Source organism: Opisthocomus hoazin, chromosome 20 (genome assembly GCF_030867145.1).
Source record: "Opisthocomus hoazin isolate bOpiHoa1 chromosome 20, bOpiHoa1.hap1, whole genome shotgun sequence".
NCBI classification, from domain to species: domain Eukaryota; kingdom Metazoa; phylum Chordata; class Aves; order Opisthocomiformes; family Opisthocomidae; genus Opisthocomus; species Opisthocomus hoazin.
The window spans coordinates 14333556-14402588 of record NC_134433.1 but is presented as its reverse complement, the minus strand read 5'-3'; the positions used below and the strand labels follow the sequence as shown (position 1 = coordinate 14402588).

General features: G+C 55.3%; 2 protein-coding genes across 2 annotated transcripts in view; both read left to right on the top strand.

Moving 5' to 3' along the window:
- TBX2 (T-box transcription factor 2) overlaps positions 1 to 3485 on the top strand; it is a 9661-nt gene extending 6176 nt beyond the window's left edge. Inside the window, exons 6-7 of the mRNA XM_075440178.1 lie at positions 451 to 1064; positions 1947 to 3485. Coding sequence (XP_075296293.1) covers positions 451 to 1064; positions 1947 to 2393 — 1061 coding nt within the window. The 3' untranslated portion in view covers positions 2394 to 3485. The remainder of the gene's footprint in view (positions 1 to 450; positions 1065 to 1946) is intronic.
- Positions 3486 to 28791: 25306 nt separating this feature from the next.
- Positions 28792 to 68398, top strand: TBX4 (T-box transcription factor 4). Its single transcript, XM_075440296.1, has 9 exons — positions 28792 to 28803; positions 33593 to 33751; positions 34493 to 34587; positions 46437 to 46556; positions 48349 to 48496; positions 61424 to 61576; positions 65333 to 65421; positions 66143 to 66384; positions 67776 to 68398. The coding sequence occupies exons 1-9, from the start codon at positions 28792 to 28794 to the stop codon at positions 68396 to 68398; spliced, it is 1641 nt and encodes a 546-aa protein (XP_075296411.1).
- Positions 68399 to 69033: the final 635 nt, after the last annotated feature.

Genomic DNA, 69033 nt, shown 5'->3' with positions numbered 1-69033 from the left:
TTCTTGCCTTAAAATTGCCTCTTTAATCTGCCTCAACCTGCACGTTTGGAATAAACCCACGGCGCGCTGTTGATCAGCTCCGTGTAATTAAATATCCGCAGGACCTTTTCCTCCAGCGCTGTCCACCCGCTCGCTCCTCGTCCCCCGCTCCGCCGCCCGCCTGGAGTCCGCGGCTGACGAGAGCGATGCCGTAGCAGATTCTGGTCCTCCATCAAACATGTTTTTCCTGTTTGGCGGAGCAACAGGACTGCTGTTGTTAATCCCCTCTCCCCAGAGCGACCGCGGCACGAGGGCCCATTTCTGCCCCCGGAATGAGTTTCTCCCATTAGTAGCGATCGGGACTTTGCTGCCGCGACCTCACCCCGACGCCAGGCCTCTGGCGAGTGACCCGTTCCTCGCCTCCCCCGGGTGCTTTCTGCTCTGACCCCCTGCCCCTCCATCCCCTTGCAGAGGAGAAGCCGGGGGCCGACAGCGACGCGGAGGTGGAGAAGGCGCCTGAGGAGCGGCCGGCGGCAGCGGCCAGCCCCGGCGGGGAGGACGCGACGCCCCGCGGCAGCCCCCGCTGCCCAGAGGAGCGGAGCAAGGAGAGGCGCAGCCCAGAGAAGGTCAAGGACGGCACGTCCCCCCGGGAGGGTCCCGGCGAGGGCATGTTCGGCGCTCGGGGTCTGGAGAAGGACAAAGTGGAAGGACGGAGGAAAGAGCCGGACCCGGGCAAGAAGGACGCGGAGGGCGGTGGGCTGGGCAAGGAGGCCTTCGCCCCGCTGATGGTGCACACGGACAGCCCCCCGCACCTGAGCGCCGGGCACCTGCAGAGCCTGGCCCTCTCCGGCCTCCATGGGCAGCAGTTCTTCAGCCCCCTGGGCGCTGGGCAGCCCCTCTTCATCCACCCGGGACAGTTCGCCATGGCCCCCGGCGCCTTCTCCGCCATGGGCATGGGACATTTGCTGGCCTCGGTGACTGGTGGGGGAAGCCTGGAGAACGGAGCCCTCTCCTCCGCCCCGGGCGCTGCAGGGACGGCCACCCCCTTCCCTTTCCACCTCTCCCAGCACATGCTGGCCTCTCAGGTAAGACCCCGCGCCCACTCCGCGTCCCTGTGCCCATCCCTGCTGTCCGTCCAAGCCCTGGGCGCTTCTCTCCGTGTCCTTCCCCAAAGCTCCCCGAATGAGCAGAGGGCTTTGGGGGCACAGGTCAGGCCCGGCCAACATCCCCCCCAGTGTGGGGACATGTGGAGTGGCCCCAGTGCAGGCCATGAGCTGTCTGTTGGTGCCACCAGCCTCCCCCATGACCCTTGCAGCCCGTGGGGACAAGGGGATGATCCTCGCCCGTCCCCTGATGTGCTGCCTGGTGTGGCACCGGCAGGACGTGGGGGACGTTTTGAAGGTTGGGCTCGGGGCTGATCTGGGGAGGAATCTCGACTTTTTTGCAGCTGGTATGGTTCCCCCGTAGGCAAGGACAGAGGCAGGAGCTGTGGCCCTGCCTGACCCGACTGTCCCCATCCGGCAGCCCCCCATCTCCGGCCGAAACGCCTTCTGCAACTCTTGCACTTGTGCTGCCTTTGCCAGCTCCTATGACGAAACGCATCAAGATGTCTTTGAACTCCCCTAATTTATCGATCCTACTTAACAAAGTGTTTTAATGTCATTAAAGGTCTGTGATGCTACACAGACGGGGACGCACAGTGTGCGGGGAGGTGCCGGGGCAGGGATGGGGCAGGTCCCGGAGAGGGGTCTGTTCTCGGCAGCACCAGCCCGGGTGGGCGCGGGGCGGATGGGGCTCCCCGGCTGCACCCCATCCCCCAGGGATACCCCCACGCTGTGTTTTTAGGGTGACCCCAGGGCGCTCAGCTTTGCCTGGGTCTTCTCGGGGGAACACGGTCTCGGTGGCAGGCAGGAGGGGGGCCGTGGAGTGTTGGCACGGCTCTCACCCCTCTCTCTTTCTCCCCGCAGGGAATCCCGATGCCCACCTTCGGCGGACTCTTCCCCTACCCCTACACCTACATGGCAGCAGCCGCAGCGGCCGCCTCGGCCATGCCGGCCACCAGCGCGACAGCCGCCGGGCCACTCTCCCGCAACCCTTTCCTGGGCAGCAGCCGTCCCCGCCTGCGCTTCAGCCCCTACCAGCTCCCGGTCACCATCCCTCCCAGCACCAACCTGCTGACCACCGGCCTGCCCGCCACCCTCAACCCGGGCTCCGAGGGCTCCAAGGCCGGCAGCAGCCGGGAGCCCAGCCCCCTCCCCGAGGTGCCCCTGCACAAGGGGGGCAGCCAGCGCCCCGCCGCCTCCCCCAAGGGCTCCCTGAAGGAGTCCCTCAACGAACTGCAGAACATCCAGAGACTGGTGAGCGGGCTGGAGAGCCAGCGGGAGCTGTCGCCGGGCAGGGAGTCCCCCAAGTGACCGACGGGGCGGGCAGCGAGCCCTCCCGGCGGGGCACAGAAGCACTGGCATTTTGTACAGCACAGCAGAAATATTTATTGCGGAGCGAGGGGTGGGGGCGGACGAGGAGCTGGGGTGGGGGGGCTGGAGCGGAGGGATGGAGCCCCGCTGCCCCCAGAGAGAGAGGTGGGAGCGCAGGGGCTCGCCCACCCCCCCACCCCCCACCCAGTTGCGGGGCTGGGAGCGGCTTCCCTCGCTCCAGCGCGGCCGCGGAGCCCCCCGACCCCCGCTCTGGGCACTGGGTGGCTTGGGGGGGGGCAACGAGCCGGCGCGGAGGCTCCCGATGGACGGGGCGGCCCCGGCTCCGGCCCGGGGAGGTGAGCGGGGCCGAAACCTCATCCGTGCAAGGGGAGGGGGGGGAGAAAAAAATAATTAACAAATTAAAAAAAAAACAACAAAGAAATAGGAAAGGAAAGATGGGAAACGAGCCGCCTCGGCAGCCGCCGCGCAGAGCTGGTACGGCGGGGGGAGCCCCGCGGGTACCCGGGCAGATATTTATGAAATAAATGGTAATTTGTGTAAATAAGCTATAAGGATCCCAGAATATGCAAATTGGTATTAATTTATTCAGAGTTGTACATTGGTGTGTACATAATATTTAGAGTTTAACTCATCGCATTTAAGGTTTTTTTTTCGTTTTTTTGTTTTGGTTTTTTTTTCATTTTACATGAACATATATATTGTAAATGAAAACTATTTAGCTCTTTGTGATTGAAGGAGATATCGGTTTCTTTGACTGTGTTTTAAAAATATTGTTTATCCCGCCTGTTCTCTAGGACAATCATGTGCCACCGGTAAAACATTTTTGGAGTCATTGAAACTAAGAGTTCAATTCTCTAACGGACTTTTGCAAGGGAAAATAAAAAACAACAAACGAATCCAAAACGTAACTACAATATTGCTGCAGTGCGGGGTATAGAGAATGCAGGAATAAACCTCAGGTTTTTATTTTTCACTCCAGAACAAAAAAAAAAAAGTATAATAAATTTAAATATCACAGGACTATGCTCTATATTTGTTTTAAAATAAAAACGATACATGATTTGCAACGTGCTGGTTACTCGGGTATCTGTCTGTTCAGTTTTGATGAATTCTCACATCTTTCAATAAAAAAAAACCCTACTCGGAGAAGTCCCGCCGGCTCCCGCCTGTTTCATTCCCGCGGCCGCACCCCCCCGTCGGGGCCGCCGCTCCTCCGCGGCCGCGCAGCGCTGCGCGGGGCCTCCCGGGGACGGGGAAGCTCCGCCGGCTCTCCCCGTCGGGGCATTGCTGCCTCCGGGGCCTTTGCTTGCCCCACAAGCCGGGCGGGGACGGGGGGAGGGAGGGGGTCGGCGCAGGTGCGCGGGCGCGCCGCGGATCCGGTGCCCCGGGAGGACGAAGGATGCGGCGCCGGGACCCTCCGCGGGTGCGGGTCTCTCCGCACCGTCCTCGAGGTGCGGCGGGACCGCCCCTTCGGGAGGGCAGGGCCCGGGCACGCCGGTACCGTCCCGCCACGCTGCGGGGACGCTCACCGGTACCGGCGGGGATCGGGCTGCGCGGTCACACCGGCACCATCGGGGAAGGGATGACCTGGGCAGAGCGGCACCGTCGGGGATGGGGAATGGGTGACCGGGGCACGCCGGTACCGTCGGGGATGGGGAAGGGGTGACCCGGGGCCGGGGCTGTGGGTCCCCACGCCTCCCCCCCGCGCCCGGAGCCGCTCGGGGCGTTGCGGGACGCGGCCGGGGAGGACGCAAACAGCCCTTTTCCTCACCAATTACCCTTCTCCCGTTCCGGGGAAGATTTATGACCCCAGTTGCGAGGGGGGGGGGGCGGTGTCCCCCGGGGGCGCGGGGGAGCAACGCCGGGCGCAGGGCGCCCTCTGCTGGTGCTGCCGCGCAGCCGCTGCCGCCCGGCCCCGACGGGGCGGATCGGGCGCGGCTCCTCCCCGGGCTCCCCCGCCCTTCCGGGGAGGGGCTGCAAGCAGGGTAAGGGGCTGCGGACACTCCGACACCCCCGTCTGCGGGGAGGTGCTGGGGGTGGGTTCCCCGCCAGCGGGAGAGGAGCTGCTGCGTTGCACCGGGAGGAGCGGGGCTGTTTCTACCGTCGGGGGGGACCAGCAGGGTGGGAACCGCTTAAAAAGGAGGAGGGAGGTGTAGTTACTAAAATTGGGCCCGCAGGATGATTTCCAAATAAACCTCATGCACGACGCGTAACAATTTCATGGGTGCTGTTTGCAGCGAGAGGGAGCACGGCGCGTGCCGGTGCGGGGGCTCCCCCGGCCCTTCCCGCCGCCCTTCCGACCACGCTGGGTTGAGGTGGAGATGGCTGGGGCAAGCGCGGTGGGGAGATGGTGATGGTGATGCTGAGCATCACACCGGGCTCCTGCCGTCCTGGCAGGCTGGGGACAGCAGCGCCGTCCGGCCTGGTCCAGGGGACAGGGAAGGTTTAAACGCCACGTCCTCCTCCGTCCATCCCGACCCGCCTGCCGAGCACGAAGCTGGGGAGGGAAAAATGCTCCGTGCAGAGTGTGGGTCCATGACGGTGATCTTGAGGGACGGTGCCCAGAAGCACACGGCCTGTCCCCCCCCCCAGCCAGGGAGTGTGGGCAGCAGGGAGTTTCGGCAGGAGCCGAGCTGCTCCAGGCCTGCCGTGGCCAAACCCAGGCTCGGAGAGACCCTGCTCAAACAGCTCAACGAGCAGCTACCAATCAGTCGTGTGCTGTGCTGGGATTATTTTCCTCTGCTATGGAAAGGCGCTGGGGGCTCCCTCCACCAGCCCTCCCACTATGCACCCCAAAACGCACCCGGCAAAGCCTGGCCTGGCTGTGCCACGAGCCATGGTCTCCATCAAGCCATGAAAATAAAGCGCTGGGTGACCTCCGCCTGGCAGAAGGTGCCGGTGTTCAATCTGCGGGCGATGTCAGCGCCATCTCACCCACGCCGTGGGTTCCCGAGCACCGAAGGTTTCACCGATGTCGGTGGTAGCTTTGGAGTTTCTCCAGCTAAAGGCACGGGGTGCTCGGCTGGGTGTTGAAAACAAGTTGAGGGTGTCGTGGGCCTTGGTGGACAAACCCCTGCTGGGACGGCTCCGGTGTTGGGTGTTTGGAACCAGGGTCATGGGCTCGCCCCAAGAGCATCCCGCAGCCCCCCACTCCAGGAGAGGGAAACGCTGGCCCCGTGCAGGCTTCACAGGACGAGGTGACCCTCACCTGGGGTGCAGGGCTGTGCGGCGGGGCCTGTGTAGGCACGGTACCCCGCTGCCACGCGTCGGGTCACGGGTGCGCGGCTGAAGGGGCGAGGGAGCTGGTGGCACCTTGCTGGGTGCCCTCGGGCCCTGGCTGCTGGGCTGGGTGGAGAAATACGGCTGCGTGTCACCGCCATGCAGGGTTCAGGGGAGCTCGGGGGGGGGGGGTGTGTCTCGGGGTAGGGGTGGAGGTCCCGGGGTCCATCGGTGCCACTCAAGAACTCAAATCCCCCGTCTGAACGTCCCAACGAGGGGTTTGCCAGCCCCGGCTGGGCGAGCACGGCCGTCGGGGATGGGGACCCCAGGGCGAGGGGCAGCTGGGGGGAGCGGGGGGGGGCAGCGGGGGGGGCAGCTCTTTGTACCGGGCCTGCCGCCGCGCTGCCTCCGCGCCCGGGACAAAGCGGAGTGGGCCGAGCCCCCCAGTTAGGGACCCGCGGGCGCTGCCCCCGCTGGGGGGGGGACACCCGGGAGGGGCTGGGCGCGGTCACGGCCTCGGAGCCCCAATTACCCGCGGGGCCGCGGCTGTGTCTGCCGGCCCCGACGGCGGATCAATAGCCAAAGGGCAGCGCCGGGGGTCTGCGCGGAGCCCTGCCCCCCCCCCGCGCTGCGCACCTGCGCACCGCGCCGCACCTGCGCGCTCGGACTTTATTTAGGGAGGGGAAGGTCGGTGGGTTCGGGGGGGGGGGGAAGCTGTTGTGGGTCCCCTTTTTCCTCCCAGCCTCACTAGTGGGTCTGGGGGCTGAGCCCCGACGTGGAGTACAGCTTGTTTCTGCAGCAGCCTGCTCGGGTGAGCCCCCTCGCCTTCCCCCCCGCTTTTCCCCGCCTCCGGGACGCCCCGGAGCCCCTGCCCGGGTCCTTCCTCCCAGCACCGGCGGCTCCAAGGCCGCCTCGGCCCCCTCCGTCGGCGCTGGCCCGTTACCCCCGCGGGGCACAGCTGGGGCTGGGGGTGCGGGGAGGACGGAGCCGCAGTCCGGGCCGTTCCGTGCTGCGGTGTTCCCGGAGCCGCTTTGATCTGGGGGGTGTCGGGGCGGGGATGTGCTTGTTTAAAAACATCGCCAGGGAAAACGCGGTTGTTTATTTCGCCGGGGAGCGGGTTCGTGGCCGCAGGCACCGTTCGCTCCGTCTTCGCTCCAAGGCGGGGGGTGAAAGGGGAAAGAGGAGCCGCTCGGTTTATTCCGGTTGTTTACAGCGGCGGGTGACGGTGAGGGAGAGCCGGGCCCTTTCCCAGGCCTTCCCCACCGCGACGGGACGGGACGGAGGCTCCCGGGGGCCGCCCGGCTGCCGCCTCCGCTGCTCTCCTCGGGGGCCGAACGGCTCCCAGGCCCCCGCCGAAGTGGAGCGGCACCGGGCAGCGCGGCTTTGCTCCGGGGGTCGGAGAAAAAACAAACCCCGGGACGTGCCCCGGCCCCGAAACGGCGCGGCCGTGCCCGCCGCTGCCCCAAGCTTGGCCGCCAGGTGGCGGTGTCGCGCCGTGGGGGTGGCCCCGGGGGGGCGGCCGGTAACGGGGGTCCTCGGGGGTTCTCAGGGGGGGAGGCTGGTAACGGGGTTCCCTGGGGAGGCGGCTGGTAAGCAGGGGTCCTCAGGGCCTCTTCGGGAGGGCGGCTAGTAACGGGGTTCCCCGGGGGGGTGGCTGGTAACGGGGGTACTCGGGGGGTCCCCGGAGGCGCAGCTAGGAACGGGGCTCTTCGAGGGGGTGAGCGGTAACGGGGGTCCTCAGAAGGCTCGTTGGGGGAGGCAGCCAGTAATGGGGTTCCCTGGGGGGGAAGCAGGTGACGGGGGTCCTCAGGGAGTTCCCCAGGGGGGCGGCCGGTAAAGGGGGTCCTTGGGGAGTTCCCCAGGGGGGCTGCTGCAGCCTGTCCCAGTGGCAACGCCGGTGGTCCCCAGGGTTTTGCTTCTTGCACCCCGCAGGGGTCCCTCCAGTAGTGCCCCCCCCCGCACCCCCTTGTTGTGCCCAGCCTCCCCGTCCATCCGTGCTGTCGCAGCTGTCCCTGCCGCCTGCCCCGCCATGGTGCTCCTTGCTGTGGGCCGCTGTGTGGGTATGCGTTCGTTTTTCTACGCCGGTGTCCTGCGTGCGTGCACGTGTGTGTGTGAGCAGCCGTGCTGCAGACCAGCGAGGGCCCGGCACCGCTCCCCGGCTTTGTGGGCTCTGCCAGAGACGTAGGCGTTGTATACGTTACACCTATAGACCCCCTCAGAAAGCAGCAAACACTTGCTCCGAGGCACCTAAGCACGAACAAGCAGCCAGAAGTGGTGGTGGGCTGTCTTCTGCATGGTGGGTTTTATATTGCTTAAAGTGTGAACGGGTGCAATCGTGCAAGAAAGGCTGCAGCCTTCCCTCCTCAAGTCGGCATCGCTGTAACCGGTGACATCGGTGACATCGGCAGAGGTACATCTGTCCTCCGCCTCCCATTGATTTCTGCAAATGGTCCCTGCCTTCAGCCTTGGGCCTGGCACGCTCGGTAATTCTTTGGAAATCAGATCTAATTAAAATGAGACAGCGCTGTCAAGGGACTACCTAATTGTTTTTGCAAAATGACCTTGTGGAGAGCTTGGCTCGGTTCCCAGCAGAAAGGTGTTGTCAGTGCAAAATCCTGTGCAGCTGGGGAGAATCGGTTAAAGACTTTGGGGAAATAATTGCCTGGGCTGGGAAATGGGCTGGTGGAGACACTGCAATGCTGTTGTCCCTGCTCCGCTCCAGCTGGAGAGCTGTCCTCCCCCCCAGGCCATGTCGGGGCTCGGGGACACCCTCAAAATGGCTTTAAAGGAGACAAATCGCATGCACCGGGGTTCAGCCAAGGTAAATACCAACAGGTAGCCCCAGCGTTTCCCTCTACACCCCCCCCCCCCCCCCCCCCCACTTTGTCCCCACATTGGCGAGAAGCGAAGGCGGTTTGGCTGTTGGAGCCTCAAAAGCATCTGAGATCCCTGAGTGACGGCTGCAGCCGTGCAGCCAGCCCCGAGCTCGCCCCGTCCCGCTCCCACCGAAGGTCGCTGCTCCGTGGGGATGCTCCCGGGGGAGCGTGTCACCAGCGCCCACGGACCCCGCATCGCTGCGGAGCCCCTCATCTTTGGGACAGTTTCTGGGACAAGAGCTCGCCCTGTCTCCCAGGCAGCGGGAGAGCCGGCCTCCACGAGAGGGAGCGTTTGCAGGGAATTTTATCCCAGCCAGGCTGTTGGGGTTTTATTTCCCCAGTTGTTTTCCAGCAGAGATGCGTTCCTCCAGGTCGGGGCCAAGCTCGGGCCGACAGACTGGGCAGCCGGAGCCCTTCGCCTGCGTGAAACACCCATTTTCCTGGGGTAGGGGGAGAACTGGGCAGAAATCTCAGCTTTCCTGAGAGAATTGTCGTGCTGTCATACTGCCGTGTGCTGCACTTCGGTGACCTGAGGGGAAATCCTGCTCTTTCCCTGGGTGGGTGGCAGGGTCCCGTCCCTGTGCCCCACCGTGGGAACAGGAGGATGTTTTCCTCCTTTCGGCCCATTCACTGAAGAGGGGAAGAAGTCCCTTTTACTGGAGTGACTGGTGAGTGTTGTGGCTGGTCTTGGTCAAGCGTGGGCCAGGGCATGAGGCTGCCCTGGCTGCAAGAGAGGGGCTGAGCAAGCCCCCCACCATGGGCAGCAATGATGGGGAGCGCTGGAAGGTGCTTTATTGCCCGGCTGGGTCCCCTGGACGGGGATGGTCAGATGGGCTCTGGCCCTGGGCTACCCCATCATGGCTTCTGGTGGCAAAAAAGCAGCTTTTGCAGCTTGCATGCTTGCCCTGTGACCTGGAGTGGTTTGCTGGGACCCCATTTCAGGACTGGTGAGGGTCCCACCACCCCGCATCTCACTGCTCCCCTCTGCGAGGTTTGGCTGCTTTGAGAGTCCACTGACGCCGGTGATGCTTCCAGAATGGGAGAGGGCTGTTGATGGTTTGCCAAGTGACTGCCACAAATCCGAGGCCAAAACTCTCACTTCTGGGGGCATGGGATCAGGTCCTGGTGCCTCGGTGGCCGCGTGTGCGGTGGGTGGTTTGCAAGAAGGATGCACAAACAGCCCGAGCCCTTGGAGGGGATCCGGACCCAGCCTCCCCCTGCCCTCCCCGCGCGTCCCTGGAGCCTGCGAGCGCTCAGACCGCCCTATCTGCAAATTGCAGAGCAGATTATCGGCGAGCGCGTCTGAGATTAGAGACCCGTATTTATGTCTGCTTCCCCCAGAGCTGGGGAGGCCGGAGCTGAATTTGGTGCAGACTCTTTGGCACCACGGGGCTGATTACTGGGGTAACCTTTTCCTTTGCTGGGAGCATCGTGAGGAGGGCTCAGATGATTTTCAATTAAGGAAAGGAAAAAAGAAAAAAAAGAGAAAAGGGAACAAGCAGCAACAACAACAACAGTTTTTTCCATCAGGGTGGTGGGAGGAAAGTCTGGCACATCTCTGAGATGCCACTGGTTTGTGCAAGCTGTGACCCAAGGGGCAGGGAGCCAGTTACTTGGGGGGGGTTGACCCTTTGTGCTGCTTCGGCCACCCTTTGGTGCTGTAAATTCTAGATGGAGAACCCAGTGAGAAGCCCAGAGATGGACCCCGGGGCTGCTGCTGCTTTGCTGTCCTGACTGTGTGTGCATGGGTGCAAAGCTTCGTTCCATCAGGTTGCAGAGCCTGGCACTGTGCAGGGAGCACATCCTCATCAAACCAGGGTGAGATTTTTTTCCTGATAGTGCTCTGAGGGCTCTGGCTGGGAGACACGGCAAAGATTTCTCTTTGCATGCTGTGTTCTCCTAGACAAAGTGTGTGCCTGGCTCCTCTGAGCAAACCTCAGGCTTTGGAGGGTGCGCAGCCGAGCAGCGGCTTTGCCGGGCCAGCCCGGTGCTGTGGCCGCCGGGAGCTGATAGCCCTGGCCAGCCAGCATGGCTTAACAGGCTTACTGCAGCGTTGTTCTTCTAAACAATCACGTGAATTAGTACAAATCTCATTAGATCCGTGCTTCTCCCAGCCTCCTGCGTTGCTAATGCCAGGAGCAGCCGCTCACGGGGGTCTCGTGCGATCTCTGGGCAAAGAAACTCTTTCCAGTGAGCTCTGAGCTGCTGCTGCGGGCGCCCAGCCCTTGCGGCTGCGTCGCCGGGGAGCCGTGGCGTTCTGGGTTTGCTTTGCTCAGAACCATTTCCATTAAGCTTAATGGGCGGGAGAGCAGAAATCTAATAGGTAAAAAGCCATTCGAGGTCCTCGGCTATTTTAAACCTGATTTAAAGCTTTGGTTGCTCTGTTAGCACGGTGATTCAGCTGATGTTGCCCAGGGGTGCTCCTCACATCTCCCCTTGTTAAGCAGCAGGCGCACGGTGCTGTGCTCTGCTCCGCGCCAGCCCCGTGGGGCCACGGTGCTCATCCCCGGCAGCTCTTGCTCTTGCCTGGCCGGTGGCCTGCCACCGCGGGGAAGCGGTGTAAGGAACGGGGCTGTCCTGGCGGGGTTTTATAGCGTGTTCAGTTAAGAGTTTAGCAGCAGAGGCGGTCAGTGCCCAGGAAACCTGGGAACCGCAGGTTTAGCCTGGAGCGGTTTGGGCAAGGGAATGGTTTTCCTCCCGTTGACGCTGAGCCGTGCGCGCCTGCTGAACGCTGCCGGCTCCCGGGCAGTGACGGGCCTCCGTGTCTCCCATTCCTGCTCCCAAATTGCTTCAAGAAACGACGCAGGAGTCTGCCTTGTTCCAGAACCGCAGCTGCTTCTGGGGCGAAGCACCTCGGCTGGTGCTTCGGGACCTGGGTTGGGCTCCTGGGAGTCAGGACGGGAAAAGCCCCGGGAGCTTTAATGACAAAAGATGTTTTTTACATCTCTGCTGAAAGTCTGTTGCTGCTTCACCTCTCGGCAGAGGGGGGATGCGAGAAGCAAAGGACTGGGGCAGGCAGCAGAGCTTGAGAAAGCTGCTCCCCAGGGACCCGGGCTCTGGTGGAGCAGCCCGGGATAAGCGAGCATGAGAAAAGCAGGCTTAGCCCTCCAGTCACCCGTTAGATGTGTTTCCGGCTGCTTTTCATCTCACTCCGAGTTTAAAAGCCATCTTCTTCCAGCACCGACGCTGCCGCCAGCCCCGGCACGGCTTCAAAGCAGGGCTGTCTCGGGCGGCCCGGAGGGAGAGGCACGGGCAGGAGAGGGAGGGCTGTGGCCCAGCAGCACCTGCCAGCCCCACGGGAGCCCTGTCCTTGGGCACTGGGAGGGTCTGACCTCCAGCAAGCCCCCCACATGCCGGGACTCTGCCCCCCCACAATGGGTCTGTGGCTTCCCAGGAAAGCATACTGGTGCAGGGCTGCTTGTGGGGGACATGCCAAGGGTGGTCTTTGTCCAGACATTTTCATCCCACCAGCACGAAGCTCAGCCTTGCAGTGGGGGGGGGGAGGGGTCCCTCTAAGCCAGGGACCGGTGACCTCTTGGAGTTTTGTGTCCCTTTTTACATTCCCACTAGCCGAAATTTCTTCTTCTGCCCCATAGTGCTCTGTGGTGTGGCTGGGGACCAGCACCAGGAGTGGTCGGTGACAGCCACTGCTGCATACCTAGTTTTGGAGGGATGCTGGGGATCCCAACACGCTACAGAGCGTGCTCGTGGGATTAGGCATTTAGACCATCTGGAAACGAGAGGACGGCAAGTAACACAGTGCCCGGCAGAGCTGTGATGGTGTTGGCCATCAGGGTGGCTATTATGCCCATCACATCTCGGGTGATGCTGGTGGATCCCCAGTTACAGAGGGACCATTGCCCGAAGGGCCGGGGCTCTCCCGCAGTCCGAGCGAAGGCTGGGGATGGGGTCTGCTCCATCCCAGGTCGTGCGTGACAGATTTCACCCCAAGAGTGCCGCTTTGGGCAGGAGCTTGAGGATCTGAACCTTGTGTTTGAGGCTGGAGGCAAGACCTGAATTCAGCTGATGGTAATTTCCATGGGTTTACTGGAAAGACTCCTGGAGACAGCAGTCATATGTGCTCTTCCTTTCTGGCTTTTCCTCAAGCGAGAAATACCAGATATGCAGCGTGCTCTGGTACAAGCAGTGTTTGCCCTCTGGGAACTATCTCCCAAAAACCATTCTGGGCATCGTGAGGTGTCTTCACTGCCCCAAAACGAGCAGGGTGGGTGGGCAGTTCCGGGAGAGGCATAAGGGAGCGGAGGGGCCAGGTTGCAAACCCAGGCTGCCCAAGGATGGATGCACTTCCCCCCTGGCCCCCCCGCAACACTTAGAGAATGAGCAGCAAACCTCCCCGGGTGGAAATGCGCTGCCCAGACTCCGCTGCTCTTGGCCTTTATTTGTTTGCCGCACGCCCGGATGCAATTCCCTGTTTTTTCCAAGAGCTCTTGCTTCAGCAAATCTGTCGGGAGAAGTGCGCTTACCGCTCAGTGACAAAACGCGTTCTTGAGATGGAAAAAGCTCTTTTCAAGGAAAACACGACATTTCAGTGGAAAAGTAACTTTGCGTGCTGTTTCTAATTTTAAAGCTCTGCCTTGGAATGCTCCCATGGACTTTGAAATCAGAGCTGGCTCTTATGCTTTCCAGGTTTTATCCACCTTTCCCATATAATTTCAAATTGCTCCCCCTGTTAACGAGACAATATTAATTCTGCCGTGGTGGATTTTGCATAGATCACTTCCAAAACGCAGTTTCCCTTATCCCAGCCCTTTTTTCCTGTTTCGTTTTTTTTTTTTCCCCCCCAGCTCTAGGCCATAAATACCTTTAGGCTAGACTCTGGGAACTGCACAAAGCCCTGTACCTGGCTGATGGTGGGTGGATGGATGGATGGATGGATGGATGTGCTTCCCGGTATCGCTCCGTACTATGATTAACTCTTACAGTCACATGCTTCAAACTAAAGCAGCTGCTCATTCATAAAGCGTTTCATCTCCATTAAACGTGCTAGCATTAACTTCCCCTGTTAATCTCACCTGTGTCCTGAGGGTGAAATGCTGGTGGGTTTTTCCCCCTGGATTTTGCGCAGTCCCAGTTTGGCCTCACTATGCTGAACTCTGAAAGCAGAGGAGCAAAACCAGGCGTGAGTCAAGTGCTGCAGCTGGCCGGAGCCAGCAGAGGGGAGGCGAGAGCAGAGATTCTGCCACTTTGCAATAAATTTCAGGCAAGGGGAAAAATGGCTACTGCCTTATTTTTATTATTATTTCCCAAAATAAGAGGTAGCTGGTCAAGCTGATAAGAACAGTGGTGTCCGTAGCACTCGATGCAATAGCAAGCCAGCAGCGCCGGACGAGGCAGCGGGCAGGCAGAGGCTGAAGGGTTTTCCCCATCTGTTGTGGCCCCGATTCAGGCGTCAGCCGTGGGGCTGCCAAGAGCCCCATTTCTGCTGCAACACCCGGTGTCGTGTCAGCCCCGGCCGCATCTCACGGCGGGTGAGCAGGCAAGATGTGGCATTAAACCTTTGCACTGGTGGCCCAACCGCCCCGGCTCGCGCGGGGCCCAGGGCCGCATCCTTCCCACCCGCCATGGGCACTGCTGACCCAGGCAGCCCTCTCCTTGGCAGAGCTGCTCCCGGCGAGGTCCCACGCTCCGGGAGGGCGGGGGAATATTTACGCTGGAAGATGGTATCGTGGTGCTGCTCGAGCTGTTCTTTGAGGTGAAGCACAAACAGGTCCGTTTAAACGAGGTCACTCCGTTAACAGGTCTAAGTGGGTTTCACTGTAAAATGAATTTATTTCAACAAAACCTTTTTTGATAAATTGAAGCAGCACTACTCTGTATATAATTTCTATAAACAATCTTCTCTAATGTTTACCTAACCTGGGCATGGAGAAACTCTCGCACATTAAATATTAGATGAAAAGGGGCTATGGAAGCTTTAAATAATTTTTTTTTTTTTTTTTTCAAAGCAAGAAAGACAGCGTGCCATGGGAAAAGATTTTGCTGCTTTTGAGCTGGGGCTCTCCCGGCTCCTGTTGAAGGGAGAAAGGCAGTCCCTCATGTTGCTGCGTCTTCGTGTTGGGGTTTTTTTATTTCCAGGGCTGTGGCCTTGGGCAGGGCTGTAGCATGAGGCTTGGTGGGGTGCAGTGCTGGGTGCCAGCACCCATCCGTGCACACCCTTGTGTACCTGGAGGTTGGTGGTGTGATGGCCGATCTCCTCCTGTGTCATGTTTGCGGGGTCCTGGGAAGTCCGAGGCTCTCATTGATTTGTGGATTAACGGTAGAGGATTCATTAATTCATTAGTTAAAGCGCTGCAGCCCAGCTCGAGGCACTGGTCTGGGAGAGCTGAGAGCTGTTTGTGGTTTGAAGCGCTGCGGCGTTTCGGGCTGCGCTGGGTCGTTTGCCGAGGGAGTTGGATGCTTTCCCTTGATCACCCCGATTGCAGAGCACCACTGGGAAAGACCAACACGACTTCAGTGAGGACAAACAGTCCGGCTCGTAAAAGATAGCTGTGGTGAGTCAGAGATCTTCTGCCTACAACGAGACGAAAATTTGCCTGACAGGGGACGTGCAGGTCGGAGTGAGTTTGGGTGAATTTGTGCTCTTTGCCTTTGGAAAGAAGGAAGAGGTGAGTGATGTGGAAAGCCCCAGCCTGGACAAAGCGTCTGCTTCCAGCTTTACTCCTCCGGTGCCTCAGCTCCTCCGGTGCTTCAACTCCTCCTTGGGCTGGACTCTTGGACTCGGAGGAAAAATCTTAATCTTCAGCAAAGTCCTCGCTGCATCTGTCTTCTCCTTAAGACATCACCGAACCAAGTCCCAGGTCCCACTGTTGGGTGAAAATACAGAAAGTGTGCTTTGCAATTAAGCATATAGCTTAATTGGATTGGAGGGATGACAGAAGAAACATTTCTACTGAATAATTCAGTATTTAGAGACGTCTTCACAGTGCGTGTCCTGCTCAGCTGTTCAGATCCTTATCTGGAGCGAGCTAAGCCAAGGATTTCATCATGAGTTAAATTATTCAGTATCATCGGCTGAATTTGGCCCCTTTAGGATAGCCAGAGCGTTAAATCCAGCAAGCTGCACCACGGGGCTCCTTGCAGCTCAGTTGGCTGCGGTGGCCACAGTGGCTCCTTTAGAGACCTGATGCCATCAGGGGAGCACCCATGCCAAAACCAGCCGCTCTGCTCCCCTGGCACCCGAGAGCCAGCGACCCCCCAAGCTGGGATGCCCGCAGCTCCGTAGCGTTGTCTGTTGCCTGTCGGTAGAAGTTTCCAAAAAGTTTTTTTGGAGCTTTTTAGGTGGTTTCCCAGAGTCTGCTCTAGCAGGTGACAACCTGAAACACTCGATGAGATGGGTGCTGCTGCCGGGAGTATTAACGGTCGTGGCAAAGCAATGCACTGCGAGGCACAGCTGCCTGCAGGAGGGAGAAGCGATGTGAGATGACACAGGAGGGAGAAGCGACGTAAAGCAGGTCCCAGCTGCAGGACTTGAGCTGTGAGTCGGGTGAGACCCCGTCTGCCAGGGACGGGGTGGGACCCCGCAGCCCCCAGCCAGCACTGGGACTTGAGCGGACTCCGAGGGGCTTTTGTCCCTGTCTTCAGTGCAAGTGCACAGAAACCCTTTCTCCCGTGGGACGGGAGAGCCTGCAGCGAGCTCATGTGTTTCTTCACGGCTTCGTGGAGGCTGGGATTGCAGGATCTGTCTAAAATGTGTGTTAAAAATCAGCTTATCTTCCAAATAAACTGTCGGAAATTCCAGTATCTCCAAGACGTGCTTGGAAGCGATTTATTCTTTTTGCTTTCGGTGTTTCCGTGACACTTTTCAGCATTATTTTTAATGACGCTGTGTTACCAGAGATCACTTTCGGTGGATAACACAATATTTATGGAGAAACCAACAGCTAAATCTGGTTATCGTTGACGTTGCTTATAAAATATACATAGCAATCAAGATACTGACCATGGCAGTAAATTGAAAATATATTGAAAACATAAAGCATTTTTTCAATTTATTAGTAATATAAAAAAATATTCGGGCATTTTTTTCCCCCTTGTTAAAAAGAAAGATATAGAAGCAGTTGTAAGGAAATCTGCAGTAGTGTTGGTCCAAATGCCGGCGTGGTGTGGAGGGCGAGTGGTGTGCTGGGGTTTATGGGCTTTCGCGTAGCAAGCAGCCTGCTCTGGGCACGCTACGGCAGCGCCTGAGGCACGGTCCCATCTGCCGAAGGGCTCGTGGAGGGAGCTCAGCCTGACGCCGATGCTGACTCAGCATTATCACTGACTGCTCTGGCCCTAGGGGGTCCTGGGAGCGGGTTTAGGAGCTACTGGAGGGCTGGTGGCTTTGCAGTGATGGCATTAAAATACGTGACTCTCCTCGGCTGGCTGCAGCTCCCGGTGCTGGGACAGGTCACCCCTTCTGTCCCCACAGCACAGTTTGGGCATGTTGTTGAAGGGTCAGCCCCGGCAACTGCTGGGTAAGTGTAAAAATATTAATAAGGCTGCCGCAGATCGCCCTAAAATGGGAATTTACGGCGGTAGTCAAAGCTAATGTTTTGGATCAATGCAACATCCCTTCTCAGAATGAAAAAATACATTAAACAGACCATCATACGGAGGGTATGTAACCAAATCAATCATATTTATTGCATTTAATCAAAACTTGATTCGGTTAAATTTATTCCATATGATAGCCGCGCGCTTTGCGTGATGCGCACCTAGCTGAGGCTGCTGGCGCGGCTCGGTGAGCTCTGCACTGGAGGGCTCAACCCTGGTGTCATTACACCTTAATAAGATTAGGGGTATTAATTTGCATACGATGCTCTAAGCAACAGGTGGGGCGGGGGTGTGTGTATATATACTCAGGGAAATGATCACAGGGGCTTTACTGCCGATGAATAATATGTATTTAATAACCAGTATAGTTCCTGCTCCCTCTGCACTGCCCTGTTTGCTTGCTGCTGGCGAGAAGCGCTGCTGCGTGCCGGCCTCGCACCGAACAGCCACCCGGCACGCGTGGTCTAGCAGGTAGGTGCAATGGGGCAAAACCTGCCGAAAACCCCAGTGGGACCTTCCCGTGCCAGTGCATGCCCCCTGCCCCATGCCATCCCTGCCCTGGCATGGCCTGAGCTGCTTTCAGGTCCACCACTAATCGAATCCACCCATCCTGGGCAGAGATGTCCATGCCTTTGGGAAGGCTCTTGCCACCCTCCCGGAGGAGCAGGTCCTTGGGAGCAAGGGGTGCTTCACCTCCCCTGCCTGCCCGCACCCGCCGGTTCCCATCCTGGAAGGATTTGATCACACAAACCTTCCTTCTCCTTCTGGAAGTTAAATATTAGAATTCTTCCTAGCTGCATATATAATTTACTACATTAATCTTCCCTTAAAACATGCTCCTTCCACAAAGCCCCTCTGTATTGATCCAACAAAGACAATTATATATTATGGGGGGAGGGGGAAACAGCTGAAATATTTGAGATTGGCCCTTCAGCAGGATTTATGACATGTCTGAACTATAGTGTCTGCCTATTTTTTATTCTAAGCCTCTATGACAGGGGTCATGTCTTCCTCCATATACTGTACAGCGCTGTGCGCTCCGATGGGGCTATATTAAATACTCAGGATGATTAATCACACTGTATAAATAACACCCTTCTGTTGTGTTTGGAGGCGTGCGCGCCTGCCTACGTCAGCGGTACCTCTGTTCCGCATAGCCAGCACGCCGGCTCCAGCGACAGGTACTGCTGCCCCGTGCACACGGCAGTTGGAGGGACCCGGGTACCGTGGTCTGACTCTGCAGTGCTCCTTGGTGTGTGCAGGGGGCTGGTCTGGAGACCCCCAACGTCCTTTCCAACCCAGATTCCTTCTGGCTTTCTGTTTTTTCCCAGCCCAGTCAGTTGCAGCGACCTTTGCCAGCGGGATGCAGTCCCGGGCCATCCCCCGAAGGAGATGCAGAGCAGGAGCCCAGGGACTTTGCTGGTACCCTGCCTCGGGGCGCAGAGCCCCAGGTTGCGAGGGCGCAGGGTGGGTGCCCTTTAGGAGGGGGATCACGTTCTGTCTCCATCCGTACTCCAAAATAAGGAGGCAAAGTAGACGAGTCGAGAGTGTCTGCGGGCCTGACTGTGTAGGGAATGAGAAAATAATGAATGACCAGGATCGACTGTTTGTAAAAGTGCGTGAGATTAATGAGCAAAGGCTTCTCCATAACACAGAAGGCATGAAATCAATCCCGCGCTCTGAGAATAATGAGGGAATCAATAGGATTACGAGGTTAAGGCTGGAGTAAACCTGAATGACAGCTGCAAAATAAATTTTATTTGGAGGACGTGGCTGGGGTTAAATGAAACATAATAAATAATGTAAAGCATTTAAGGGGTGGGGAAATGGTCCAGAGATGTAAGGAAGAACAGAAGGCCCCACAGTCGCTAAATCTGTCCAGTTCATATCCACGGCGTGTTTTCTCAGGCATGTGATGAGGGTGATGCGCGCCGTGCCTGCGGCTGGGCGAGTGGCACTGCGGGGTTGTGCCCTCTCCCCTTGCTGTGTAGGACAGGGACGGGAGCGGGGCGGTGGCAGCGGTGCCGCTGGGAGCTCGGCCTGCAGCCACAGCACCGGAACAGGACAGCGATGCGCACGTGTGAGCGGCGTAACGCAGCCCGGGATGTGTCCAGGCTGCGTCATGTATGAGCCGCACGTTTGTGCATCCCTTTCGCCCTGTGCTTCTCTCCTGGGGTCTGACTGAAAAAAAATCCGATGTTGCTGCCGTCCCTTTCCCACTGGTTATAGAGCTCCTGGAGACCTGCCGCTGGGCATGGAGACCTCCCTCTGCAGAGACCACAGCTGCACCCGGGGCTCACGCGTACCCCCACGGGCGCATCCGCTGTGCTTGCGGGGACGTGGACCCTTTGGGCAGCGTGCACCTGGGGCCGCTCCACCTTTGCACCCATGGTGGGCATGTCCCGCTCTGCTCTGTGCTCCTCCAGGCACGGGGTGACAGGGAGCCATGGGGCTGTGGCTGGAGGGGTTCGGCGTCCTGCTGACCTTGGCTTTGAGGGTAAAGGCTGTGCAGGTGGGTGTAGGGCTGGGCTTTTGGGTGCTCGGCACCTTCTCCTCTGTGGCTTTGGTTAGGATGTTTGTGGAAGAGCTTGGCATCGAGTCTGCTGCTCTCCAAGAGCTCAGTGACTTCTAACGCCTCAGTGAAAACTGAGCTGCTCTGAAGAAGTGGCCCTAGGGGTGGGTGCCAAACCGGGCTGAACCCTGACGCTGTACCAGTTGCACTGATTTTTCTAACGTGATTAACTCCTGGCCCTGCTCCTCCCTCCTAGGCGTTCTCGGGGAAGGAGCTCTGGAGTTCCCAGGATGTGCTCGATGCTTCAGAGGCAGAGCCCAGCCCAGAGAGACGTCGGCCGCTTCTGCTCCCAAGGAAACACATTTCCCGCTCCAAGTGGGGATGAGACAGCAGAGATTTTGCTCTTGAATCTCCGTGTAAGAAGCCTCCTGCTTCCTTCTGGAGCCAGTCCCAAGCGAGCCCGCAGACCACCGCTTGCCCCGGATGCTTTTCCGTCAGGTTACCCTGCGCCGCGAGGGCTTGTCCTCCCGGAGCAGACCATGCGTGTGCGGCTCAACCCTGCTAATAAAGGCTGCATGTGTTTTTCCAGTCATTAAGTGTATGACTAATAGAGCTGTCCTGGCTGCATAATGCACGCTGACAACGAGGAGCCTCAGGGGAGGGGAACAGAAACAGAGGAGTAAGAAAAAAAATGGCTTAAATTTATCCCCCGCCCAGTGAATGTGTTTTTGCTGTGGGTGTTACGTCCCCGCCATGCTGGGGTGGGGAGCCGAGAGTTGCCTCCTGCTGCCCTTCCCCTTGAAGCTGCCTGCAGCTCTGTGTGTCCGTCTGTCCGTCCCAGGCCATTTGCTGCAGCACAGTGGCACTCTGTGCTGTGATCTGCCCCTGTGCCGGGGATGCCGTGGGCTCGTCCCCATGGGTGATGCCATCCTGGCCCCGCCGTGTGTTCACTTCGGCCCCGGTGTCACCAGCACGGGCTGTTAGTGGCAACGCTGGCTGTCGGTAGTTTATCCCACCGCCACGTGCTGAGGAAGGGTTTGCAAACCTCTGCGTGCACAGGCAGGTCCCTGCTGCCCGTGCATCGCTGTGTGCCCCTGCACGTGCAAGCCTGGTCCAGGGCAGCACCTCCCTACCGGGGTCCTGCAGACCCACCTGCCTCCCACATGAGACCTCTCTGCAACAGGATGCAGAAAAATGCCTTTAAGTTTCCTTTTAATAGCTCCTGTAAATCTTATTTTATGCTACAGCCAAAGACACGTTTATTATTGTCATAAAGGAGGAAGAACTGGTGAGTCCCCAGCTGGCCCCAGACCTGGTGACTCGGGAAGAGCAGAGCAGCAGGTCGAGGGCCACGGTTATCCCTCGCCATTTGGCACATTTGGGGGCTCATCAGTGACACCAGGTGAAAACCTCCGGCTGCTCGTGGGGCACAGTCCCCCATGCCCGGAGTGGGCTTGAGGAGCTGAGGGGCTCTGGGTGCAGCACCGGGAGCTGTGGGTCAGGGCTCCGGGACTGGGCTGGGGATGCCCATCTCCAAGCGCCCGGGCACTGGTTTTGCTCCAGCACCTTCTGTGCCATAGGAAGCCATGCAGGTTGATTTTTTTTTTTAATTATTTTATTTAATATTTTTAAACAATTGCACAGGCAATCTCTATCCCAAATCCCAGCCCAGAGGTCAGCTGAGAATTGGCCCTGCACCTGCAACCTGAAACCAGCACTGCCTGGCTGGCGAGCCTCACGCTGCGCCGCTAATTGAAGGGTTGGGGGGGGTTGTTTTTCTTTTCTATTTTATTTTGAGACGCTGTTTTGAAGAGCGTGGCCAAGAATGGGGATTTCATACGATAAACAGAAAAGCTGTTCTGAAGTTATTTATTGGTTCTGTTTTCCAGCACGTGGACTAGTATTGATTTATTTTGCAGTGTCTCTAGAGGCTTCTTCAAGGTTAAAATGTAGACATCGCATGTTAGGCTGGACTAAATGCTGGCAGGAAAACACATTTGGCTCTTTTAATTGGAAAAACATACTCCTTTTATCACCCTGAGGCCAAGACTCTACCACAGCAGCACAGGGAGGGCAGAGGAACGTGTGCAAGCGGGAGATGCTCTGGTTCATGCCTGCTTGGGGGATTCGGTGGGAGCACAGAGACCTCCACAACTGCAGCCAGCTCTGGGGTCCCACTGGGCCCTGAGAGCGGTTCCCTGGGGTCTGTGGGGGCTGGCGGCCATCCTGGGTCGGGAGCTTTGGTCTGAGCCTCCTGCTAAAGAAACCTGGGCTGAGCTTAGGAGTTGTCATGGCCAAGCTTGGTGCCGGCTCCATTTTTGCCGCTGTGAGCTCATCCCAGTCACCTCTGAGGAGGGGGACTGGGCTCCCACAGCCCAGCGGGGATGGCTCGGTGCTGATCCCCAGCAGCCGATGGCAGAGGTTCGTCCCAAGCAGAGATGCTGTGTGTTGAGGGCAGGAGAGACCCACACATGCCCACTCAAATCCCACTACCCTGTTTTCAGTCCATACAGTTGCAATTATTCATCTGGAGAAGATGATGGGAAGAGAGTTCTTCATCCCCAAGAAGAACTTGACAGCCCCTTACATCCTCAAAGTGCTTTCCAGCCCCTGTGCTGGTTGTGCTCCTTTCTTTGGCAGGTGAAGGGACTTGCCCCGGGCCATCGAAGGAGGCAGTGTCAGAGACAGGATGGCTGCTGCTGCCGCTGGTCCCCCTTCTCCGTCACTCCCGAGCCGGTGGTGAGCGCGTGCGGCCGGGGCAGAGGTAAGGAGCTCTGCTGAGAAGGTACGAGCTGAGGTTTAGAAATCATGATGTGTGAATTGAAATGGGAAGCAACGGATCTCGGGAATCACCGCAACTGCTACAAGGTGTTCCTGAAGCTGTCAGCAAGCCATCTGCCCGCTCACCCTAGGTAAACACCGCGCCGCGGCCGCCGCGGCCAGCCCTCCTTGGAAAGCCGCGAAGCAGAGGGGTCCCATGGGGTGAACCCCTCCGGGGCGGCAGCGGGGTCCTGGGTGGGAACGGGAGGAAAAGGGCCCTGGCACGTGGGTGTGCGGAGGGAGCTGTGCCGCTTTGCTCGTGTTGGGGCTCTGGAGCGAAGCCCTGGCTGCGGCGCTCGCTCCTCGTAACTCATCCCAGGGACACCCGTGGTGGGGAGGCAGCGGGCAACCGCGCAAGGGCCGCCGGCCCCGGCACGCAATTTATGGCTCTGGGGGAAAAATAGCAGCCGGTTTGGGAGCAGAGCAGCGCACAGGAGGAGCACGGCCGGGGTCAGGCTGCTGCCCGGTTTCACTTACTCGGAGCTCGTTATTCAAGCGCTGACCCTGCCTGTCGCTCCCCGGCGCACGCTGCAGCCACCCCGGCGGCACGGCGAATGCAGCGGGGAAGGCGAGGAGCAGCAGGGCATGGCTTGGTGCTGCGAGGTGGGAAGCCTGCCATGCTCCAGTCCGGCTGCACATCACAGCTCCCAGCACAGTTTGGGCAGCGGGGATGTCACCCCCTGCCATGGGGACGTCTGGGCCACTGATGTCCTTCGACATCAAGCACCAGCATGCACCGGTGCTCACAAGGAGCTGGTTTGGAGGCCACATGAAGCAGCGAAATGGCCACGGGCTGGCTCCATCTGCAGCCCTGACATGACAAGGCAGGCAGGCAGCCCTGAAACGGCCAATTAAAAAAAGCTTGGTGACCTGGGATGACACGGGCGGCCGGTGAGTCAGTACAGCCCCAGAAATGTGCCCAATGGGTCGGGACCGCAGCGTCTCTGCCAGCCTCAGGGGTGGGAGTGGGAGGAAGGGCCGTGGCTGAGACAGACCCGGCACGGGGGTGGCTGCTTGTGCTTCCCCGCAGGGTTGGGGTGCAGCCCTGGCTGGTGCCCCCAGCCCTGCGCCCTGCTCAGGACTGCTAGTCATGTCATGCCTCAGTTTCCCCTCTGCACAGGGGACAGCGGTGCCCCTGTCCCTGGGTCCCCAGGATGGTGCGCTGCCCTTTGGTAAGTTCTGGGGCAGAGTGAGCTGAAGAAGAGCAGAACTGGGAAAGAACAAGTATTTTTGCAAAACTGGGCAAATGAGTGCAAAGCTCCATCCGTGCCCAGCACAGCCGTGCAGGGAGGAGTACGGAGGGTTGCAATTTCAGGGCTGAGCCCCCTCACCGAGAACATCGGGGTCTGCATTAGCCCAAGGGTCCCCGCGGTGCCAGCCAGCGCTCTCAGTCCTCCTGCTCACTCGCAATTCAAAATAAATACAGGGAGCGAACATGACCTTGAGTGTATAGTCTAAAGCTTTTAAAACTCTCTAATTCTTTTAACTTCCCCTTCATCTATCCTCTGCACCAGCCTCCTCATTTCTCTTTCTCTACAGTAAACTTATACCCTTTCTAAAGTGCCCAGGGAAGATGCCGTAGATGAAATGTTGCTTTAGCTTAATTTCCTATTGCTAACATATGCTTTAATTACTGTCATTTGCTTTGATTTGCTGCCAGCATGCCAGTGCAGCACTTCCTTCGTTTCCCAACCTTTACCATAACCTTGTGGGAATGAGTATCAGGTGTTCCCAGCTAATTTCATCTGTTTCAGGGCGTTTATCTTCAGCTCCATGGCTTTTCTGTGCTGTGTTGGTGGCACCAGCCTAGAGGCGAAAGCACAGGTCCTCCTTTGCTGTTAAGAGCTGAGTATGTGTGGTACGCAGAGAAGGGTGCTTGTATGCAAAGTGCTGACCAACATTTCTTATCTATTTTTTACTTTTTTTACACTTTCTAGAGCTGAAGGTTCAATCCAGAGCGGTAAGGAACATGGCAAAGCAGCAGAGCGGAGGGACGGGACCCCCTGCTCCTGGTTTCTCTGTGTTGGGATCAGAGAGGTGTCCCTGCTGCCAGCCTGAGTGCATGGTCGTGGTGGTGGGGTGGTGGCTGGGGACTGGGGCAGAGACCCTTTTGCCCCCTTCCTGGAGCTGGCTCCCAGCTAAGTGTGGGGGATGGCAGGGGCAGAAGCCACTGGGCTCCCTCCATAGCAGTGGTTGTGCTGAAGCTGGGTGGTGCAAACCTCCTCCAGCAACGGGGCTCCCTGGGCGGGAGCAGCATCTCCTGCTGCCCCCACTGCTCCTGCTTCTCCCCAGATTTCATCCTGTGGGTTTATGACAGGTGCAGATCGACCCAGAGGACTGAGAAGCCCTGTTTCCATCCCTCTTGCTGTTCCCACCGCATGCTGAGACGTGTGTGCCCACACTGTTCAACGCAGCTGTGGACGCACGATGCCCTCCCTCCAGCTGGAGCTGCCCCGGATTCCCTGCACTGCCAGGTCGGTGCCCTGAGCTGCTCTGTGAGAAGGAAATCTGCTGATTTGGGGGATCTTTTTCCTTCTGTTCTCCTCATGGAGCCAGCTTGGTCTGAAAAACAGCACCATTAAGCCCCCCATCACTTTCTGCAACTGGCATGCTTGAAAGCAGCTCCCTGCACAGCGGAGCTCGGAGGAATATTTAGCAATTGTCTATTCTGGCCCCAAATCACTGGCACTTGCATACAGCAGGCCTGAAATGGCCCCTTTCCCAGACAGCTCCTTAAGCAAGGTTTTCCTGTCTCTTTATTTAATGAATCTCAGCCATCCTTTCTCTCCTCGCTGGAGCAAGGGGCAGATGCAGGAGAGGGAGCGTGCTCTGCTCCAGCACTTTTATCTCTCCCCTCTCTCCAGTTTCCCCCTTTCTACCTGCAGCGTTTGGGGTTCCACGGCAAGTCATGTCCCACAAGGAGGAAATTCCCAGCTTCTGGGCCCCATCCCAGTTGGCTCTCATTTCCCTTCCCATTTGCTCCTATTGAGAACCCCCACAGGAATAGGACCGTGATGCCTTTTGCAGCTCCCCCCCTTACTGCGAGGGCAAAGCCACCCCGAAGGCTGCGCCCTGCTTTTGGAGCAACCCGGCTCGCTGGGCGAGGAGGAAAATGCCCAAAATGGAGAGCGGCATTTGTCCCAGGCCGGGCCCTGCCCGGCTGCAGCCCGAGGAATGTGTTTCATTGCTGCGTCCTGGGAGCGGGACGGAGGCGTGGGAGGGATGTGCCTGAGCAGGGAGCGAGCTGCCGCATCCCGGAGGGCGGCTGGCGATGCGGGGTGGCTTGCTGGGGAGCGGAGTTACTGGGAGCAACACCCGGCCTGAGGCTTTGCCTCTTTACAGGAGATGCATGGCAGAAATCCCATCCCTCTGATGGCAGAGGGGTGAGATGGTGAATTTTGATGGGCTTTGCCGACCTGCTTCCTAGGAGCAACATTTTATTCCCCCTTCCCTCCCTCGCTCCCTGCCACCAGCTCCCCAGCAGCTCTGCAGCCTGGTGGGGCCAGGGCTGGCCCCGCAGCTGCTTCCCCCTCATCTGTGGGGCAGAACCCTGAGGCCATCGTGCTGCCCTGCAAAGCAAAACCCCTCCCCGAGGCGGCCCCTTCCCACCGCCTCCTGCTCCCCAGACCCCCGAGCAGCTCCCTTCCTCCCCGCTCTCATCTGCCTCTCACCTCGCCTTCCTCCATCCCGTCTGGCCGCCTCCTCACCGGCAGCTCCACATCCGGACGCGTGTTGGTGCCTCTCCGCTCCGGCCCGTGAGCCCCTACGCTTGGAGGACGGCTGCTTGCGCTGCTCATCGCTCCCCTCCACCCTTCTACGGCACAGCTGCCTTCCCGTGCCCCGAAAACCTCACGCCCCTTAAATCTGCTCTGGGTGATTTAGCCAGGACGCGGGACAGGACCGACCCCCAGGAGCAGGATGCACGGCTATTGCAGGCATCTGGCGAGTGTTTAAATCCCCAGGGTCCCCGTTTGCTCCTGGCTTAGTGTTTCCCCTGAGCCCAAAAGAAGGGGTGTCCCCCCGCCCACAGCTACAGCGCCGAGCCCGGCTGTGACCCGCTGCCGTGCTGCGGGCTCTGGCCCCAGCCCGGGGAGAAGGAGGAGGTTTCCCTCTGGGCAGCACCATGGTGGAAAGGGACTGGCTGAGAAGAGCTGCAGCCTCTGGCAGGGAGCGAGGGCTTGTGTGCGCCGGCCTGGGAGGTGGTGGCTTTACTGGTGGCTGAGATGGTGCTTTTGCCTAAATAGCAACTGGGACACTAAGGTAAACAGCAGGACTGTGGGCTGCAGCCCCCATGCCGAAGCATGGTGGGGCTCACTGGGCACTGCTGGTACTCGCTTGTGTGTTGCTGTGCTGCCTTGCTCAGGCCGTTGTTCAGCGGGGTCTGTCCCAGAGGTGAGGGTCCACGTTGGGGTGTAACATTTAAATGGAGATGTTTGACCCGACTGGCCCCAGCTGCTGTGGCAAAGCAGCGTGTTGTGCCACGTCGGGGGCTCGGACGAGGTCTGCTCCCAGCTCCAGGGCAGAGACAATGCGGGCAGCTGGCTGCCTTCATCCCTCCCGCTGGGACTTTCTCACCCAGACCATCACCTTCCTCTTCACCCCGGAGAACAGCGATTTCCCACAGCAGTAACCTCCTCCTCATCCCCAGCACAAATTAAATAATCGCTTCGGGCAGGGCTCGCCCGAGCCCCTCGTCCCTTGCACGGTGACGTGTGGATGATGCCAAGTACGCCGTGCAGAGCAGCAGCGCGTCGCTCTGAGCGCGCTGCACCGGTTTTGCAATACCTTGAGGCAGTTTCTTGCTCTGATGCAAGGCTGCTGAGACAAGCCTCTCCTCTTTTCTTCCCGCCTGGTGAGAAGTGACTTGCAGTGTTGTCGCTTGGTGGATTTATGTGCTTCTCGGTTTCGCTCATTGCCCATGTGCTCCAGAGCCGCTTACCCAGGAGCTTCCATCCATCCTCCTCCAGCTCGGCCAAGGTCCCCGCAGGGTGCTGAGCTGCCCGGGGGCTGCTCTTCCTTCTCTTCGGCTGCCACCCCGACCCATGCCACTGCCCAAGTCCCTTCTCTCCCAAGTTGTCCTCCAGGCCTCGGCCAAGGTCACCGGGCGGTGCCAGTGACCATGGCACGTCTAACTGGGGGCTTGTGCGACCAGAGGTGCTGACCCACTGACCTGCCGTGAACGGAGCGGTGATGGCAGGGCCTGCGCTGGCCCCGTCCCGGCAGCACCGTTTTGGCTTGGTGCAGGGAGCAGAGCGGAGCTGCCGTGGCGCTGGAGGCCGGGCTGCGTAAAAATCTCAATGCGCTTGAGCGCTAGGCATTGTTCTGCTTTTATTTTTTAAAACCATTATTTCCATTTCGGCAGGGCCCTGTTTGCCTGCTGCCATGCTCCGGCACGCTGCAGCTTTAGGGCTTTTTTTCATTAAAAACCAAAAAAGTAATTGCAAAGCAGATGGAGTGATTTTTTTTTTTTTTTTTTTTTAATATGTTGAAGTTAAATCAGATCTTTGGCTAGCAAAGACCGTTGGGGACTACCTCAGTCTGACGTTCACCAGGGCAGTGATCTCTGGACTGTTTGTTCTTACGCAGCGTGTTGCCGAGCTCACAGTAAAGTCTCTTCCGTACAAAATGCGCAATGGACCGGAAATGTTATTTTTCTGGATGCTACTTTAAAAAATACTAGGACAGCATATTAAAAAATAAAAATCCAGAGCATTTAGACCAAAATTGTGCTAGTTTTTAAAATTTAAAAAATTCCGTAATTGTTTGATTTTATTTGTAAAATACGTTTTTTAAAAATGTCGAGATACATAAATATTCGGTCATAGATTAATTATTACTGGTTACATAGTGAACATTGCCTGTTTTGCGTCCTGTGTAGCTTTTCTTGAAATTACAAGGGGTAAGTACACTTGGTAGCCTGGGTCAAAATTATTAAATATCCCCCGAACGTTTAAAAACAAATCGGAATATCGTCGTTCGTTTGATTTACCCAGTTTCAGTGGAGCCTGACGCAAGACTGAGCAACGCATTAGCTTGCAACGTTTCAAAACATTCGTTAAAAACATTTTCTTAATGGTCTAAAACAAAACCTTAGAGCCTACAAAAGTGCCCAGGTCGGGCAAATCCGTGCGGAGAACTCGAGCGAACGATTTTAGCAGCGGAGAATCACTTGCGTTTAAAAGCGTGCGTATTTTCGGTACCCCCCGAGTGCATCTATTCCAGGCAGATGCTGGGGATGAAGGGGCCGCGTGCCCGCCCGCATCTTCCCCGCGCTTCCTGCCATCGTTGCTTTGCAGCTGAATTTTGTGTTTTCCTTTCAGGCTAGGAGTGTTTGGTACCCGTCTCTTGGCAAAAGAGCCTGAGGAATGGAAGGGTAAAGAAATATGACCCAGCTGCTATGCACAATGAGGTTTGTAAGTCCTTGTATGGTATAAATAAGCATATTACACAGTTATTAGAAATTTGGCACTGTCCCGGTTTAGAAGCCCGAGCCTGATGCTGTGTGATTCCTCCCGAGTACGTGCATAATTCGGTATTAGCACTCCCTGCTTCTGCCGTTGGTAGTGGCCAAATTCGGCGGCTTTTTCTCGGTCCTCGTCCGTTCCAGCCCTCCTCGGCGGTGTAAACCGGTGAGTTTCAGCTCAAGCCATCAAACCTGCGCCAGCCCGCGCGGCCGAGGCTCGGTCCCGACTTCGCGGGGATCCGCCCCGCCGCCCCCCGCCCGGCTCCGAGCCGCGGCCGCCGTCGGGGGGCCCGGCCGCCGGGTTACCGTCGGGTGCGGGCTCGGGGCTCGTCTCTGCCTCGCGGCTGGCGGGTTTTCTTTGCGGGAAGAGGAGGAGGAGGAGGTTTTCCGAGGGGGCAGGGGAGCGGCGCTGCCCGCCGCGGCTGGGGAAGCGGTGGAGCATCCCCGCGGATCCGAGCCCGCTCGGTTTATCGCGGCCCGCAGACTGAGTGCGATTATCGGAGAAAAGCGACAGTGAACTTTTATTAATGGCCGATGTTTAGGGCCAAGGCATGAGCGAGCTCGGTGACAGTGATGAGTGGTTTGGAGCGCCGGTCCCTGAAAGCGGGGCTTATCCTCCCCCCCTGCCTGCTCCTTTGACTCGGTGGTGATGAGCCGTGAATAGGAGCCACCCTGCCGTCGGGGATCCGGCCGTTTATCTGCCGGGTGATGACAGTCGGGGCTGGTTTCGAGCCTCGCCGTGAATTGCCGTAGCCTCCGGTAAAGCGCACGGCTCTGCCGCGGCCGGGGGGTCCCGACAGACGCGGACGCTTCGCCCCTCGGAGCCGGACCCCGTCCCCCCGGCCGGGGAGTGATGAAACCGGCCGCGGCCTCCCCCAGCCCCAGCTGAGCCCCGCCGGCGCCCATCCCGGGGGTCGCCCGGCGCGGCACGGAACGGGCCCGGCACCGCCGCTCCGGCATCCCGGTCCGCACAGACGGGGAGGGCCGCGGGCCGGCGGGAGGAGGGGGAGGCTTTCGTTTTGCTTTAATTAAATCGTTCCCACCTGGGGATCGCTCCCCTCCTCCGCCCTTTTTTCGTTTAAGGGGGGGGAAAAAAAGCGCATTTAACGTCGGGAAGCGCGGGCAGCGTCCGTGTTTCCCGCTGTCCGCGGCCGCGGGAGGAGGGGGCGGAGGGACACTCACCCAAACAAAGCCGAGAGACCGGCACCGGCCGCGGACTAAATACAAAAATTCACCTTGCCGTGGAGCCCGGCCCTCGGCAGCCTTCCCGGGCCCCGCAGCCTGCGGGGAGACCCCGGCCCGCAGGTGGGAACCGGCGGCGGGACCGAGCGGCCCCCGGGTGCGCGCATCCTCCGCGGCTCTGCCCGGGGGGGGTCCTCTCCCGCGGCCGTGGGGTTGGGGTACGGGGCCGGCCCGCGGCCCAGAGCCAGCTGCGACCCGCGGAACCCACCGTGACCGAGCACAAGGCGAAGCGCAACAAGTCAGCTGCGGGGAGCACCGCGCCGGGACCCCCGGCCCAACCCAGGCCTCCCCGCTCCCACCGCGGCCCCGCCGGGGCGAGCCCTCACCCCCTGGCCTTCCCCAGCCCCCGCTTCAGCTGTGCGGGGGCAGGACGGGCCCGGGTCGCCCCTCGGGTGCACGTCGGGGCCCGCCGCCAGCCCGCTCTCACCTGGCCCCGGCCCGCCGGCTCCTGCGGGAATTGCGCGCCGCTCCCTCGCTCGCAACCCCCGGCCCGCCCGGGCCTTTTTTTTTTTCTTTTTTCTTTTTTTTTTCCTTTTTTTTTTTTTTTTTTCCCCTTTTTGGTAGGACTGGGGAAAGGTTCATTAAGAGGTTGACCCCAGTTTACTTTTTATCCCGCTCCTGTTCCCAATTTCGGCACCACGTGACGGTGGGAGTGAGTTCGGGTTTAAATTCACTTTCAAGAAAACCCCGAGAAAAGTCCTGCCCTGCGAAGCCCCGCCGGCTCGTGGCGGGGTCCCCGTGAGCCCGGGGCTGCGGGGGGGCGGGGAGCGGCCCCTCGACGCCCGCCCGGGACCGACTGGCTCGGGTAAGCGGCTCCCGGCCTCCTGTGGGACGTAGAGCTGTCGCGATATAGGGCGGTGCGCAGCAGTGGGGCTGTCGCGACAGGGGTAGCTGCAGGGGAGCCCGACGCGTTTTGGCCTAGGGTGGGTGCGAGAGGCGGCTGAGGGCAGGGCAGGCAGCCCCGACTGCAGCGCGGTGGTGGTGTGCGTGTGTCTTGGTAATCGTGACGACAGAGCTGAAGTGGCCCGTTCAGTCGCGACAGCACTCGAGGACTCCCCGAGGGGGTTCTCCCCCTGGTTTAGGGGTTTGATTTGGGAGCCCCGAGCAGGCGGTGCTCGCGGCCGGGGGGTGCGGGGGTTCCTGCCCTGGAGGGTGCGGGGCCGGCATCGCCTCTGGTGGGGCTGGACGTTGCGGTCCGTCCTCGTCGCCGCTTTTTCTGCGGCCGCCCCGCTCCTGCCCGCCCTGGGGCAAAGCTCTGGGCTTTCTGTCGCGAGGGAGGACGGGGAGCCCTGTCCCCACCTCCGCGCTCTCGGGGAGACCCGCACCCCCAGGCCGGCGGGACGCGGGCAGTTTGGCTGCCGGTGCAGCAGGGCCGGGGAAGCCGCCGGGGGCTGCTGAGCTCTCCCGAGCGTGACCCCCGCCCGGGCCCGGCCCTTCCCCATCGCCTCTCCCGGGCGGCCCCGGCTCCTGCCGCGGGGGGGGTCCCGCCGCCCCGCACCGCCCCGCACTCCCTTCCAGCGCGGCCTGTGCCCTCCTTGCCCCCAGCCCGGCTCCCCGGCCGGCAGTGGGGAGCGCCGGGACCATCGGGGCTGGGAGGGGGCGGTGGGGCTGGGGGGGTGTGTGTCCGTCCGTCCCCCCCCGGGCTCCCCCCCAAGCAGCGAGCGGCTCCGCTGGCCGCCAGGCCCGGCGCAGCGCCGAGACAGGCCGGGGAAGGCCGGGGAAGGCCGCGGGCGGGCCCGGTGAGCGGGGGCCGGTGGTCGGAGCCCCCGGCCGGTGCCCCCCGGTGCGGGCCGTCGGGCGGGCGCGGGGCAGGGGCCGGGGCGAGCGGGCCGGGCCGGGCGGAGCGGGCCAGAGCCGGTCTGCGGGGCCGTGATTGACAGCGGCAACGTCAGCAACAGGAGGGGAAGGGAAAAGGGGGGGGAGAGGGGGGGGAGACAAAGAGGGGAGGGAGTCGAAAGGCCCCAAACTGGATCTTGATGGAACATTTTCCGCCGAGATCAAGGGAAAGTGAATCCGCGCAGCGGGGGATGCCCCGCACGCCGCTGCCATCGGGGGCCGCGGAGCCGCGCCCGGCCTGAGCGCCCCGCGGATGCCCTGCACGCCGCAGCCGGACCCCCCCGCTGCTCCTCCTGCCCCCCGGCCGGCCGTGTGAGTTCCCGGGGTGCGGAGGGAAGGAAGGACGGGAGGGAGCGGGAAGGGGGGTCCGCGGGTGCGGGGGCCCGGGCAGCCTGGGCCGGGGCGGCAGCCGCCAGCCCGTCCCGCTGCTCCCCCCCGGCCTGGGATCCGTCCCCGGGAGCAGCGGGGGCCCCGTCCGCGGGCGGGAGCCGGGCCCTCCTGGGTCGCCGCTGCCGCATCCCACCTGTGCCCCCCCCCCCCCCCCCGGGTCACCTGGCCCCGCCGTGCGGATCGGCCACCGGGATCCTCCGCGACCCTGCCGGGCTGGGGCCGCCTCGTCCCACGTCCCCCCGCCTCCCCGAGCCGGGCGGGGGGACCGGCGGTGGGCTCGGGGCACCGGGCGAGCTGCTGCGGCCGGAGGCTGCCGGGCGCTCCCTGCCCGGGTGGCCGCGGCGCGTACGGTGCAGCCGCGGGGGGGGGGGGGCAGTTTGCGTGTGCCCGCTCGCACCGAGCCGGACCGGCTGTCCGTCTGCACGGCTGGAGCCCTCCTAGCAGCTCTGCTGGGGTCGGGGGTCTCTGCATTGGCGGTGCCGGGCGGGGAGCCGGGGCAGAGGAACGCTCCGTCGAGGCTGAGTGTCCCGGTGTCGTCAGCGTTTCCCCGTGGGGAGCGTCGGTTTTGGTCCCCGGGGCCGGGACCCCGCAGCCTCCTCGGAGCGGCTCCCCGTCTGCCCCGGCGCTGCTTCTCCGTCCGTCCTTCCGTCGAGCGGGGCGGGCGGCCGCGTCCCTCCGCGCTGTAAAAGTCGGGGTTGATGCGCGGCAGCCCCGGCGGAGCTGTCAGCCCTTATCTTTATTGGCTTTTCCCAGTCTCCGTCCAAGTTTAAGAGGGGCCCTTTTATCTCGCAGCCCAGCACTCAGCTTCGCCGCGGGCCCCCCAGCTCCGTCGCGGAGCCCCCGCAACCCCGACGGGAGGGGACAGAGCGTCCGGCCGGGCCAGGCTGCCTTCCCCGACGGGTACCAGCCCCGCACGGTGGCAAAAAGCGGGGCGGGAGGGATGGAGAGGGGGAAGGGTCGGGGCTGGGAGGTTGCGGCCACATTTGAGATGAGCTGCCGGGGCCTCGAGCGGGAGCGCAGCCACGCGTGGGCGGCTCCCCCGTGGGGGCAGGCGGGCCCGGCCCGTCTCTCCCGGGCACAGCGGCTTTCCGCCGGGGCCGGGGGGTGTCACGTCCCAGTCCCGTCGAGTGCCGCCGCCTGAAGAAGCACCGCGGGCAGGGCCGGGAGGGCCAGACCCCGCAGGTGGCAGGGGCTGGACGTGGCCCCCCGGGGCTGGAAGTAGCCCCCGGTGCTGTGAGCTAACGGTGCGCCTCTCTCCCCCCCCAAGGAAATGCTCCAGGAGAAAAGCCTGTCTGAAACCGAGGAAGGGTTTCCAACAGCCCCCGCGCCCGGCCATGCGGACTCCTCCGCCGGTTCCCCCGTCCTCGGCGTAGCCGGGGGGAGCAGCACGCCGCTCAGCAGCCCGCAGCTCCCCGACCCCGAGCAGGTACGCACCCCCCGGCCCCGGGTCCTGCCCGACGGCTTTCCCCCCTCGCCCTCCCCCGCCAGCCCGGCTGGAGCGGGCAGCTCGACCGCGCATCTCCCTCGGCGATGACCCGGGGTGGGGGGGAGTTGCGAGGAAAATCGCTTTTTTCTTTACTTTTCTTCTTTTTTAAAAAATATTGTATTTTATTTATCCCCCGTACAGAGCAGGCCGCCGGTGGGTTTCGTTGTTTTTTCTTTTTTTCCCCGCTAAATAAAACCCCGGATCTGCCCGCGGCTTCGCCACCTCCGCATTTCCCCCGTTACCCCGCGGAAAGGAGCGGGTCCGCGCAAAAAACAGAGGCCCTGGGCGTGCGCGTTGCTCAGCGGGTCCGCGTGTCCCCGCCGATGCTCGCGGATCCGGTTTTTGGGAGCCCGGTGGCGACAGCGGGGCCCGTCTGCCCCATCGGGGCACGGGGAAAAAATATTAAAAATAAAAATTAAAAAATCCCTTTGGCCGCAGCGTCCCTCCTGGATGTGCTAGTCTGCAATTAAAGCCGGGCTCGGTTTGTTTCTCTTCGTTTTGGCAAAGGGCGGTGGAATTTTTGGGCCTCCATCCTCATCGCGCACCCGAACCCCCAACTCCCCGGCCGGTGCGGCATCGCCCGGCGCCTCGGCCACAGCCCCACAGCCCTTCCCGGCCCCGCTCCGAGGTTTTTCCTCTGTCATTTCTTGCCGTTCTCATTATTTTTATTTTTTTTCCCAGACGATAGAAAATATCAAAGTCTATCTCCATGAGAAGGAGCTATGGAAGAAGTTTCATGAAGCTGGCACCGAAATGATAATAACCAAAGCAGGCAGGTCAGTGAAAATTCCCCGCGGTCACGTCTGGCTTCGGCTCCGTGCGAAACGTCCCTGTTTGCCGAGACTGGGCTTTGCAGAGCTGCTGCGATCAGTGGCGTTTCAAAAAATTATGGTTGTGATTGCAGATTTCAGTGAGATCATTTTTTTTCGGTGTAAACTGTGCGTGTGTTTGAGCGTGGCAACGAGATTGTGGATGCAGGAAAGAGTTGCGGAGTCATTTGGTAAATTTAGTCCCAGTTCTCTGTGGTAACTGTGAACGTGATTATTTAGTTGGTTGGGGTTTTTTTAAGGTGATAGTAGGATTGTGGCTCTACTTTTCACCCCCGCCAAAGCAAACCTCACTCCCTTCTTGCACAGTGCAGTAAGACTTGTGCTCACGCTTTGGGCCGAGGTTTTAGCAATACGGAGGCTTAGGTTGTGCTTTTAATCTCGAAACGGGAAGAGAGAGAGGTACTGCTTTTATCCTGTTCGGTGTGGAAAAAAGTTCTGCCTTCCCTTGGAAATCAGCAATGATTTTTTTTCCCAAATCAGAGCCCGGGCGGAGGGTGCCCAGGGGCTTCGCTGCCCCAGAGACCCCATCCCTTCCCACCCGGGCTGCCCAGGTGGGAGAAGGCAGAGTTAATGCCAGAAAATTAACCAGCAGAACCCAACCCCGGGCCGCCCCCGGCCCGGGAGCCCGACGGCTCCCAGCAGAACGAGCCAGCTCCCCCAGCAATCTCTGCCCTTGGCGCCTGCACCAGCGTCGCTGCTGCTGGAGAGGAAAAATCGCTGGGCTCGGCTATTCCAGTCCTTTGGATCCTAACGCAGCTCTGTGGTTCTCCCCTGTCCCGCGACTGCTGATTTTTACACCGTGCGATTGCTGATTTTACACCGTGCTAGAGAGCCGTGGAGGAGGACGCTCAAATAATGGGGAGAAAGTAGGCAAAAAAAAAATAATCCCACTATCAGTATCTGTGCGGTCCTTCCTCCCTGTGGTCCCCGGTCCGTCGTGCAGGGCAGCTGCGGGGCTCGGGGGGGCTGGGGGGGGGTGGCTTTTCTCCCCTGCTTGCTGCTCGCACTGCCAGGCCCCGGCCCCGGAACCGGGGAGCGACGGGCGCTTTCCGTCCCCTTTCCCCCCTCCCGCCCGGCGCGGGGAGGCTTTGCGCTGATACCCGGGATATTCCCGTTGCTCCCCCCGGAGAGGGGGTTGGGTGTCCCGGGGATCCGCAGTCTGTGGGCTCTTTGGCCTGTTTATGGGGTGATTGCGCGGGTGACTCTGTCCTTACCAGACGGCTTTTTTGGGGTGTAAAACCCCCGGGCTCGGTCTGTGGTGTCTGCTGATGCGCGAAGCCGGGTTCGGGGGGCGGCTCTGAGCCCGGGGGGTCAGCACCCCAAATATTTCACCCCCGTTTTGTAGTGTCTGAGCGTGTCTGTGCGGGACGTGTGATGTCCTTACCGAATTCTGGACGCTAAGCATCCCAAACGTGCGTGTTACCTCTTCGGAAGCCCCTAACGTGGATTGTTCCAGCACATCCATACGTGCGGGACTCAGTCCCGCGTCCTTTGTCCGGCGGGGCTTGCGGGAGCGTGGACGGGGCTGCGGGGGTGGGGGGCATCGACCCCAAGGCGTACCGAGCTTTGCTTTGTGAGTTCTCCAGCCAAACTCTCCATTTGAGGACATCAGTGCAGCACCAGCCGGCTAACGGCATTTTGCTTTTAATTTTTTATTTTTTATAAATAGCTTTTGAATTAAAAAAAAAAAAAAAGCAATGGTTGAAATGCCGGTGAAGCAGGGTAGCCGCTTCGTTGCGGTTCTCCGAGCCCAGCTGGAAGCGGTGCGGGGATGCGGGGCAGCGTTTTTACCAGCGCTGGCGGGGGGGTGCGGGGCCGCCCCCCGGCTCCGTCCCGCCCGGGCCGGGCTCCCCAGCAGCCCCGAAAGTGAAAATGCGGGAAAGAATGAACGTGAGGGAGGCGGGAATACCCGAGGACTCGAGCTCCCGTGGCGGGGGAAGGCGAGGGGCAGGCGGAGCCACGCGTGTCCGTGCCGAGTGCGGGGCAGCCCCGCAGCGGGGCTCTGCTGCTGGCCGTGGTGCAAATGGCAGGATGAAAAGGATTGCTTCGTGCGGATTTTAATTTTACCCGAGCTATTTAAAGAAAGGGTAGCAATAATAAACCTTCCCTTCACCTAATTAAAAAAAAAATGATGGTTAATGGAGATTTGTATGCACTTGCATTTAGCATTGGGGGGGTGGGGGGGAGAGAAGAGGGAAAACGGCTAATTGCAGGCACTAATTAGGACTCTAATCCCCCTCCCAGCAGGCACAGAGATGCCCCTGAATGCCGTTAGCTGAAATCACTTAAATGTCGGTCTGTCTGACCTCAAGGGGCACAAACGAAAAGAAACTGAAGCCTGATTTTTAGATTTCAAACAACAACAAAAAAAAGCGGCTTTAATGACAAGTTCACTCAATGGAGAGGAAATGTAAAGCTCGGCGGAAGCGTTAATTCTATGGCAATGGTGTAAAATAGCCTTTTTGTATAAACAAGGCAAATATTGATAACTTAGTGGGGGGGAGAGGGGGAGTCATTTGTTTCGTTCTTTGTAGAGCTCCGCAGAACGAGCCAACTATAAATTATGGAGAATTTAGGGCTGAGAATTACTTTGGGGGATTATTACTCCCTCTTAGGACTGATCTGTAGGAGACATTAGGAGAACACGGCAAGCTCAGCATTGAAATAGAAATCATGTTGTTGCCAAGAAAGCTTGATTTATAAAGTGGAAACATCTTTAAAATGCACTCGCTATCTTTTTAATGTTCGACCGCTTCATTATGGGAGGGGAGGGGGAAAAAAAAGGAGATTATTTTATATTAAAAGGATCATCAAAAGATAAAAAGTTTATGTTAGCAAAGTTCCCTGAACTGTGCACGAAACCGCTCGGCTCCCGCAGGCAGCAAACCCTGCCCGCGCAGCGCCCGGAGGACGCGACGATGGGCTGCGGGATCCGCGCCCGCTGCTCCTGCCTGCGAGTTAAGCCCGAGGAGCTGCTCTCGGGGGGTTTTAAAGGCTGAGTTACACCTAGTGGTAAAATTGCCCCGTCTTTGCCTGGAGCCGTAGGTACCCACGGGCTGCCGAAACCGGAGCGGTGCGGGATGAAACCCGGCCACGCGTGACTCCTGCCAGCGCTGCCCGCAGCCAGAGGCGTTTTGGGGAGCAGCTGGTGTTCGGCCGCTGAAACCCCGATGCTGGGTGGCTGCGGGAACGGCTCGCCCCGCCGGGCAGCCGAGCCCCGCACCCGCAGCCCCGATCCCGTAGCCCCACTCCCCCGGCCCCGCTCGCCTTCCCGGCACGGGTGAGCGAGCCCAGCACCCGCACCGGGCTGCGCGTGCCTGTGTGGATAAAGAAGGCTGCAATTCTTCACAAATCCTCCTATTTACATAAATATCTATATTTACATATATATAAATTTACATATATATATATACACGTAAAAGGCGTTTTCCAGGCGGCGCGGTGCTGTGAGTTTAATGCAATCGGTTCAGGCGGTACTAGAGGGGAGCGGGCGTCGGGAGGGCGCGGGTCCAGATGTGCGTCTCGGTTCCTCCTCTGCCCAGCCCAGTCCATCCCAGCAAGGTGCGCACCTTGCCGGCGGGACCCCGGGCGTGGTGGAGTGGTGTGAGGGGTGGGCAGAGCAGAAAGCAAACGAGAAACTTCCCTAGAAGTCTTGCTTTCCGTTTTCATCCTCTTCTTCTTCTTCTGTGCTATTATTTAACTGAACAATTGGAATTTTTTTTTTTTTAACCTTGTGGCAAACCCCGCTTGGTCTCTGGTAATTCTTTGTGAAATCTCCTCTTCCAGACCTTCCTTCTGCAGGAAGTTAATCTTCGCTCACACAGTCTTCCTGGCTCAGGATTTCTTCCCTTCTGCTCGTTTTTATTTAGCTCTAGCTGTTCCCTAGTTTTTCTCCAAGATGCCAATCTTCGCAGCATTGCAGTTTCTGTCCGTGTACTGCCAGGAACAAACGATTTGATGCAGCTTATGGCTGATCAGTAAAAAATACCCGTTCACAGGATGTCTGCAGACATTTTTGTGAACACTTATTGAAGAGAAAGTGATGTATCATTCCTCTGTGGTAGCGCAACCATCCCAGAGACGCGAACAGGAGGCTTGAGGTACTGAGACTGAGTTTTGGCTGGAGAGCAGGACGCACACAGGTACAAAGACAGCTTCAGTCTTTATGGTAGCAGGTTTTAAACAGCATATGTAGGAAAATAGTGCACAGGAAAAAAAAAATCAATAAAGAAGCTTGCATGTGTGGAAAAGACGCAAACCCCCTTTAGATGTTCAAGTTTCATTTTAAGAGTGGCTTATTTCAGTTAAAAAAAAATCTGTTCCTAATCAACTTTAGTAAACCAAAATAAAACTAGTTTTTAGGACATCAAGGTCTGAAGAAGTATAAATGCTTTGGCTAAGCTGGTGCAGCTTTCCTCTGTGAATAATCCTTTAAAAGTTAAATTTTCCATGGCTCTGTAGGGCATATGGATGCCCAGTTCTCATTACAATTAAAGGGAAATATTTGTCCAGAATCTTTTGACGCAGTTACAAGACTCTCTGCTAAAGGTTTTTTGATCCAAAAGCAAATCTTAATATCCGAGATCAGTGATGGAATGTGAGCCATCAATTTAGAACTTGGAAATAAAGTAGATATTTAAGGAATGTTTGATCTACGTAGTCCCAAATTCGGGGTCCTGGAATTGCCCTGTTCGGGCAAACTCCTGCTTTTAGGGAAAGGAGCGGGAACAAACTCCAATGGCTCTTGGCCGTGCTATGAAAGATGTCGACAGCTTTGGCAAGGAAGATGGAGCTCCTCCACGCCGAGTAGGGCAGGGAAGGGATTTTAGTTTTTAATACGCTTCTCTCTTCAAACAGCAGTCCTTGCTTTTAGTTTGTTAAAGACACGGGATGCTCATGGTTAAGGGTGTTCCCAAAGCTTTTCCCACTCGTCCTTAGGCTGGAGCTGCAGCAGCACTGGCCAGAGTTTCAGGGGAGGGTTCGGTCAAGCCCAAACCAACTGGGGAAGATCGCTACCATGGCTTGGGTCTGCGTCCGCGTCGAATGGTCTCAGGCACAGGCACTGTGGATCATCTGCTCTGCACCGACGAGCCGGCTCACGGCCTGGCACCGACGCCAAGGCTGCCCACAGCTCCTCCGAAAGCCCCCGTGGAGCCGTGCAACTGGAGGGGCTGCACCATGGAGGAGCTGGGCTGGAGGGGGAGCAAGCCTGCCCTGAAGTGCTGCAACGCCGGGTCGTTGGCCACGCTCTTGCACAACTTTTCTCTGAGATTCCTTCGTGCTGTGCTGCTGGTGCTGGAGGCTGCTCGCACCAAGCTCTCCCATCCTCCGGCCCGTTGGGACCTTTTCTGCTCAACTTCAGTTACGGCAAAACGAAAGCACCGGAGAAGCATCCCACGGCAAGAAGCCTGCCCATGTTTCAAGTTACTGTGGGGCAAAGAGAGGAAATGTTTCTAGACCATGAAAGCAGCCATCCAGCTAACCAAGTTCTCAAGTATGTGAGAAACAATGTTTTATTTAAAAATTAGATGTGCTAGCCAGAAGAAAAAAATACAACCTCGCCATTCCAAAATATAGAAATCCCTTAACTGTCTGACCTTCTCATCACTAGGTCATGGTCCTGCCACCAGATAAATCTCTCCTATCTGTCCATAGACTGAGAGTTCAATGTTGCTTGTGTTAGTGACAGTGAATTTGGGGCTGAAAAATGAACTACTGATGAGAACTCCTGTTGAACCTGTATTGTTTGTTATTCTGAGGCAAGGATCTGGCATGGGCTAATCCAGCACTTCAAAGTTAACTGCTCTTACTTTGTATACAGAGCGTCATAGCGGAGTGGCGTGGGTGATAAGAGAAATAAGGGACTGAGGGTTAGGATATACTGGGAAAATGGGACCCTGTTGAAAAACTCTTTGATCTCTTTAAAGTATTTTCTGAAAGCAAGAATCTATCAAAAAGGAAATGCCATTTAAAAGGCTAAAAGAAACAGCTGACATCCCCAAATTTGTTTTAATCTGCCCCGGAGAATATTATTTTTAAAGATGCGTTAAGTCAGTGGAAGAAATACTTGTCAGAAGAAGGGAAAATAGAAAAAAGAAGAAAGGTCATCAGAATGGAAACATGGTTCTCGAAGCCTCTGCACACCATTCCGTTCCCTCCTAACAATGAAAATGAGGAGAAACATCGTTAAGCAACCATGGCCAATGCTCAAGAAGAATTTGGGGCCACATTAGCCATTGTCAGGGATGTAGGCGTGTTGTCTGCCTCGGTGCTTTGAAAACATCACTGGAGGCATCTCTGCATGCCCAGCAGCTTCTGAGGAGGTGGTCTTTCAGCCATGATACGGCTGGTTAGCCAAGATGTTGAGTGATTTCTTGTTTTTCTGATCCTTTCACAACCCCATAAGTATCACCTTTCCAGACAGCATTGGACAGGAGCTTCTGAAAATCCAGTCAACACTTGATCACCCCAAAATCAGGGACTGTAAAATCACTGTCTGTCTTTGGAAATCTTTGTCTTATCAAAACTCCTTTTGAAAACAGGACTTCACCTGCTGAGCTGCTGAAGGACTGGGGGGTGTTTTTACCCCCTGAAAGGACAGAAGGGAGGGTGCGGTAGTAGCTGAAGCACCATCCACTCCACAGGGAGATGCAGTGAGCACTGGCCCGCACATTCCCACAGGCTTCAGAGAGCATCGACAGCCTTTGGTGAGGACTTGACTTGGGTTGCTCCAACAGGGCTCAGGTGTCTTGTTTCCATGCAGTTTTCTCTACGGAAATACCAGTTGAGTTCCCTATGGCTTCCTTGCTTACTGCATGCTGGTCAGAGAAAACCCTTCCCAGCTAATGCATCAGTAGGAACATCAGAAATGACGTTTGCATGTAAGCAAGGAAGGTCAGATCAAATCCTTGTGAGCAGGAGGGCAGTGACACCCCAGGAGTTTGCAGAGGCCACCTTGTCACCCAGCAGTACCAAGGCATGAGCCAGTGTCCCTGGGACACACAGGTCCTGGCGCGCAGCATGGCGCAGTCGGTGCTCAGGTCAGCTCTGATGCTCTTGGCTTTTCTGGCTGCACTGGATTGCTATCCCCTGCCCCAGAAAATAAGACTTCGTTGGACCTGGGAACCTTGCAGTTGCCCAGCTCTCCAGGACCGACCAGGCCTGCTTGCACGGGGATTAAAACGCAAGATGCCCACGAAGCGCCAAGCCTGGAGCGCCCGAAAGGCTGGGTACCGCTGCCCCAAATGAAAGCAAGGCTTTCCTCTTATCGCTCACTTCCAAATCCAACCACCAATTACACATTAATTAAACTTTGTTTGAACATAATAGAAGCTTTGGCTCCAGTAACTGCTCCATGGTTAAGGGGATTGGATAGTAATAGAATAAATAAATAAACAAGAGATGCTTATTCTAACAGTTCATTTTAAAACAATTTGTGAATATCATGTAGAGATAAAATGTGCCTAGCATAAACTTAGCTAAGCAATGACTGCTTCATTATCAGAACAAATAATTCACTCGCACATCATCTTTGAAGCTTGGGAGGGCTACAGAATTGCGCTGCTTGTTTATTTTCCTGGCTTTTACTGGTTTTGCTACATTTCATCTGCGCAGAGCCGCGGGGAAGGGTTTAGCTGGGTCTGTGGCAGTGTGGTGCCAAGCCCTGGTGATGCCAACCCGCGGTCTCCAGAGCCCGGCTCAGCCCCCCTGCCCTCCCCAGGGCATCCCCCTGCGCCTCAGCCCCCAGCGACCGGGTGCCCGACCGTGGTATTTTAACGCCGTATCAGATGTCCCGCTCGAGCAGGGGTGAGGCACCGTTGCCTTTCTCCCATGATCGCTTTCTCCGAGGGCAGCTTTCTCATGTGAATGTAAGAAGTCATTTAATTTTTCCCCACCGAAGGGCCGTGAGAGCTGCCGCCGCCGCACAGCAGCACCGTGCCCCTGCCAGTGCGGGGAGGGAGGTAGAAACGCGCCTGTCGGAGCCACCGAACCCGGCAGAGAGCTTTGAGGAGCGTAGGAGATCGTCAGGATGGTGCTGAGGAGCCTGGACGGTCGCTTCTTCACCCAGTTGAGCTGGAGAGAGGGAGAAGTGGGTTTTGAACCTGTCCAAAATTGGAGTCTACTGACTCGATGCTTTGCAGAAGAACAGGCTGTTGGGGCTGAAGCTTGGCTGCTTGTGCCGCGTCCCCGTGCACGGCTGGCTGTCGCCCAGGCACGCCGTGGGCTGGTGGCTGGTCCCTGGGCAGGCAGAGGAGCTGCAGGACTGGTGGTGGCTCCGGGGTCCTGCTCCCCGGGCGGTCCCGCTGGCTGCCCAGTGTTGGATGGGAGCATCCAGTGTGTGCTGGTGGGCTAGACACACACCTCGTGTGGCTTTCAAAAAAGCGAGCACCAAGGGGAAGAAAGCGGTCCGGTCCTGGAGCCCCCCACCCCAGGGGTGATGGCAGCATTTGCACGTTCAGAACAGTTGCTGCAGCCCAGGGACACCGTGTCCGACCAGGCTTTGGGTGTGAACAAAAGGTGATGAGGCCAGGGATTGCTGCTCTCCACCTCCTGCTTACTGGTGGCTTAAGCTTCGCCTAAGCGTTGGTTTGTCCTGTGTTGCACATGTGCCCGGTGCTCAGCCTCGCTGAGCTTCCCCGTTCGCAGGCCTGCAGCAGGGCTGCAGCCGCTCTCGGCGCAGGAGGTGTTGCTGAGGATCAGATGCCGCTTGCCCGGACATGCTCCCCGGGAAGCCCCAAATTCCCAACATTTGTAACCGGTTTCCACACAGCGAAGCTCTCGCCCAGTTTGGAGTCGTGCTTTGTGGTGGGAAGGAGGGTGGATGAAATCCGGGTCTGCCCGGGTCTTGCTTCAGACCTCCCACCAGAGCCGGGCTGAGCTTTCCCAGAGCTTGGCAAGATGTTGGCAAACTTTTGTTGCAGCGCTGGGTTTTACTTCTGCCACTGCTGGTCCCCGAGCAATAGAAGATGAAGCAAGCTATTGTCAGGGAAAGCTGGCTGAAGCGAAGCGTCCTCTGCGGAGACGCCCATCCGCCCGAGAGCTCCTGCCTGCGGAGATTTGGCAGAGGGGCCGGTTATGCAGAGCTACTACTGAGCGTAGAGCCTACGGCTGTGAGTAGCTCCATTGACCCGGAGTAAACGTGGGGAAGCAGGCAGGTTTTTGGCCCCTTCCCAGGGCTGACGGGAAGATCTATAGACCCACTGTAGGCAAAGCCCCGCTCCCGGGCAGGGCTGGTGCAGCCCCGTGCCTCCGCCGTGGTTTTCTGCTCCCCTCTTTCAAGCAGAACATTTAATAAGGGCCAAGATGCGATATTAGGTGCTCTCTCTTGCTCTTTTTTTTTTTTTTTTTTTAATTGAAATGCTATGACTGCATTTTCTTGGACCCGGCTCTTCAGTTTGTCATGCCTTCCCACCAGAAATGCACAACCCATGTTTGTATCGTATTGCAAAGAGATATTTACTAAATGAGTCTCTGCCAACGGCTTGAGAAATATGTTTTCATTAAGAAAATTAAACTGACAAGTCCCTGGACAGCACATTAGTCGCATTTCTTTTTTTAAGGCCAAAATGCAGCAGCTAATAATAATGATGAAATGTCCGTGCACAGCCAAATTACTAAAATCTACCCTGTGTTTTCCTGGAAAAGAATGTGGAGAGTTGGCAAACTTGGTTGTAGCTGGGTCTGTCGACTGCTGAGTACAATGCTACCACTGCAAGATACCGAGCGGTTTGCAAGTTAAGCAACACCTTCAATCAGATGTGAGTCCCCATTTGTTATCCTTAAAGAATTTCAGCTGTATATATTATAGTAGTACTTTGGCTCTTTGTATTTATTTTAGAGGGCTATACTAAAGAACATTATAAACTCAGGCATGTCCATGCTATATGAACTCCATATGCTGAAGCTTAATTTTAAATGCCATTAAAAAAGCACTTAACATTTACAATATATCAGTCCGGCTACTTTAGCAGCTTGGATGAAATGATTGAGAAAAAGAAGAAATTCAGAAGCTAGCTGTTATAAAATCCCTGATGCAGGACGTTGGACTGTTTCAATACAGTAACTGTCGAATCGTAGAATTTCTGTTTTTTAATCAATTTCTCCTCTTTTTTTTGTTTCATTTTAAAATATCATTTTAAGGCCTAATTTAAAAAAAAATGAAAATCTTGGCATTCAGATTGGATTCCTTATGCAGTTTTTTTTTCAACGTGTGAATTGGGCTGTGTATTCGCAAATTGAAATGTCCTACTGTATTTATCCAGGTGCTTACCTGTAGGAGGACAAGGTTAAGAGGAGTGCAGAGTTTATGAATGAAAATCAAATACGGACATTGGTAAACCACCCCTTTTTAGTCCTGGCTAATTACATGGTAAACATCTGGAATTTATGCAGGGCGGTTAAAAGAGTCAATTGAAATGATTTCGAACAGGGCCCATTTTGTTGCCTTCTCCTCAAGCAGCGACAAAATGGTGCTGCAGATCTGGGCTAACTCAGCCGGGCGCGTGGGCAACACACAGGAGAGAGAGGGATGAAGTGGGGGGGGACAAAGTGGCCTTGATGTCCAGAGGAGAAATGACATCAGGATTTGGGCCCTAATTAATTAGGCTAATTAGAATGATGTAGCAATTCTCATCCTCCATCCCCTTACGCCGGTGGAAAGGAGAATTTTCTGTACTGGCTGGTTGCTTGAAGGCTGCGGTGAAGCAGTTTGCTCAATTGCCTTGGGTTTTTCACTGGATGAGGAGGAGGTTGGGGAGATGGAGCCAAGAAAATAGTTGCTCAGAGAATTTGGAGTCCCTGATCCTGCAAATCCCGGCTCCTGATGCAATCTCAAGGGCTTGGGAAGCCCATGGCAGTGCCCACACCCATCAGGGCCATCTCCTTTAGATTGCAAGACCAGACCACGGTGGTGTATACTGGTTTCACGGCCATAGCTTTATAAAAATATATTCGTTAGTATTGCAAAGATTCTTTAGATATGTAAGATGTATATAAACATGCTTTAATGATAAACTGGTTTATGTGACATTCCCTGTTTGGCGTTGGTTGCTACGTGTCCACTGAAGTCAATGGTAAAGCAGTGGGATGGGTGCATTTTCAGCAGGGGACCTCTGCAGTGCTCCTGGCTCAAACCAGGTTTAACGGTGTTGCTGTGAATTTGGGAAATTCAGGAAGGCCAGAGGAGTGGTCGCTGTCTGCACCACTGCCGGGTTTAACCCTTGGTCTCCCGCCCAGGCTTTGCCGACCCTCAGTTTTCAGTCTGTGGCGGGGAACGCAGGTTCAGCCACTGCGTTAGGAGATGATGCGGTGGGACATGGTGTCGGGGACGTTGGGAGCGTGTGAATGAGAAGGCTGTGTGTGCTTCGTTTCTTCTGAAGTGTAGATATGCACATTCATTGCAACAAGAAATCTGCGTTTTTGGGGCTGCCGTAAGTCATGCGGAGCCTCCTGGGGCAGTGAGGGCTCCCTGTCCGAGCCTCCTGTAAGGAGGGGTGTGTTGACCCCCCCATATCTCTCTCTACACCCACCTTTTCCTGGCACTGGCCCATAACCCCCCACTATATACCCTCATCCCTATCTGTGCCCCATTTTGCACCAGCCCTGTGCAGCCCGTGCTCTGGGAAGGGTGAGTATGAGTCAGGTGATGTATAAGCAGCAATAATGTTTCGTAGCTCATTTGTCCTAGCGTGAATTCATCACATGGTGGATCTTTTGGGGTGCTGCTCCAAGTTTCCATCAGTTCCCACGCTGGTCCGAGTTGCTCACTAACGTGTTAACCCTTTGCTCTTCCTAAGGAGGATGTTTCCTAGTTACAAGGTTAAAGTGACCGGAATGAACCCCAAGACCAAGTACATCCTGTTGATCGACATCGTCCCGGCTGACGACCACCGGTACAAATTCTGTGACAATAAATGGTAAGAGAACATTTCTGTTTGCCTTCTTTTCCGTAAGAATATTGCGATTGGACTGACCGTTTGCTGTGCAAACTCAGAAACCAACACAAATACCTTCCCACGGGAGGGATGCCAACATCCCAGGGCTCTCTTTTATGGAGCAGCAATAGATACAAGAGCTGGAAGTTAAAACCAGACAAATATACAATAAAATATTCTTAACAGGCTGGGTGATTAACTGCTGGAACAAACTGCTAGTGGAGGTGGTGGATTGTTCATTTCCAAGGTCCTCAAGATTGGATGCCTTTCAGAGGAGATGCTTTAGGCCAAGCATAGGTCATCTGGCCACGTGCAGGTGTAAGGGGGTAAAGCCCCAGCCTGCGTTATACCAGAGGCTGGACTAGGTGATCTAATGGTGCATTTTGGCCTTAAAATTTAGGTGTCTACAGGAGTCGAGAACTAGTAATATTCTTCTATAGTAGTATTTTGCTTTTAGGCACCTTGCTGTAAAGCAAAACGTGGAGTGGTGCACTCCGAGCTCTGGAGGAAGGGAGCAGTGATTGCCCCTACCACACTCCAGTGCCAGATCTGGTTTAGAGGGGTTTTTTCTTTTAATTCATTCTTCCTCTGGAGTTTCCTCCTCTTCTGTTACTCTTCCCTTCCCTGTGCCGTTGATAGTAAATTTACTAACCCGAGAGGCAGCTATGATTTCTGCTTTCTGATGAAGGAAGGGTGTTGTTTTGTCATTGAGTTTTGACCCCAAGCACGCCCAGCAGCCTCCCTCCTCCCTCGCTGCTGCCGCCCGCTGTGCTTTTCGCAAACCCTTCCACCGGCTGCCGCCTGGTGAGAAGACGAGCAATGGAAAATTTCATAGTCATCTTAATGGGGACGAACCTGGTGACTTCCTACAAAGCTGTAATAATGTACTTGCACATGAGGGCTGCTCTAGTTTAAAAAAAAAATCCCTTTTCTGTTCGCTTTTGTCCTGGAGTGCTGCTGGGTAAGAGGAGCGGACGGCGGGCCTCTGCGGCATGGCGGCCGCTTTGTGTTTTAAACATTAAGCCCTAGATGATGGATAGTTGTTAACTCCGTTTAATTTAGCATTTGCCAGCCCTAGAGCCGTTTGCCCTTTTCCTTTTATTGCTGCTGGAAAGTCTCTGTGGCTTTTGGTACCGTTGCTTTTATTGGTGTTTTGTAAGAGGAGAACAATGCACAGTAATGGGGGAGCTGCCACGAAGGGATGTCTCATGGCTGGGCCTTGTGTCTGTGAGAGCTGGTCTGGGGGCACCGGGAGCTGGCAGAAGGGTGCGAGGGGCAGCACCATGTGCCAGCATGCAGCACCGGAGTGGGGAGCAGCCCCTTCCCACCGGAGCTGCCGCCTGGCTGGGGGCTGCAGGAGCCCTGCATGGCTCCAGAGGATGCCCACCCGTGTCGGTACCACTCCCGCTCGCAGGTACCTTCTCCTGGGGAAGTGTTGAGACCATAGCCCCTTGCAGAACGGCCTTTGAAGGCTTCATCCTCTCCAAAGACCCAGACTAGACTTCCTCCTTGACCAAAGCCAACTCAATTGCCATGTAGAGACTCTGCCCCGAGGAAATACCAGGCAGGAGCAGAGACGGGGTTACTCGGCCAGTCTGTGATGCTGAAATGAGGAGCCCCGAAACCCCCATGAGCAGCAGGAGCCTCTCCGAGCCCCTGTGCCCCAGGGCTGGTGGGAGGGTCGCTGGGTTGCGTTCGAGGACAGAACCCTCTCCTGCGTCGGGGCTGGTGACCACTGCCGAGGTGACGCAATCTGTAACCGCTGTGTTTGCAGGATGGTGGCTGGGAAGGCAGAGCCGGCCATGCCGGGGCGGCTGTACGTGCACCCCGACTCGCCGGCCACGGGAGCGCACTGGATGCGGCAGCTGGTGTCCTTTCAGAAGCTCAAACTCACCAACAACCACCTGGATCCCTTCGGACATGTAAGAGAGATGTTCTGCAGGGGTTTTGGTTAGAGGTGGGCCTGCGACGCTGCGTTCGTGCCTAGACTGGGACGCTGGCTGGGATGTCGCAGTTCCTTTAACAACGCCGAGCAACTTCTATTCTGTGCTGCCAGTGCAGCTGGGTGGGGAGCGTTTAACGTCGAGGGAGGGGGGCTGCAGTCGCTGCCTGCGTGCTTCCCTGCTCTTGGAAACGCAGCCTCTGACTCGCTCGGTCGGTGCCTGCCGGATGCCACCGACCTTTTATTTTCTGCCCAGGAACTTTCCAGGCAGCGCCGTGGGGTTTTTCAGCCGGGCTGTTGCTGTGCGCAGTACACACAGCTCGCAGAAACAGGTTGCATAAACTCGTTATTTTCCAAGCTGGCTTTGGCAGCGGTAGAAGAGATGAAGTATTTTATTTGGAAAATCTTAATTCATGTGTGTTGCGAATGCAGAAGTGGGAAGCACGCAGTTATCTACCACAGTGCGTTTAATAACTTAGCACAAGGGCCCTTCCCGCCTGCCAGGCAAACGCGTGCTTAGATAATGATAGAAAAATATGGACCTGTCTGGTTTGCACTGTCCGGGCTGAAAATCACATGAAAATAAACAAACCTCGCTGGCTGGAGGAGGGGAAGAGGGAGTTTAAAATCCTTTCAGGTTTAGTGTCATCAGCTCCTCCTGGTACCACAGGTAAGAGAATCTACTTCGTATCATCGAATGTGGCTTTTAACCCGCTGGTCTTTCAAGCAGCAGCAGGTTGGGGGGTGAGGGGAGCTGTGCAAAGGTCCTGCAGAAGGGTGCAGAGGGGGAAAGGGTGCGTCTGTCTGGCTCAAAGTGCTCACGCGTCACCATCGTGCAGAATGGTCAGGCACCAAGCCTCTAAAGAGCAGGTTCCTCACATGGAGCCAGTCGTCCTGATGCCACCTAAAAGCCGTGCAGAAAGGGCAATTCTGGCGCAGCTAAAGCAGATGGAGCTTTATGGGGCCGACTCGAGAGGCGGGATGACCTGACCAGCTTAAAGCACTGTGAACAATTCAGAATTTTTGCCATGTTTATAATTTTCTGCAAATTTCGGACTTCAAAAAGCCGGTCCCGCGCGTCGCCGCCTCGGTGCCGCGGCAGAGCCGGGCTCTGCCGGGGTGACACGGTGATAACCCAGCCCTGCGCAAAGCCGTCGGCCGCGCCGGGAACTGACCCTCTTCCCCAACCTACTGACCCCAATGAAACATGTGTGAACTTCAAAGGCTCATCAGGACCATTTAATGCTGACGTTATTAATCACAGGCGATCTCGCCCCTTCACTCTGCTTTAAGAGGGAAAGCACCACGGAAACAAAATGGAAACAACTGTGTTAAGGGCTGCACAGTAAAAATTACAGACAGCCCGCAAACGCCGACGCTTTGGTATCAGCAGCTGTCCCGACCTGCTGGCTTTGCACGTGGCATTTTTTCACTCCTCTGCTTCTCTCTTGGTTAACTGTGCAGCTTAATATACGACTGTTTACGTTGTAAAATGTAAACCATAAAACATACAGGATGTTCGATGTGGCCGTAAAACAAACAGGATGTGCAGTGTTGGTTTTGCAACGTTAAACGCTTGCTTTTCATGACTTTGTCATTTTTTAACTGCGATTTTAACGCTGCATTTCAACAGGGAAGGTTCCCCCCCCCCGTTTTTAACAACCAGCCTGTGTGCCCTCCCGCCAGGCTTCCGTCGCGACACGGAGAGGACCCCAGGTTGCGTTTTGGGGTGATACCTGCAGCGTGAAGCAGTGCCCGCGCTCCAGACGAGCCCGGCTCGGTGCCCTGGTGCCAGGCGAGCTGTCCTGCCCCGCACACGGCCCAGCACGCTCCATGCTTCAGCAGGAGGGTTGGACTAGATGACCCACAGAGGTCCCTTCCAACCCCTACCATTCTGTGATTCTGTGATCCCACGCCGCAGGGAGAACGCCTGGAATAAAGTGTTAGAAGTGCCCAGGCACTGACAACATGCCTGGCTAAATGGGGTTTAACCCCTTCTCAGACAGCTCCTCGTTAGGCTTCTAAATTAATCATCTGATTTAGAGAAGTGGTGCTCTGCTTTTTGCTGTGCACACGGAGCAGAGCCAGACTCGGTGAGTTTTCCTCGCAGCTCACCCCACAAACTGTCCCGCTGCTGTCGGACGGGACGGGCGGCCGACGTCGCTGGGCCAGGCGGTGCCTGCGCGGTCTCTGCCCAGCGCGGTCCTCCCAGCCCTGCCCACGAAGGCGTTGCGTTGCGAATAACAACAGCTTCTCATTTCTAGGAATTTGTTCCCAGCGATGGCGAATGTTCTCTTCAAGCTCCCTAAGAAAAACAAGTCCGAAAACCCACAGGGTTTGTTGGCCTTCTCGTGCTCCGGCGAAGCCTGCCTGCCGTTTCCTTTTGTCTTTGATTTGCTCCAAACCTCAAAACCATGCAGAGCGATGATTTCTGCAGCTGCCACGGGTGCTTTTTTTAGCGTGCGGGCAGCTGTGCCGGCTCGCCCTCCCCGGCACCCTCGGCCGCTGCGGGTGCCCGCAGGTGTACGGCACCGGGCTCCCTACCTGGCTCCCACCATCCCGGGCTCCAGCTCCTCCCGGCATCCCAAAATCCTGCAGAGATCCCTGCCCATAGTTTTGCTCCGATGTGCAGGGCTCGGGCAGGAACCGCTTGCTGTTGGGGTCAGGAGGGGCGAGGAGGCCAGGGAGGGGTGCGTGGCAAAATATCTTTGTGCTAAATGTTCCTTTTCTGGATTAACCGTTTTTTCGGCAGACACTTATTTAGGGGGGAAAAAAGCACGGAGCTCTTGTTCCTATCGGTTAATGTCGAGCGTGGGGAGCGGATCCTGGGGTCAGGCCGGGGTGTGCGTGGTGTTTTGGGGGTCTCATAAGAAGGACGTGGTGGGTTTTACGGGCTCACGGTGGCAGATGCGGCTGAAGCACGACCGGCTGCCGGGCTCCGTCCCCATCTGCAGCCGCCCCGCGTGGTGTGGGGGGGCCCAGGAGTGATGGACAAAGACGGCGTGGGGCACAGCTCCTCGGTGCCCGGCTCCTGGGCACCCGGGGTCTCACCTGGGAAACAGGCAGGCAGAAATTTCGCGCGGTTTCGATGAATTCGTTGATAAAAGAATCCATGCCCTGACTCCCTGTGCTGCGATAGCTGCTTAACGTCGGGGGCAAGCAGCCCCACAGAGTTCGTAAAGAGAAGGGTAGGTACATTTGAGGCTTAAAATATGTAAGTTAAACAGCTTCATTAATAGCCGTGGAGCTGAAGCCCTTGCTGCAATGCACAGAATTAGACTGCAGATTATTTACTGTGCTGGCGGGAGGCGATGCTTCATGGGCGGCGCTGGAAGACCTCGCGTTCTGACACCCAGCCCGGAAAACCCAGCCACCAACTGCTCCTCTTCAGTCCCAGAAACCTCGCTCCTGCTGCTTCCACTGCCCGGTTACCTGTTGCACTAAATTACCAGTTACAGTCAGAGGCATGGGAGGCATTTTCCAGTGCAGATACATAAAAACATGCAGATTTTAAATACGAAGAAATTAAGCACGGAGCACTGGAATCTGCCTGCAGAGCACTCTGGTTGAGCAGGGCTTGCGGCAGGTAAGCCTGTGCCCAGCTCGCGCACCGCGGCCTGAAAATGTGGGCTGTAGATTTTCCTCTTGGGGGATTTTTCAACCATGAAAGGCTTCTTTCACACCAGGCTTAACAACTGAGCAATGCTCATGTTGAGAGTGGATTAAGAAATCAGCAGACGCTGTAATGTTTAGCTACGGCGAGGTCTATCTGATCCTAAAGAAAGCATTGTAAGCCACCTCTGCTTAGAGTAAAATCTTAATTTATGTATTTCCAAATCTTTACATGCAGACATAATCAGGCTGATAGAGCCTCTGGTTTACATGGGGCTGGTGAGTGACAGGGTTAGGGATTCTGGCAGTGCCGATGCCTCGCTCTCTAATGCCACATAAAGAATAGGCAGTTGCAGACACGCTGTCTTCGGAGACAAAGCCGAAGCGTCAGCAAACTGCGCAGGGGCGGCACATCCCTTACCCATTCCCACGGTGTTCTGCCTGGGAAGCACCTAGCTGTGTTTTCCAGGTGAAAAATGGGAACAACTCCTTCATCGTGAACCAGGCTAGATCACTGCAAGCGCTGACGGATCGGTTGGCTAATAGCAGCCGCAGATGAGGCGCAGAAATAAGCCCTCCATCAGGAAGGAGAACGTAAGAGTTGTGTTTCTTTCGGAAGGTTAGTCCAGGGCGCGTGGGGAAACATCGAACGAGTCCTGACGAGTATCCCCGTAGTGATAAATGCTCATGAATGGAATTCCGCTTTCGTCGGAGGTTTAAAGTATGTAAACAGCGGGGTGGAGGGCGCCCGTGAGATGGTCCTTATGGCCGGCCAGTGGTCCGGCCCCGGCAGGTGAAGGATGCTCGGGGTGGGCCTGAAGCCACCGAAGGGACATGGGGGGGTTGGCCAAGGGGCTTCCGCTCGGACCTGTGGTGAGGTTGGTCTCCCGTGCAACTTGTTTCATCTAATCAGGCTTTTCATTGTTTTGCTGTTTGGGCTGCTCTTCATCTCCTGACTCCAGGTTTTATTTCAGCCGCTGAGATTGGCAGCTTTTTGCAGCAAAAATCGTCTCTTTTCTTTTCCACTTGCAGTGCTGAGCAGCACAGCGTGAGTGCCTGGGGCACAGTGGCGGCAGAGAGAGCCGTGATAACCCCGCGGCACGCTCAGGCATCGGCCCCGGCTCCGAGTGCTGCCCTGGAAGGGTCCCTGCTCCCACGGGACTGCGGGGGGTGCGGGGGCTGTCTGCCCCGCAGTGCCCGCAGCACCGGCAGCCGTGCCCAACAGCCAACAACCTCCTGGCCCAGCCAGCCCACCTGCTGTATGGTACCTAATAACGCACATAAAAGTACCTAATGATGTGCAGAAGGGTACTTAATGCACCTGGAGGGATGGCGAGGATGGCCAGCAAGGGCTAGAACCCGCTCATCAAGGGTTAAGCAGTGTCCTTAAACTCAGAGGCTGCTGCGAGGAAGCAGAGGCTGTGAATTAGGGTGGAATAATTCGAATTGTTACAAACCTTTAGTTTGGTTTTACACTCTGTACATGATAGGGAGGCAGGACTCGAGGACGCCTGTCACGCATTGGTGTCGGGGAGGGCTGCGGTCGGTGGCTCCTGCGCTGTCTCCGGAGACGTGCTGCCAGCGCAGGAGCCCAGCTTTGCTTGGATCTTTCGCACGGGGTTTTTCAGTATCCAGGGGAGTGAACGACGAGCTGGATGGCAGCTCGGAGGGAAGCCTGTCTCGCCAGATGCAAAGTGTCTGGAAGAAAACCCCACCTTACAGCAGGCACCCTCTGCCCCCGGTTTTAGGCAGGCTGGGAGCACACAGAGCCACGTCAGGCCAGCGCTCGTGGGCACGGAGCAGCGCTGGGAGACGGCAGAGGAGCGAGCGCATCACGTCAGGGGGCTCTGCTGTTGTTGTTGCTGTTGTTGTTAATGTCTCCACTGAAATTAAACCTCTGCCAGAGGACTCGGCCTTTCTCATGGGCTCCTGCAGCCAGGCCAGCTTGGAAAGGGCGATAGCATCACATCAGTATTTCTGGCAGTTTTAGTCTGGGGCCAGATCAATTGGCAATAATTTCTTTTTTTTTTTTCTTTTTAAACAGAGTATATAAAGATATTCCTGTGGGGAAAAAAAAGACAAGTAATAAATGAAGACTAGAAGTGGAGACTGTGACAAATAAAAGTAGATATTTAATTTAACCACCCCTCAACACAGTATTGCTGAGCTTGGTTGTTACATACCCTCTACCTACCTCGCTGCTTGGCTGCTGGTGGAGCATTTAATTGCCATAACGGTCTTTATCTGCTTTAAAAGTGTGGGGTTATTTTAGTTTCTGAGATGTAACCTACTGAGGTTTAAAGCTACAGGATATTATAAATTGTCTGTCACTTGTGATGACATTTTAAGTGATATTCCTGTTTTTCTTGACCAAAATCTGCTGTTTACTGTCTTTACTGTTTAATGCTGATGAGTTTGTTATATGTCTCCAGAGTTATTATTTGTTCACTTGGTTTTATCTGATAATCAGCAAAAGATTTACTTTTCCCCCTAGTCTTGGGGTTTCCCCCTCATTTTTCTATTAATTAAATTTTAGCGTTTTTCTGTCTTTGCTTGTCAGGCGCACGCAGGCACTTTAATTAGGTGAATGTCCTAGCAATTTGACGAAACCCCACATCTTATATAGAATTTTTTTTTTTATTTGTTTGCTTTATGACTTGCGGCCAAGCAGTTTCCTCGCCGGTGTGAGGTTTATGTGCCGCCTCGGCAGCAGCCTGCCCGCGGCCCCGGATTGCCTGCGGCCGAAGGGACGGGGCCGCGGCAGCTCCCAGGCGCAGTCCTGGCTGCTGGGAAGAGACGCGGCCGCGCCGGCTGCGTCCTGCTTGGCCTCACTAGAGCAGGGCTCTAGGATCTCTGCAGCAAGAGAGCAGTTCCACAGCCTTATCTGCAGCTAAAAATTTCTTATATCGATGTAAAAAAGAGATTTCTTTTTTATATATGCATATATGGTTTCTTTTTTAATCTGTATGATTTCTTATATATAGAAAATACATTTTTTCTTATATATATTTAAAAACAAGATAGATATACAGGAATTTCGTGTGTGTATATATATATATATATATATATATATATATATATATATATATACATGTCTCTCCCGTTATTAAAACTAGCTTTTTTCTCAAAGCATTTAAAACTTGAAAAAACCCTTTTGTCCAGCCCTGAATCTAAGGTCAAATTTTTTGGAGCATCACTAAGTCTTCTGCTGAAAGAATATCCGTGAGAAGGTTATTTATTTATTTCTTTTAACCACCCATTTTAGCAAATGTCTTACACCTAACGGGAGAAATAGCGGTGCCCAAATAAGTTACAAGGCCCAGGGTGAAGTTTGAGATCGTCCGCTGTGTTTCTGCGGCGCAACAAAACGGCTGTGTGCGGCGGGGGAGGGCGCGTGCTTCGCAGCGATGAGCAGATCCGCGGGTGCCGATGAACTGGCTGGGTAGGGAGAGACCAGTGGAGTTCTGGGTTGATAAAAAGATTTACAGCTCTTGCGTGAAATCTTTTTGTTGTCACATTACTGGTTTCTAGGAGTCAAACGCAGTGGATTTTAGTCAAGTTTAACCGGAATCAGGTCCTGAGACCTTCTGCCAGTCGCGGGTGGGGAGCTGGCCTGGGGAAGGGCAAGGGAAGATGTCACGGCTCTGGCGTCCACGGGTGAGACGAGGCCACGCAGCAGCGCGGGGGATGCAGCAGTGGCTGTCCCCAGATCACAGCCCTGGGGACCGCCCTGTCCCACCCGGTCAGAAACCAGTGCTCACGAGCTAGCACGGAAGGGAAGGGCTTCTGCGCACCAGCGCTGTGTCGAGCAGCCAGGAAATCCTACCGTGAATTTCGGCTGACATTAGATGAAAAAGGACTGAGAAAACAAAATAAAAGAAAAAGAAAGAAAATCTCAGCTTTGGCCCTCTCGGAAGGAACAATTTGTCTGAGCTCATGTTGAAACTTTTCCCAGGATTTTCCAGCCTTTCTTTTTTTCCCCCATTGTGCGGATTGCCAGGACAAACGTGTGGGTTTGGGAGGCTCCTCCTCCGGCAGCCCGGTGGGGAGCAGCCCGGCCGGCTTCAGGGAGAGCCCATTCCCACTGCCCAGTGGCCTGGCTGCTGGCAGGGCAAGGTCAATCGATCCCTGGAGGTGACTGAAATTACAGAAGATGAGGTTTCGGTAATTGTAGAGCTAGCTGTAGAGGTTGTCTGAATATAGTGTTTTATTTGGTTGAATTCAATGATCTTCAGGGTATTTTCCAACCTGAGTGATGTTACGATTTGAACTGCTTTGCTCTGCAAGTTCCAGTGGTGGATGCAGTGAGGGCGGTGGCACTGCGCTCCCAGCATCCGTCCCTGGAGACATCCCGCTCATAGAATCATAGAATCATAGAAAGTTTTGTGTCCCGGGAACCATCTCTGAACCATTTACTCGTAAAGAAAAGTTAGGTTGGGATGGCTTATACCATCAAATGCTCTAACTGAGATGAACTGCAGCAGTGGCTGCGATTCTAGAAGAGCCTCATTGATTGACGTGCTCTTTTTTTCGACGCGGGAGACTGAATCGCCAGGATTTTGTTCTGGCCCTTTGCTCCCCAGCTCAGTGTCCTGGTGTGGGACAGGGGCCAGCCTCAGCTCAAAGGCTTTTTCACTTTAAAAAGAATAGAAGGAAGGAAGAAAGCAGCAGAAAATATATTAAAATGAGAGATTTTCTATTAGTTATGCAATCCCTCGGGAGCAGCCATAAAATTATGTGGCTTTTTCGTAGCCATTTACTATTCAATATAAAAAGGGTTGTTGCCATAACAACCACTGCATCATATGACATTTGATACCTTGGCGAAACAGGGAGCGCTCTTAAATCAACTCCCCAAATTTCATATGAAAGTAAATACATTTTACTGGTGATTTCAAGGGAAGTTTGCGTTGCGACAAGCAATGCGGTACCATCATCCCGCTAAGCTTCTGGGCTCGATCCTGCAAACCGGCAAACGTCTTCAAGCCCCGAAGCCGACATTACTCAGCAGTGAGCGAGATTAGATGCTAAAGGAGCATGTTTTCCTAAGTAAAATTAAATGGAAGGACCAAATGACACCATTTTTTCGGACATTTGTTGCTGACTAGGGAATGCCAGAAAAATAAAGACGTTGAGTTGTATTCCCGCCTCAGTTCCAGCTGCCAACTCTGTGATCAGCACAAAGGAGGGAGATGGAGGGGGGGGGGGGGGGGTAAAAAAAAAAAAATCTGTTTGTGTAAGCTCACATGTGACTTCGGAGTCCGTCTCACTCGCAATCTGGTCTGCACGTGCGACCTTGCGGGGGTAGAAGCGACGTCACCCTCGAGCTCCGCTTCGGCTCCTCTCCAGTCGGCCATCGCCGGGGCAGGCGGCGGCGCTGGGGGTGCGTCGCGGCGAGCTTCGGGCTGTGCGTCGCGGTGACCGCCCTGGGAGGAGAGAGGTGTAAAACATCGCTCAAACACCAGCGGAGATGTTTGGGGCTCGCCCGGTGCAGCCCGAGGAGGGTCCCCGCAGCCTTTTGGTGCTGTCCAAACTGATGCTCGTAAAGAAGGTTGCCGTTACCCACTTCGGTATTTTTTAGCAGCCATTTTGTTTCTTGAAAAACTAGATTTTCCAGGCAGAGAGAGTGCTTGGGTGGTGGCGGTGGGAGACGGCACCTCCACGGGGACCCATGTTGGGATGTCGAGCTAATATCCACTTCCTAAATTTGGGGTTATCCATCTAATTGGGGGATTCTGGTTGGTATATCTGCTGGATTTACCTTTTGTTGTCTCTGTTTTGTTTTTTTAAATACAGAAAAAAAATTGTATTTATTAGACTCAGAAACATGCTGCCATTTCGTGGCAGTTGAGCTGGTTCTTTCATAGGCAAATAGACAGAATCACCAAGCTGCAGAGAGAGGCTTTCAGTTACTGAGCCAGTGTGCCTCAGTGCTGCTCCGCAGACATGGTCTTCCAGCTTCCCTTATGGATTTTGTATCCTTGTCCCTTATGACATTAAAATTCCCCTCTAGCCAATACACCCATAACTATTTTCAGTGGCAAGACAAGCCAAATGCTGTTTCTCTTTTTGTAGCTAACCTATTTCAAACACCTCCATTTTGTACCGAAAACAATTTAAAAATGGATGTGGCAGTGTCTGATGCTGACTTAATCGCCCCATGCCCTCGCAATGAAGAAGATAAGTGCAGGAAGATACACAGTTCTTGTTTTAGCATCATCTTTGAGGCGGAGAGCTCCTACCTCACCTTCCATCCTGCTCGGTGCTGCTGCTGAAGCCCAGCCTGCCCAGCACCGAGCAGCAGCAGCCATGCTCTGTCCCGTCAGTTAAAATACTTCTCATTTTTGACACAATTCTTCAAGTTAATCTTTCCACTGATGTTCGTCATCGGAGTGGAATTTACATTTGTTTTGTGTATTTTTAGCCAGTGACCAGTTTTCCACAGCAGCCTTGAAAACTATTTAGCCTGAATTGTTGGCATTTCGCGTTGCGCAGGCACAGTGCTTTGCAGCTAAGGGTTGGGAGGCTTTTTTGAATGAGGTGATGGGTTTGTGACTGCACGAGGCTTACACCAAGCACCAGTAAGTAGGATGCACATGCGGACACAGCCTCTGGACATGAGTTCTTGTTTTCAGGCCTGTGAAATGTTGATTGTGAGTATACGGAGAGTGGTCGCTGCCGCCCAAAAAAAGATGGGAGAGATCACCCATACAGTGGCACAGGGAGGCCATCCAAAACAGCACCGCAACATCCCATTTTCATCCCCAACCTGACGTCCTGACCGCTCTGCCAAATAGCTGAAGGCATTTTTCTTCATTGTATGAGAACGGCGCATTTTTGTGGGGCTTTGCTTTGCTGGAAGCTGTTCCCCATCCGCGTCAGTAGACACCAACTCGATGAAGTTAACCTGAGGGCTCTGCGGTTCTCACGTCTATTAATCATGTTTTGCGCTCAGTGATGGCTGTTCGGCTTTGATCTGGCACATCTCAAGGGGGTCTTCTTTCATAGTCCCCTCACGTGAAGAAATTCAGCACTTTCCAACGGCTGCTTACACCGAGCCATGTGGGCAAATAATCGCTTCAGTGCAAGGCAGAGAAACGCTCAACCTTGTAAAGGCAGTGGGCTAAATTTAGCCATTTAGGGGATTTTTCCCTCCCCACAAACATCCCACAGATACCAAGCGGCTCACGATAAACCTCCAGGCAGGTTTGCAGCCACAACTATAACCTTGAGCATCTGTCAAAACTCCTTCCCTGAGTGTGTCTGTCAGGCTCCAAATGTCCTCTTCATTTTAGAAGTTGTTTGGACATGCAGGGTTTAAAGAGGTTGTAAAAAATAGAAAAGAAAAAGATTTTTAAGGGGGTCATTACAGCCCGGTGGATACTCCTTTGGAGGGGGAATACAGGTTGTTCATTCAGAGAGTATCAAAACTGGGGGTCCTCATATTCCCTTTAGGAAATCTCAATTTAAGATTGTTTTCTTTGTCCTACTGTTGACTTTCTCTGACTCTGGGGACAAGCAACCCGTCCTTGCTAGACCTGGGCAGTCTGGGACAGGAGGTGAGGAGAGCTTAGCACACCCTAGCTTCTGCTCCGAAAATCATTATTTATCAGCTGGGCTCAGCTCTTAATTATTGAAAATTAAAATTCCCCTCCTTATGAAGGTCTTGGCCCTCTGGCATTATTTGTCTTGGCTTTGTTTTATGAGTGGGTGATATATGAAAGCAGAGAAAAGGCTCTAAACCCAAACCTGAGCCAGCCCTCTCAGATCTACCCCCTGCACATCAACAGCCACAAAGTGGTTAAGAGGCTTGATGCAAAGCTGATAAAATGCCAAAAATTCCTCATTCTCTCTCTTGGGGAGCAGGGAGGGTTGTCTGGAAAATGTCAACAATAAAAATTGCATTTAAGTGGTATATAATGCAGCCAGCTACTGTGGGCAGTTACGTGCAGCCAGACGAAGGGGTTTAAAGAGCACAAGCTCCCTGCACTGTCTCGTGTCCCAGCTGGAGTGCACAGAGCTGTGCCGCCGCCGCGAGCTCTCCTTGGACAGGCATGAAATAGGAGGGGATCCTGGAGACAAAAGCCAATCATGGAGCAAATGTCTTCTGTTTCTTAGTAATTCTCATTTTAAACTGGCTAGCTCCACAATTAGTGTCAACTGACGCTGCTCTGCTGCATCGTGTACCTCCATCTGTCTGTATATCCATCCATCCATATGTCCGTCCATCCATCCACCAATCCATCTGTCTACCCATGTATCTACTGCCAGCTGAAGACATCACCCATTGCGGTCGTCCCTGCGTGGCCCTTCGCCTGCATCTGCGTCGGGGACGGACGTGTCCTTGCAGGCTGCTTTGGGCACCCCGATCAGGGGAGAGCAGTCAGCCTGGCTGGAGAACCCCGTGTCCCTGCAACCGGCCGGGCGTGGGGAGGACAGGCTCAATGAGCCAGCCTGGGAGCGGGAAGAAGGAATTGAAAAGGGTTATGCCAAGAAAAGAAGAAAGCAAAATTTCTTCTTTGCCCAGTAAAAGGAATAATGACTTTTCTTAAAAACATGCCATTTCTTAGAAGAAATTCCATTTCTTAAAATAATTTTCTTCTGTAGCATCTGGGCACATCCCGTCTTTGTGGCAGCACAATGCTGCGGGGCCAGGCTGGGATGGGTGGCACGGCCGCTCCCCGCTTGGGCAGCCCCGCTTGGCCCCCAGTGCTCCAGCTGTTGTCCTGAAAGAGAGGTGCCTGCACCCAGCCACCCATGCGGAGCCGCTCCACAAACAGGAGGAAAAAAGAAAATAAATCTCTTCTTTTGTAGTTTACTTTTACCAGCAGATAAAAGAAAAATCGCTTGCTTTTTTTTCCCCCTGTGGTTTCTGTGATTTTTTTCTGCCTCTGCTAAACTGTGTATTTTTCAGCTCAGTAAAGTATTTATTAGGAGTCTTTATGGACCAGTCTGCTGGTGAATTATACATATTGTACAGCTTCAGCATGAGCTGGGAAAAAAATTTATGGCTTTTTTTCCACCCAGACTGACTCTATCCAATAGCAATAAGAAAATGAGAGTTTACCAGGAAAGCTTTAAGTTCTGCTTGCCAGAGGAGCAGATACCTTTTCTGTCTTGGCTTCCTGGGCGTTTAATGTAATTTTCCCCTCTAATTTGAAAGCAAAGCTAAAGCTGAGCACTAGTGGGCTTTTGTGTCCTGCTAGTAAAGTCTGTCGAATAGCCATGGCTTGTCTTTTTTTTTTTTTATTATTATTAAATTGGATTTCTCATTTTAGCATGAATTGTTTTTCAGATCATTCTTAATTCAATGCATAAATACCAACCACGGCTGCATATCGTGAAGGCGGATGAGAACAACGCTTTCGGGTCGAAGAACACAGCCTTCTGCACCCACGTTTTTCCGGAGACGTCCTTTATATCGGTGACTTCCTACCAGAATCACAAGGTAGGCTGCTTTTCTGCCTAAAGGTGCTTAATTTCTGGTTCCCGGGCTTTTGCAACTCGCAGCCCTCTGCTGCCGACGGCTGCGAAACGAGCTTCCGAGCGGCAGCGGCACAGCGACGGCGCTGCGGTCGGCGCGGTGCTTTGATGAGCAGGGTCTGTTCGCTCAGAGAGGGGGAGAGACTGTTCTGCTGTTGTGCACAACGCCTGCTTGAAAAGAGACGTCTCCATCCCAGCGTTAAGCAAGGGTGACGAAGCCAGAGGACGCAGCGCAGGAGCAGCGTGAACATCGTTGGGTGACAATATCTTGGCAATGCCTGCGATTCCAGACACTAATGAATCGGCATGCCCATAAATGCTAAGAGACGTCATTCAAAACAGCAAGCAAATCTAATAATGACTAGTAAAGCTTGCTCATAAATCTACAGTGAAAAGTAATTATAGCATGTGTATTTAGTGAGACGTACGAGGAATGTAACCATAAAACCCCAGCTAAGAGCCCGCTCTGTGGTTAGCGCACGGAGGGAAGGAGGGGGTTTGAGTTTGTTTGGGGGGGGAACGTGCGGTACAAAGGGCCGGGGTCTGCGCGCTGGGCGTGCGGCACAGCCACCCCTGTGCTGCGGGCTTTGGCGTCTCGTCCTTTTCGTGCGGGTTGGCAGCGGCGGCAGTGGGTAGCGTCGCGTCGGAGGATTTTGCCCATGCGGGTTCCCGGCGGGATGGCTGGCACTGTGACAGTGAATTGTCACCTCCCCGTGCCGGCGGGTGCACCATTGCCAGGGCAGGGAGAGGCGAGGACGCCAGGCTCTGCTTTCAAGCCTTCTGCTGATTTGCCTGCCTCGGCACAAGCTCCTGCTCCCCTGAAGCTTTCCTGATGGGAGCCCAACTGCAGGGTTGTATGAGGATTAATTGGAGTTTTTAAAGGACATCAGGATTCATAAAGAAAGGTGCAGAGTGAAGCAGCACTGCCGGAGCCCTCCTGTCACCCCGAATGCGAAACCTGCCATGCGTTACTCTATCAGCTCCTTTTCTACACATTCGTAGGAAAATACTACAGGAACAGGAACATATGTGAAATTCTTCCTGCCCTATAATCTGACCAGACCTCTTCCTCCCAAGTAGGATGCCTGTATGCCCTTTGAGGCTTGAAGCGCAGCGTCCTTGCAAGATTTTGCAATTAGTGAGCCAGTTGAAAGACTCAGAGCAGAAATGTGGATGTGTGTGTTATGGTAAGACGGGAAAAAAACAGAAATCCCTATTTGGACACTGAAGTGAATCCTGTTTGAAAAGTTGTAGCTGTTGGTGTAAAAGGACCAGTTGCCCAAACATGGTTAACCAAAAAGGCTCGAAAGAGGTTATTTAATACCTACTTAAAGTGTCTCGTGTGTCAATAGTGCCTTTCATCCCTAAGCTTCCCAAAGTGCTTCATAAACTTAATACTTCCACTGTCATTGCCGTACAACCACTGCTGGGGGAGGCTGGTGGCTGGGCGGCAGCACAGAGCGGACCTGGCAGACTTAGGGAAAATGCCCCAGCTGAGCCCTAATTCTTTGTGAAGATCCTGCGAGGAGTCACCCCCGCGCTGCCCAGCTCTCGCTCTGTGATCTGCAGGCTGGGGGGGGGCTGGATGCCACCTGGCGAGGGGAGCACGGTGGTCTGCGGCAGAGGAGCGGGAGGCAGACGGTCTCGCCACGACCTCGCTGTCTCTAGAAAATCACAGCCTCAGAGAAACATCCGAATGGTTTTTACTTATTCTCTTATGCATTAACAATTAAAAACCTGGTCTGGGCAACTTTTAGAAAAAAACAGACTATGGAATTACTTCTAGCTCAGAAATATCCTGCTAGCAAGAAGTGTCCTTGTGAATAATTGTCTTTCTAAGCAAAAAATGATAGTCTTGCTTACAGAGCTGACTGTGGGCTCGTAGGGATGGAAAGCTGAGGCTAGAGGCTACGCCCGAGTACAGCTCAGTGAGGAAGGTGTAGGTGTTTACCCCAAACTCCCTCCTGGGTTGGATGAAGCCAGAGGAAGGTGACAAGGAGTGACTGAAGCCCTGATTTCTGCTTATGTCAGAGGAGAACCACGGTTGCTAAATAACAAAATTAAATTAAGATTTACAAACCCAGTGTTGGGCTGGGGGTTAGGAAGGGCTCTACGCTTCTCGTGGTCCACCAGCTGTTTGGGAGCTACCCTGGGGGCACTGCGGGCTGTGGGAGCAGGGAGAGAAAGCTGGAGCTCTCGAGGCTGGTTAAATGCCCGTGCCACCACTTTCCTTCTCCATCACAGATACCGGCCAGCCGTGTTCTCAGGACTTTTTCGGTAAGGGGTATTTTTCAGCATTGCTACAAGTGGAGTTGTTAGTTACAGCAACACTCTTGTAAAATCGTCCGAACGCAGAACCTGTTTGTTATCCTCGCTGCTAAAATCGGATGCGGGCTGGTGCGTCTGTCGGACGGAGAGGGGATCCGTGCCAGTGGGTCTGCCGGGAGACACGTGTCCTCCCCTCCCTGCCAGTGTCCTGCCGTGCTGTCACCTCGCCTCCTCCTGGGAAAGGTCTTTGCAGCGACAATCGGGTGCCCAAGGAGCTGATCCTCCCCGCTGGGGTCCCTAAGGAGGGAAGGATGTTACTAAGACCTGGTTCTGACCCGTTCTGTCCGCGATGCGTGTTCGACCTGTCGATAACCCTACTGCCAAAGGGCCTTGGGCGTGTGGTCGGGTACCGACACACGTCCAGCTCTGTGGGAGGCCAACAAGGGATATTTTTGGGAACTCCTGTGTCCCTACAAACGTTCTGGCATTTTCCAGCTCCTGAAACGCTCGTGGGTGATCTTGTTCTCTACCTCTTTCCCTTTACAAAATCCGTTGTTGAAGAGGTGCTTTCTTTTCATTTGTCACTGAACGGCCGAGTACCTCTTCCCGGCATTCCTGAGCTTTGGTTTGCACCTGCGTGGTAAAGGGAAGGGATCGGGTGGCAGGCTTGGCAAGGGAAAACGATATTTACTGGGGCTGCAAGGCAGACAAACTTCTGAATATTTTCTAAAGGAAATTTCACACATAACTTTTTAAACAGAATTTTCATGAAATGACAGAGCTTTCACAGTTCCCTCATGGAAGCTGAGCTCCCTCAAATTTAAGCCTAGTCTAAGTCAATTCTGAGGCATTTTGACCCTTTTAATACACTGTAGCTCTTGGGGGGAAAGGCAGTTCTTGCCAAAACGCAGCAGCTTTCTGTTGCCCAAAGTAAAAACACTATTGGAGTTATGCTTCCTTTCACAGAGGAAAAATGTCTGAATGACAGACAGAAAGATGTATAAAATTGTCATGGAAATGAGGGAGAGCCAGGCCATGAGGAATAGGGCTCTCTCACATGGAAACACTGGAAACCTTTTAAAGCAGACAAATATATTCTCTCTAACAAGAGCCCAGATTAAGAACACAAGACCCAAAATAAGACCCAGAGAAAGAAAGAAAAATAAGAAATTTGCATTCCTGCCCTCAATCGTAATTGGCAGTTTTATCAGCTTTAAAAGCTGCTTCCACAAGATCCAGCACTGAACTTCATAGCTCGGTTTCTCTCTCAGCGCTGAATGCAGAGGTGCCGTCGCTGCCACTACGTCTTTAAACGGGTGAAACTCCCATGGGATCTGCGTTTCACGGGGGGATGCGTGGGACAGGGCACAGAGAGACCCACGGCCTCAGACCCACTGTGGCACGTACGGCGCTGATCCCTTTTCAAATGCTTTATGGTTTCATTCTTTTAAAGATAACCCAGCTGAAAATTGAAAACAACCCCTTTGCCAAGGGATTCAGGGGGAGCGACGACAGCGACCTGCGCGTGGCACGACTGCAAAGGTACGGCCGAGCGGCGCAAGGAGGGGTGGTGGCGAGGAGGTGCGCAGCAGCGTGGCCACCTGCCCGGCTCATCGGTGTCAGGGAGCTGCTGCAGTGTGCACACGTGTATGCATGGGTGCACGGAACCCAGACAGTGTCTATGGGCAGGCAGTGTCCGACACACAGCCAGCGCAGACCCATGCGTGCCCTGTGCACAAACACAGCCTTGCAGCTGGGCTCTAACCCGCATTCTGCTGCACCCCTTTGGAGAAGAACTTAAAAAGTGCCTGCGCCATGGGGGCATCACATTTCCTTGGTCTGAAGGCATGAGGGCTTTGAATGCCATTTATACCCCTGGCCTAGGTTGCCCAGAGAAGCTGTGGCTGCCCCCTCCCTGGCAGTGTTCAAGGCTGGGTTGGAGGGGTTTTGAGCAACCTGGGCTGGTGGAAGGGGTCCCTGCCCATGGCACGGCCTTCAAACATGGTGGTCTATATGGTCCCTCCCAACCCAAACCATTCTATGATTCTATGAAAAGCTCTTCCTGCAATTCAGTGACACACTCTGTGTGTTGTCGTAATGCTTGCCCACACCCAAGAGTGTCATGAGTATGAGCTCATCGTATCTGGCAAAGGATGTTGAAGTCATTGCATGGAGATGCTCTAGGGAAGCCAAACTAATATTTCATCCTTCTGTTAATGCTGATTGCTGTCTAACTGGTCATAATTTTTCTCACCTCCTTTAGCAAAGAATATCCAGTAATTTCCAAAAGCATCATGAGGCAGAGGTTGGTGTCCAGTCATGGCCAGCTTTCAACAAAGCCAGACGTTAACCCACTTCATGGGAATCACCAGACCCTTCAACATTATCAGTATGAGAATGGTGCTCACATGCAATTTGCAGCTTCAGATACTCAAGACCTGCCACTCAACACCTTCACAGCACAGAGAGATTCAGGGCTCTTCTATCATTGCCTAAAAAGAAGAGGTAACTCGAGTTTACATCTAGAACAATATTACAGCAAATAAACCTAAGAGCACGAGCACTGAAAGCCTTTCACTAATTTCAGTTCATTTTGGGTTGGTCTCTTAGGCCTTGACCTTCAAAGATACTGATGCGATCAAAGTGTTTTGGAGGGTCAGGGCCCAAGAGCTGGGTTTTTGGGCAGTTATTTGTGGTTTTGTGCCATAGCAGGCAAATTCAGACCCTGAATCCAATCAAAAAAAGAAAAAAAAGATGAGAATGGATCATTCACATGGCATGAAGCTACACTAGAAAATTGTCTATTGTTAGAGTCAACTGAATTAATAATTGTTTGGAGGAGGCCTCATCTACCCTGAGATGTTCTGACACTGCCGTTAGCATTAATGAATTGTAGATGTTCAGCCCTTTTCCGGGATGAAGCCATTAGCAATTCCCTCGATGTCTGCAGAGCAGTGGGGCTGTGGTAGCTGGGTATAAGCATCCCCTTCTCCTTATCCACTAGTTCTCAAGCTTAAGTGAGCTGTAACTACATTCTCTTCCTTTCAGTCCAGCATCAGATGAGATCATGGCATGTTTTAAGTTAAACAGAAAAATTTTGCGCAGAAAAAAATTGTTCTATTTACACATGTCATTGGCCACTAATTTATTTAAGCTGTGAGAATCCTCTAATCATGGGCAAATGAAGAATCAAACAGCACCAATAATGAGGACTGCAAGGCAAATATGTAATTTTAGCATATGTTTAGTCCACAGACAAATTCACTAGTTCATCCAGAGAATATTCCTAAGAACTAACAGCAAGCTGCAGGTAAACACAGCCACGGGCATCGTAATCTGTAGGAGAGGGGCTACAGCTTCTCAGCGTAAAGGTGCAGAGAGGGGCTGATGACTGGGAAAGGGCTCCTTTATCTGGAAATATTTCTGCAGCTTTTGACATGAATATCTGGGAAATGTATGGCCATTTTTGTAATGACAGGAAGGCAGGCTGCGATAAGACCCTTGAAGAGACTTCTTGAATTTGTCAGGAGTAACACTGCCAGAGTGTCAGGGACCCCCGTTATCTGGATGAACGTGAAGTAATCTCTGATGTGAGAATAGTAGCCCAAGCCACTCACTTAACCTGATAAATGCCACCAGGCTGCTTTGAGGCTGAGGGGATTAGCCTGACATTTGCAACACAATGTCTTCTTGATATTGTACATTGTCTTTTCAAACTAAAATGGCTTAAATGGATTAATCTGAAAAAGAGCACCAGTTGTTTAGCGAAATAATCACAGACTGCATGCTCAGCTTCTGAGGGGACTCCATAAAACCACCCCAGGCTCTTAGCAGGCTGCTGTTAAACGCCGTCGCTCTCGGAGCTGCTCCTGAACATGCATTTTTTTTATCTGCAGAAAGCGCTCGGCACCTGGACCTGCCCTGCAAACGCTCCTACCTGGAAGCCTCCTCTTCTGTAGGAGACGATCACTACTTCCGTTCCCCGCCGCCGTACGATCAGCAGATGCTCAGCCCTTCCTACTGCAGCGAGGTGACTCCGAGGGAAGCGTGCATGTACTCTAGTTCTGGGCCCGAAATCGCTGGTGTCTCGACGGTTGACGACTTGCCGCCTCCACCTCCCCCCTTGAGCTGCAATATGTGGACTTCTGTCGCACCTTACACCAGCTACAGTGTTCAGACAATGGAAACTGTCCCTTACCAGCCTTTCCCTGCTCACTTCACTGCCACCACCATGATGCCACGGCTCCCGTCCATCGCAGCTCAAGGCTCGCAGCCGCCGGGCAACAGCCACTTCAGTGTCTACAACCAGCTGTCCCAGTCTCAGGTTCGGGAGCGCGTTCCTTCATCATCTTTCCCGAGGGAAAGGGTGCACCCTTCTGTGTGCGAGAGAAAACCCCCCTCTCCGCACCTAAACGCGGCGAACGAATTCCTGTACTCACAAAGCTTTTCCTTGTCGAGGGAGTCGTCGCTGCAGTATCATTCAGGGATAGGGACTGTGGAGAACTGGACTGACGGATGACTCTGACGGCCAAGCGATGCCACAGCCAACGTTACTGCTCCAGGACAGTGTTCAGTCAGTGTTGATACCTGTGGGTAACTTGCACTTCGGTGAGACAAATGTGCATTTCCAGAGGGATTTGTGTGGGTGAAGAGCTTGTATCTTCAGACACACAGAGAATTACGTCTCCGGTCTCAGTGGGCTGGATTCATCAGTCTCTTACTGACTCCCGAATAGATTCATTCTCGCATCTTCATTACTGATCCAGTAGGAGCCATCTTCATGGCTGACAAGTGAAGTAGCTAGTCATTTTCCTTTGCTTGTAACATTAAACATCCATGAGCAAATTTTGGTTATTTGGGAAAAATACGAGCTTCACTTTTGTGGTACTTGGTTTGTGAAGTCACAGCATCCCAAAACTCAAAGGAAAAAGCGATCTGTTGGGTTGCGTAGTTCCAGGACTGCTGTAGCAGCATTTCTTTAGCTCTTTTTAACTGTAGAAATTCCTTCTTCCTCTGGAAGTGACGGAGCCGTAGGAGCGCAGGGGCCGGCGGGGAGGCTAAGCAGTGGGGTCAGGGCGCTGCGGTGCCGCTCCGGTACCTCCCCAGCGCAGAGCAGGGTTCGTGCCGTGGTGCGGAGAGGAGAAGGTACCGATG

What these genes read in the sequence shown, in the direction of transcription:
- TBX4 (XM_075440296.1), top strand. An exon ending in ATAATAACCAAAGCAGGCAG is followed by an intron (nt 34,588 to 46,436) that starts GTCAGTGAAAAT and finishes GCTCTTCCTAAG; the next exon opens with GAGGATGTTTCCTAGTTACA. An exon ending in TCATTGCCTAAAAAGAAGAG is followed by an intron (nt 66,385 to 67,775) that starts GTAACTCGAGTT and finishes TTTTATCTGCAG; the next exon opens with AAAGCGCTCGGCACCTGGAC.